The sequence below is a fragment of the Amblyomma maculatum genome, chromosome 10 (assembly GCF_055883805.1).
Source record: "Amblyomma maculatum isolate TAMU_Amacu chromosome 10, ASM5588380v1, whole genome shotgun sequence".
NCBI classification, from domain to species: domain Eukaryota; kingdom Metazoa; phylum Arthropoda; class Arachnida; order Ixodida; family Ixodidae; genus Amblyomma; species Amblyomma maculatum.
The window spans coordinates 104,469,974-104,542,062 of NC_139353.1; positions in this window are offsets into that span (position 1 = coordinate 104,469,974).

A 72,089-nucleotide genomic window follows, 5' to 3' on the forward strand; every position below is an offset into this window, starting at 1 on the left:
ACAGGTCAAGGACAAGACACGAATGAACGTGTCCTCGGTCTATCAAGTAGCGCAGTATTCCACAGTATGATCAAACAACTGGCCCCCGTGTTTTCATTGTTGACATTACAAAATCAATGTGAAAAGCCCTTCATTGTTTGTCAGCCAATTGCAGAAAGGCTCAAAGGAAGTTTCCGAACCAGCATACAAAGAGCTTCACTTCTAATTTTTTTTTTTTGTTGTTGCGAAGTCACATTATGCAGGCCAAGCAGGAGTCTCATGGCCCTACTGCGAGGCCACTTTCCATGCGATTACCAGTTCATAGCGGGTTTGAAAAGACATATGTACTGAGATGTTTTTTTTTTTTACACAATGAAGCAGCCGTGCTTATTTCACAGTAGCAATAAGGGACCGTTGACATCACAAACTGGGGAATACAGTGCTACTTGCTAGATGGGGAACAGGTCAAGGACAAGACACGAATGAACGTGTCCTCGGTCTATCAAGTAGCGCAGTATTCCACAGTATGATCAACCAACTGGCCCCCGTGTTTTCATTGTTGACATTACAAAATCAATGTGAAAAGCCCTTCATTGTTTGTCAGCCAATTGCAGAAAGGCTCAAAGGAAGTTTCCGAACCAGCATACAAAGAGCTTCACTTCTAATTTTTTTTTTTTTTGCAAAGTCACATTATGCAGGCCAAGCAGGAGTCTCATGGCCCTACTGCGAGGCCACTTTCCATGCGATTACCAGTTCATAGCGGGTTTGAAAAGACATATGTACTCAGATTTTTTTTTTACACAATGAAGCAGCCGTGCTTATTTCACAGTAGCAATAAGGGACCGTTGACATCACAAACTGGGGAATACAGCTCTACTTGCTAGATGGGGGACAGGTCAAGGACAAGACACGAATGAACGTGTCCTCGGTCTATCAAGTAGCGCAGTATTCCCCAGTATGATCAACCAACTGGCCCCCGTGTTTTCATTGTTGACATTACAAAATCAATGTGAAAAGCCCTTCATTGTTTGTCAGCCAATTGCAGAAAGGCGCAAAGTTTCCGAACCAGCATACAAAGAGCTTCAGTTCTAATTTTTTTTTTTTTTTGCAAAGTCACATTATGCAGGCCAAGCAGGAGTCTCATGGCCCTACAGCGAGGCCACTTTCCATGCGATTACCAGTTCATAGCGGGTTTGAAAAGACATATGTACTCAGATTTTTTTTTTTACACAATGAAGCAGCCGTGCTTATTTCACAGTAGCAATAAGGGACCGTTGACATCACAAACTGGGGAATACAGCTCTACTTGCTAGATGGGGGACAGGTCAAGGACAAGACACGAATGAACGTGTCCTCGGTCTATCAAGTAGCGCAGTATTCCACAGTATGATCAACCAACTGGCCCCCGTGTTTTCATTGTTGACATTACAAAATCAATGTGAAAAGCCCTTCATTGTTTGTCAGCCAATTGCAGAAAGGCTCAAAGGAAGTTTCCGAACCAGCATACAAAGAGCTTCACTTCTAATTTTTTTTTTTTTTGCAAAGTCACATTATGCAGGCCAAGCAGGAGTCTCATGGCCCTACTGCGAGGCCACTTTCCATGCGATTACCAGTTCATAGCGGGTTTGAAAAGACATATGTACTCAGATTTTTTTTTTACACAATGAAGCAGCCGTGCTTATTTCACAGTAGCAATAAGGGACCGTTGACATCACAAACTGGGGAATACAGCTCTACTTGCTAGATGGGGGACAGGTCAAGGACAAGACACGAATGAACGTGTCCTCGGTCTATCAAGTAGCGCAGTATTCCACAGTATGATCAACCAACTGGCCCCCGTGTTTTCATTGTTGACATTACAAAATCAATGTGAAAAGCCCTTCATTGTTTGTCAGCCAATTGCAGAAAGGCTCAAAGGAAGTTTCCGAACCAGCATACAAAGAGCTTCACTTCTAATTTTTTTTTTTTTGTTGCGAAGTCACATTATGCAGGCCAAGCAGGAGTCTCATGGCCCTACTGCGAGGCCACTTTCCATGCGATTACCAGTTCATAGCGGGTTTGAAAAGACATATGTACTGAGATTTTTTTTTTTTTACACAATGAAGCAGCCGTGCTTATTTCACAGTAGCAATAAGGGACCGTTGACATCACAAACTGGGGAATACAGAGCTACTTGCTAGATGGGGGACAGGTCAAGGACAAGACACGAATGAACGTGTCCTCGGTCTATCAAGTAGCGCAGTATTCCACAGTATGATCAACCAACTGGCCCCCGTGTTTTCATTGTTGACATTACAAAATCAATGTGAAAAGCCCTTCATTGTTTGTCAGCCAATTGCAGAAAGGCTCAAAGGAAGTTTCCGAACCAGCATACAAAGAGCTTCACTTCTAATTTTTTTTTTTTTTGCAAAGTCACATTATCCAGGCCAAGCAGGAGTCTCATGGCCCTACTGCGAGGCCACTTTCCATGCGATTACCAGTTCATAGCGGGTTTGAAAAGACATATGTAATCAGATCTTTTTTTTACACAATGAAGCAGCCGTGCTTATTTCACAGTAGCAATAAGGGACCGTTGACATCACAAACTGGGGAATACAGCTCTACTTGCTAGATGGGGGACAGGTCAAGGACAAGACACGAATGAACGTGTCCTCGGTCTATCAAGTAGCGCAGTATTCCACAGTATGATCAACCAACTGGCCCCCGTGTTTTCATTGTTGACATTACAAAATCAATGTGAAAAGCCCTTCATTGTTTGTCAGCCAATTGCAGAAAGGCTCAAAGGAAGTTTCCGAACCAGCATACAAAGAGCTTCACTTCTAATTTTTCTTTTTTTTTTTGTTGCGAAGTCACATTATGCAGGCCAAGCAGGAGTCTCATGGCCCTACTGCGAGGCCACTTTCCATGCGATTACCAGTTCATAGCGGGTTTGAAAAGACATATGTACTGAGATTTTTTTTTTTTTTTACACAATGAAGCAGCCGTGCTTATTTCACAGTAGCAATAACGGACCGTTGACATCACAAACTGGGGAATACAGCGCTACTTGCTAGATGGGGGACAGGTCAAGGACAAGACACGAATGAACGTGTCCTCGGTTTATCAAGTAGCGCAGCATTCCACAGTATGATCAACCAACTGGCCCCCGTGTTTTCATTGTTGACATTACAAAATCAATGTGAAAAGCCCTTCATTGTTTGTCAGCCAATTGCAGAAAGGCTCAAAGGAAGTTTCCGAACCAGCATACAAAGAGCTTCAGTTCTAATTTTTTTTTTTTTTTTTTGCAAAGTCACATTATGCGGGCCAAGCAGGAGTCTCATGGCCCTACTGCGAGGCCACTTTCCATGCGATTACCAGTTCATAGCGGGTTTGAAAAGACATATGTACTCAGATTTTTTTTTTACACAATGAAGCAGCCGTGCTTATTTCACAGTAGCAATAAGGGACCGTTGACATCACAAAGTGGGGAATACAGCTCTACTTGCTAGATGGGGGACAGGTGAAGGACAACACACGAATGAATGTGTCCCCGGTCTATCAACTAGCGCCGTATTCCCCAGTATGGTCAACCAACTGGCCCCCGTGTTTTCATTGTTGACATTACAAAATCAATGTGAAAAGCCCTTCATTGTTTGTCAGCCAATTGCAGAAAGGCTCAAAGGAAGTTTCCGAACCAGCATACAAAGAGCTTCACTTCTAATTTTTTTTTTTTTTTGCAAAGTCACATTATGCGGGCCAAGCAGGAGTCTCATGGCCCTACTGCGAGGCCACTTTCCATGCGATTACCAGTTCATAGCGGGTTTGAAAAGACATATGTACTCAGATTTTTTTTTTTACACAATGAAGCAGCCGTGCTTATTTCACAGTAGCAATAAGGGACCGTTGACATCACAACATCACAAACTGGGGAATACAGCGCTACTTGCTAGATGGGGGACAGGTGAAGGACAACACACGAATGAATGTGTCCTCGGTCTATCAAGTAGCGCAGTATTCCACAGTATGATCAACCAACTGGCCCCCGTGTTTTCATTGTTGACATTACAAAATCAATGTGAAAAGCCCTTCATTGTTTGTCAGCCAATTGCAGAAAGGCTCAAAGGAAGTTTCCGAACCAGCATACAAAGAGCATCACTTCTAATTTTTTTTTTTTTTGCAAAGTCACATTATGCAGGCCAAGCAGGAGTCTCATGGCCCTACTGCGAGGCCACTTTCCATGCGATTACCAGTTCATAGCGGGTTTGAAAAGACATGTACTCAGATTTTTTTTTTTACACAATGAAGCAGCCGTGCTTATTTCACAGTAGCAATAAGGGACCGTTGACATCACAAACTGGGGAATACAGCTCTACTTGCTAGATGGGGGACAGGTCAAGGACAAGACACGAATGAACGTGTCCTCGGTCTATCAAGTAGCGCAGTATTCCACAGTATGATCAAACAACTGGCCCCCGTGTTTTCATTGTTGACATTACAAAATCAATGTGAAAAGCCCTTCATTGTTTGTCAGCCAATTGCAGAAAGGCTCAAAGGAAGTTTCCGAACCAGCATACAAAGAGCTTCACTTCTAATTTTTTTTTTTTGTTGTTGCGAAGTCACATTATGCAGGCCAAGCAGGAGTCTCATGGCCCTACTGCGAGGCCACTTTCCATGCGATTACCAGTTCATAGCGGGTTTGAAAAGACATATGTACTGAGATGTTTTTTTTTTTTACACAATGAAGCAGCCGTGCTTATTTCACAGTAGCAATAAGGGACCGTTGACATCACAAACTGGGGAATACAGTGCTACTTGCTAGATGGGGAACAGGTCAAGGACAAGACACGAATGAACGTGTCCTCGGTCTATCAAGTAGCGCAGTATTCCACAGTATGATCAACCAACTGGCCCCCGTGTTTTCATTGTTGACATTACAAAATCAATGTGAAAAGCCCTTCATTGTTTGTCAGCCAATTGCAGAAAGGCTCAAAGGAAGTTTCCGAACCAGCATACAAAGAGCTTCACTTCTAATTTTTTTTTTTTTTGCAAAGTCACTTTATGCAGGCCAATCAGGAGTCTCATGGCCCTACTGTGAGGCCACTTTCCATGCGATTACCAGTTCATAGCGGGTTTGAAAAGACATATGTGATCAGATCTTTTTTTTACACAATGAAGCAGCCGTGCTTATTTCACAGTAGCAATAAGGGACCGTTGACATCACAAACTGGGGAATACAGCTCTACTTGCTAGATGGGGGACAGGTGAAGGACAACACACGAATGAATGTGTCCCCGGTCTATCAAGTAGCGCCGTATTCCCCAGTATGATCAACCAACTGGCCCCCGTGTTTTCATTGTTGACATTACAAAATCAATGTGAAAAGCCCTTCATTGTTTGTCAGCCAATTGCAGAAAGGCTCAAAGGAAGTTTCCGAACCAGCATACAAAGAGCTTCACTTCTAATTTTTTTTTTTTGCAAAGTCACATTATGCGGGCCAAGCAGGAGTCTCATGGCCCTACTGCGAGGCCACTTTCCATGCGATTACCAGTTCATAGCGGGTTTGAAAAGACATATGTACTCAGATTTTTTTTTTTACACAATGAAGCAGCCGTGCTTATTTCACAGTAGCAATAAGGGACCGTTGACATCACAAACTGGGGAATACAGCTCTACTTGCTAGATGGGGGACAGGTCAAGGACAAGACACGAATGAACGTGTCCTCGGTCTATCAAGTAGCGCAGTATTCCCCAGTATGATCAACCAACTGGCCCCCGTGTTTTCATTGTTGACATTACAAAATCAATGTGAAAAGCCCTTCATTGTTTGTCAGCCAATTGCAGAAAGGCGCAAAGTTTCCGAACCAGCATACAAAGAGCTTCACTTCTAATTTTTTTTTTTTTTTGCAAAGTCACATTATGCAGGCCAAGCAGGAGTCTCATGGCCCTACAGCGAGGCCACTTTCCATGCGATTACCAGTTCATAGCGGGTTTGAAAAGACATATGTACTCAGATTTTTTTTTTTACACAATGAAGCAGCCGTGCTTATTTCACAGTAGCAATAAGGGACCGTTGACATCACAAACTGGGGAATACAGCTCTACTTGCTAGATGGGGGACAGGTCAAGGACAAGACACGAATGAACGTGTCCTCGGTCTATCAAGTAGCGCAGTATTCCACAGTATGATCAACCAACTGGCCCCCGTGTTTTCATTGTTGACATTACAAAATCAATGTGAAAAGCCCTTCATTGTTTGTCAGCCAATTGCAGAAAGGCTCAAAGGAAGTTTCCGAACCAGCATACAAAGAGCTTCACTTCTAATTTTTTTTTTTTTGCAAAGTCACATTATGCAGGCCAAGCAGGAGTCTCATGGCCCTACTGCGAGGCCACTTTCCATGCGATTACCAGTTCATAGCGGGTTTGAAAAGACATATGTACTCAGATTTTTTTTTTACACAATGAAGCAGCCGTGCTTATTTCACAGTAGCAATAAGGGACCGTTGACATCACAAACTGGGGAATACAGCTCTACTTGCTAGATGGGGGACAGGTCAAGGACAAGACACGAATGAACGTGTCCTCGGTCTATCAAGTAGCGCAGTATTCCACAGTATGATCAACCAACTGGCCCCCGTGTTTTCATTGTTGACATTACAAAATCAATGTGAAAAGCCCTTCATTGTTTGTCAGCCAATTGCAGAAAGGCTCAAAGGAAGTTTCCGAACCAGCATACAAAGAGCTTCACTTCTAATTTTTTTTTTTTTGCAAAGTCACATTATGCAGGCCAAGCAGGAGTCTCATGGCCCTACTGCGAGGCCACTTTCCATGCGATTACCAGTTCATAGCGGGTTTGAAAAGACATATGTACTCAGATTTTTTTTTTTTACACAATGAAGCAGCCGTGCTTATTTCACAGTAGCAATAAGGGACCGTTGACATCACAAACTGGGGAATACAGCTCTACTTGCTAGATGGGGGACAGGTCAAGGACAAGACACGAATGAACGTGTCCTCGGTCTATCAAGTAGCGCAGTATTCCACAGTATGATCAACCAACTGGCCCCCGTGTTTTCATTGTTGACATTACAAAATCAATGTGAAAAGCCCTTCATTGTTTGTCAGCCAATTGCAGAAAGGCTCAAAGGAAGTTTCCGAACCAGCATACAAAGAGCTTCACATCTAATTTTTTTTTTTTTTTGCAAAGTCACATTATCCAGGCCAAGCAGGAGTCTCATGGCCCTACTGCGAGGCCACTTTCCATGCGATTACCAGTTCATAGCGGGTTTGAAAAGACATATGTAATCAGATCTTTTTTTTACACAATGAAGCAGCCGTGCTTATTTCACAGTAGCAATAAGGGACCGTTGACATCACAAACTGGGGAATACAGCTCTACTTGCTAGATGGGGGACAGGTCAAGGACAAGACACGAATGAATGTGTCCCCGGTCTATCAAGTAGCGCCGTATTCCCCAGTATGATCAACCAACTGGCCCCCGTGTTTTCATTGTTGACATTACAAAATCAATGTGAAAAGCTCTTCATTGTTTGTCAGCCAATTGCAGAAAGGCTCAAAGGAAGTTTCCGAACCAGCATACAAAGAGCTTCACTTCTAATTTTTTTTTTTTTTTGCAAAGTCACATTGTGCAGGCCAAGCAGGAGTCTCATGGCCCTACTGCGAGGCCACTTGCCATGCGATTGCCAGTTCATAGCGGGTTTGAAAAGACATATGTAATCAGATCTTTTTTTTACACAATGAAGCAGCCGTGCTTATTTCACAGTAGCAATAAGGGACCGTTGACATCACAAACTGGGGAATACAGCGCTACTTGCTAGATGGGGGAGAGGTGAAGGACAACACACGAATGAATGTGTCCTCGGTCTATCAAGTAGCGCAGTATTCCACAGTATGATCAACCAACTGGCCCCCGTGTTTTCATTGTTGACATTACAAAATCAATGTGAAAAGCCCTTCATTGTTTGTCAGCCAATTGCAGAAAGGCTCAAAGGAAGTTTCCGAACCAGCATACAAAGAGCTTCAGTTCTATTTTTTTTTTTTTTTTGCAAAGTCACATTATGCGGGCCAAGCAGGAGTCTCATGGCCCTACTGCGAGGCCACTTTCCATGCGATTACCAGTTCATAGCGGGTTTGAAAAGACATATGTACTCAGATTTTTTTTTTACACAATGAAGCAGCCGTGCTTATTTCACAGTAGCAATAAGGGACCGTTGACATCACAAACTGGGGAATACAGCTCTACTTGCTAGATGGGGGACAGGTGAAGGACAACACACGAATGAATGTGTCCCCGGTCTATCAAGTAGCGCCGTATTCCCCAGTATGGTCAACCAACTGGCCCCCGTGTTTTCATTGTTGACATTACAAAATCAATGTGAAAAGCCCTTCATTGTTTGTCAGCCAGTTGCAGAAAGGCTCAAAGGAAGTTTCCGAACCAGCATACAAAGAGCTTCACTTCTAATTTTTCTTTTTTTTGCAAAGTCACATTATGCGGGCCAAGCAGGAGTCTCATGGCCCTACTGCGAGGCCGCTTTCCATGCGATTACCAGTTCATAGCGGGTTTGAAAAGACAAATGTACTCAGATTTTTTTTTACACAATGAAGCAGCCGTGCTTATTTCACAGTAGCAATAAGGGACCGTTGACATCATAAACTGGGGAATACAGCTCTACTTGCTAGATGGGGGACAGGTGAAGGATAACACACGAATGAATGTGTCCCCGGTCTATCAAGTAGCGCCGTATTCCCCAGTATGATCAACCAACTGGCCCCCGTGTTTTCATTGTTGACATTACAAAATCAATGTGAAAAGCCCTTCATTGTTTGTCAGCCAATTGCAGAAAGGCTCAAAGGAAGTTTCCGAACCAGCATACAAAGAGCTTCACTTCTAATTTTTTTTTTTTTTTTGCAAAGTCACATTGTGCAGGCCAAGCAGGAGTCTCATGGCCTACTGCGAGGCCGCTTTCCATGCACTTGCCAGTTCATAGCGGGTTTGAAAAGACATATGTACTGAGATTTTTTTTTTTACACAATGAAGCAGCCGTGCTTATTTCACAGTAGCAATAAGGGACCGTTGACATCACAAACTGGGGAATACAGCTCTACTTGCTAGATGGGGGACAGGTCAAGGACAAGACAGGAATGAACGTGTCCTCGGTCTATCAAGTAGCGCAGTATTCCTCAGTATGATCAACCAACTGGCCCCCGTGTTTTCATTGTTGACATTACAAAATCAATGTGAAAAGCCCTTCATTGTTTGTCAGCCAATTGCAGAAAGGCTCAAAGGAAGTTTCCGAACCAGCATACAAAGAGCTTCACTTCTAATTTTTTTTTTTTTTTGCAAAGTCACATTATGCAGGCCAAGCAGGAGTCTCATGGCCCTACTGTGAGGCCACTTTCCATGCGATTACCAGTTCATAGCGGGTTTGAAAAGACATATGTGATCAGATCTTTTTTTTACACAATGAAGCAGCCGTGCTTATTTCACAGTAGCAATAAGGGACCGTTGACATCACAAACTGGGGAATACAGCTCTACTTGCTAGATGGGGGACAGGTGAAGGACAACACACGAATGAATGTGTCCCCGGTCTATCAAGTAGCGCCGTATTCCCCAGTATGGTCAACCAACTGGCCCCCGTGTTTTCATTGTTGACATTACAAAATCAATGTGAAAAGCCCTTCATTGTTTGTCAGCCGATTGCAGAAAGGCTCAAAGGAAGTTTCCGAACCAGCATACAAAGAGCTTCACTTCTAAATTTTTTTTTTTTTTTTGCAAAGTCGCATTATGCAGGCCAAGCAGGAGTCTCATGGCCCTACTGCGAGGCCACTTTCCATGCGATTACCAGTTCATAGCGGGTTTGAAAAGACATATGTACTCAGATTTTTTTTTCTTTACACAATGAAGCAGCCGTGCTTATTTCACAGTAGCAATAAGGGACCGTTGACATCACAAACTGGGGAATACAGCTCTACTTGCTAGATGGGGGACAGGTGAAGGATAACACACGAATGAATGTGTCCCCGGTCTATCAAGTAGCGCCGTATTCCCCAGTATGATCAACCAACTGGCCCCCGTGTTTTCATTGTTGACATTACAAAATCAATGTGAAAAGCCCTTCATTGTTTGTCAGCCAATTGCAGAAAGGCTCAAAGGAAGTTTCCGAACCAGCATACAAAGAGCTTCACTTCTAATTTTTTTTTTTTGCAAAGTCACATTATGCAGGCCAAGCAGGAGTCTCATGGCCCTACTGCGAGGCCACTTTCCATGCGATTACCAGTTCATAGCGGGTTTGAAAAGACATATGTACTCAGATTTTTTTTTTACACAATGAAGCAGCCGTGCTTATTTCACAGTAGCAATAAGGGACCGTTGACATCACAAACTGGGGAATACAGCTCTACTTGCTAGATGGGGGACAGGTCAAGGACAAGACACGAATGAACGTGTCCTCGGTCTATCAAGTAGCGCAGTATTCCCCAGTATGATCAACCAACTGGCCCCCGTGTTTTCATTGTTGACATTACAAAATCAATGTGAAAAGCCCTTCATTGTTTGTCAGCCAATTGCAGAAAGGCGCAAAGTTTACGAACCAGCATACAAAGAGCTTCACTTCTAATTTTTTTTTTTTTTGCAAAGTCACATTATGCAGGCCAAGCAGGAGTCTCATGGCCCTACAGCGAGGCCACTTTCCATGCGATTACCAGTTCATAGCGGGTTTGAAAAGACATATGTACTCAGATTTTTTTTTTACACAATGAAGCAGCCGTGCTTATTTCACAGTAGCAATAAGGGACCGTTGACATCACAAACTGGGGAATACAGCTCTACTTGCTAGATGGGGGACAGGTGAAGGACAACACACGAATGAATGTGTCCCCGGTCTATCAAGTAGCGCCGTATTCCCCAGTATGATCAACCAACTGGCCCCCGTGTTTTCATTGTTGACATTACAAAATCAATGTGAAAAGCTCTTCATTGTTTGTCAGCCAATTGCAGAAAGGCTCAAAGGAAGTTTCCGAACCAGCATACAAAGAGCTTCACTTCTAATTTTTTTTTTTTTTTGCAAAGTCACATTGTGCAGGCCAAGCAGGAGTCTCATGGCCCTACTGCGAGGCCACTTGCCATGCGATTGCCAGTTCATAGCGGGTTTGAAAAGACATATGTAATCAGATCTTTTTTTTACACAATGAAGCAGCCGTGCTTATTTCACAGTAGCAATAAGGGACCGTTGACATCACAAACTGGGGAATACAGCGCTACTTGCTAGATGGGGGAGAGGTGAAGGACAACACACGAATGAATGTGTCCTCGGTCTATCAAGTAGCGCAGTATTCCACAGTATGATCAACCAACTGGCCCCCGTGTTTTCATTGTTGACATTACAAAATCAATGTGAAAAGCCCTTCATTGTTTGTCAGCCAATTGCAGAAAGGCTCAAAGGAAGTTTCCGAACCAGCATACAAAGAGCTTCACTTCTAATTTTTTTTTTTTTTGCAAAGTCACATTGTGCAGGCCAAGCAGGAGTCTCATGGCCTACTGCGAGGCCGCTTTCCATGCACTTGCCAGTTCATAGCGGGTTTGAAAAGACATATGTACTGAGATTTTTTTTTTTACACAATGAAGCAGCCGTGCTTATTTCACAGTAGCAATAAGGGACCGTTGACATCACAAACTGGGGAATACAGCTCTACTTGCTAGATGGGGGACAGGTCAAGGACAAGACACGAATGAACGTGTCCTCGGTCTATCAAGTAGCGCAGTATTCCACAGTATGATCAACCAACTGGCCCCCGTGTTTTCATTGTTGACATTACAAAATCAATGTGAAAAGCCCTTCATTGTTTGTCAGCCAATTGCAGAAAGGCTCAAAGGAAGTTTCCGAACCAGCATACAAAGAGCTTCACTTCTAATTTTTTTTTTTTTGTTGCGAAGTCACATTATGCAGGCCAAGCAGGAGTCTCATGGCCCTACTGCGAGGCCACTTTCCATGCGATTACCAGTTCATAGCGGGTTTGAAAAGACATATGTACTGAGATTTTTTTTTTTTTACACAATGAAGCAGCCGTGCTTATTTCACAGTAGCAATAAGGGACCGTTGACATCACAAACTGGGGAATACAGCGCTACTTGCTAGATGGGGGACAGGTCAAGGACAAGACACGAATGAACGTGTCCTCGGTCTATCAAGTAGCGCAGTATTCCACAGTATGATCAACCAACTGGCCCCCGTGTTTTCATTGTTGACATTACAAAATCAATGTGAAAAGCCCTTCATTGTTTGTCAGCCAATTGCAGAAAGGCTCAAAGGAAGTTTCCGAACCAGCATACAAAGAGGTTCACTTCTAATTTTTTTTTTTTTTTGCAAAGTCACATTATGCAGGCCAAGCAGGAGTCTCATGGCCCTACTGCGAGGCCACTTTCCATGCGATTACCAGTTCATAGCGGGTTTGAAAAGACATATGTAATCAGATCTTTTTTTTACACAATGAAGCAGCCGTGCTTATTTCACAGTAGCAATAAGGGACCGTTGACATCACAAACTGGGGAATACAGATCTACTTGCTAGATGGGGGACAGGTGAAGGACAACACACGAATGAATGTGTCCCCGGTCTATCAAGTAGCGCCGTATTCCCCAGTATGGTCAACCAACTGGCCCCCGTGTTTTCATTGTTGACATTACAAAATCAATGTGAAAAGCCCTTCATTGTTTGTCAGCCAATTGCAGAAAGGCTCAAAGGAAGTTTCCGAACCAGCATACAAAGAGCTTCACTTCTAATTTTTTTTTTTTTTTTTTGCAAAGTCACATTATGCGGGCCAAGCAGGAGTCTCATGGCCCTACTGCGAGGCCACTTTCCATGCGATTACCAGTTCATAGCGGGTTTGAAAAGACATATGTACTCAGATTTTTTTTTTTACACAATGAAGCAGCCGTGCTTTTTTCACAGTAGCAATAAGGAACCGTTGACATCACAAACTGGGGAATACAGCGCTACTTGCTAGATGGGGGACAGGTGAAGAACACACGAATGAATGTGTCCTCGGTCTATCATGTAGCGCAGTATTCCACAGTATGATCAACCAACTGGCCCCCGTGGTTTCATTGTTGACATTACAAAATCAATGTGAAAAGCCCTTCATTGTTTGTCAGCCAATTGCAGAAAGGCTCAAAGGAAGTTTCCGAACCAGCATACAAAGAGCTTCACTTCTAATTTTTTTTTTTTTTTTGCAAAGTCACATTGTGCAGGCCAAGCAGGAGTCTCATGGCCTACTGCGAGGCCGCTTTCCATGCACTTGCCAGTTCATAGCGGGTTTGAAAAGACATATGTACTGAGATTTTTTTTTTTTACACAATGAAGCAGCCGTGCTTATTTCACAGTAGCAATAAGGGACCGTTGACATCACAAACTGGGGAATACAGCTCTACTTGCTAGATGGGGGACAGGTCAAGGACAAGACACGAATGAACGTGTCCTCGGTCTATCAAGTAGCGCAGTATTCCACAGTATGATCGCGTCCAACTGGCCCCCGTGTTTTCATTGTTGACATTACAAAATTAATGTGAAAAGCCCTTCATTGTTTGTCAGCCAATTGCAGAAAGGCTCAAAGGAAGTTTCCGAACCAGCATACAAAGAGCTTCACTTCTAATTTTTTTTTTTTTTGCAAAGTCACATTATGCAGGCCAAGCAGGAGTCTCATGGCCCTACTGCGAGGCCACTTTCCATGCGATTACCAGTTCATAGCGGGTTTGAAAAGACATATGTACTCAGATTTTTTTTTTTACACAATGAAGCAGCCGTGCTTATTTCACAGTAGCAATAAGGGACCGTTGACATCACAAACTGGGGAATACAGCTCTACTTGCTAGATGGGGGACAGGTCAAGGACAAGACACGAATGAACGTGTCCTCGGTCTATCAAGTAGCGCAGTATTCCACAGTATGATCAACCAACTGGCCCCCGTGTTTTCATTGTTGACATTACAAAATCAATGTGAAAAGCCCTTCATTGTTTGTCAGCCAGTTGCAGAAAGGCTCAAAGGAAGTTTCCGAACCAGCATACAAAGAGCTTCACTTCTAATTTTTTTTTTTTTTTTTGTTGCGAAGTCACATTATGCAGGCCAAGCAGGAGTCTCATGGCCCTACTGCGAGGCCACTTTCCATGCGATTACTAGTTCATAGCGGGTTTGAAAAGACATATGTACTGAGATTTTTTTTTTTTTACACAATGAAGCAGCCGTGCTTATTTCACAGTAGCAATAAGGGACCGTTGACATCACAAACTGGGGAATACAGCGCTACTTGCTAGATGGGGGACAGGTCAAGGACAAGACACGAATGAACGTGTCCTCGGTCTATCAAGTAGCGCAGTATTCCACAGTATGATCAACCAACTGGCCCCCGTGTTTTCATTGTTGACATTACAAAATCAATGTGAAAAGCCCTTCATTGTTTGTCAGCCAATTGCAGAAAGGCTCAAAGGAAGTTTCCGAACCAGCATACAAAGAGCTTCACTTCTAATTTTTTTTTTTTTGCAAAGTCACATTATGCAGGCCAAGCGGGAGTCTCATGGCCCTACTGCGAGGCCACTTTCCATGCGATTACCAGTTCATAGCGGGTTTGAAAAGACATATGTGATCAGATCTTTTTTTTACACAATGAAGCAGCCGTGCTTATTTCACAGCAGCAATAAGGGACCGTTGACATCACAAACTGGGGAATACAGCTCTACTTGCTAGATGGGGGACAGGTGAAGGACAACACACGAATGAATGTGTCCCCGGTCTATCAAGTAGCGCCGTATTCCCCAGTATGGTCAACCAACTGGCCCCCGTGTTTTCATTGTTGACATTACAAAATCAATGTGAAAAGCCCTTCATTGTTTGTCAGCCAATTGCAGAAAGGCTCAAAGGAAGTTTCCGAACCAGCATACAAAGAGCTTCACTTCTAATTTTTTTTTTTTTTTTGCAAAGTCACATTATGCGGGCCAAGCAGGAGTCTCATGGCCCTACTGCGAGGCCACTTTCCATGCGATTACCAGTTCATAGCGGGTTTGAAAAGACATATGTACTCAGATTTTTTTTTTTTTACACAATGAAGCAGCCGTGCTTATTTCACAGTAGCAATAAGGGACCGTTGACATCACAAACTGGGGAATACAGCTCTACTTGCTAGATGGGGGACAGGTGAAGGACAACACACGAATGAATGTGTCCCCGGTCTATCAAGTAGCGCCGTATTCCCCAGTATGGTCAACCAACTGGCCCCCGTGTTTTCATTGTTGACATTACAAAATCAATGTGAAAAGCCCTTCATTGTTTGTCAGCCAATTGCAGAAAGGCTCAAAGGGAGTTTCCGAACCAGCATACAAAGAGCTTCACTTCTAATTTTTTTTTTTTGCAAAGTCACATTATGCGGGCCAAGCAGGAGTCTCATGGCCCTACTGCGAGGCCACTTTCCATGCGATTACCAGTTCATAGCGGGTTTGAAAAGACATATGTACTCAGATTTTTTTTTTTACACAATGAAGCAGCCGTGCTTATTTTACAGTAGCAATAAGGGACCGTTGACATCACAAACTGGGGAATACAGCTCAACTTGCTAGATGGGGGACAGGTGAAGAACAACACACAAATGAATGTGTCCCCGGTCTATCAAGTAGCGCCGTATTCCCCAGTATGATCAACCAACTGGCCCCCGTGTTTTCATTGTTGACATTACAAAATCAATGTGAAAAGCCCTTCATTGTTTGTCAGCCAATTGCAGAAAGGCTCGAAGGAAGTTTCCGAACCAGCATACAAAGAGCTTCACTTCTAATTTTTTTTTTTTGCAAAGTCACATTATGCAGGCCAAGCAGGAGTCTCACTGCCTACTGCGAGGCCGCTTTCCATGCACTTGCCAGTTCATAGCGGGTTTGAAAAGACATATGTACTCAGATTTTTTTTTTTACACAATGAAGCAGCCGTGCTTATTTCACAGTAGCAATAAGGGACCGTTGACATCACAAACTGGGGAATACAGCTCTACTTGCTAGATGGGGGACAGGTCAAGGACAAGACACGAATGAACGTGTCCTCGGTCTATCAAGTAGCGCAGTATTCCACAGTATGATCAACCAACTGGCCCCCGTGTTTTCATTGTTGACATTACAAAATCAATGTGAAAAGCCCTTCATTGTTTGTCAGCCAATTGCAGAAAGGCTCAAAGGAAGTTTCCGAACCAGCATACAAAGAGCTTCACTTCTAATTTTTTTTTTTTTTTTTGTTGCGAAGTCACATTATGCAGGCCAAGCAGGAGTCTCATGGCCCTACTGCGAGGCCACTTTCCATGCGATTACCAGTTCATAGCGGGTTTGAAAAGACATATGTACTGAGATTTTTTTTTTTTTACACAATGAAGCAGCCGTGCTTATTTCACAGTAGCAATAAGGGACCGTTGACATCACAAACTGGGGAATACAGCGCTACTTGCTAGATGGGGGACAGGTCAAGGACAAGACACGAATGAACGTGTCCTCGGTCTATCAAGTAGCGCAGTATTCCACAGTATGATCAACCAACTGGCCCCCGTGTTTTCATTGTTGACATTACAAAATCAATGTGAAAAGCCCTTCATTGTTTGTCAGCCAATTGCAGAAAGGCTCAAAGGAAGTTTCCGAACCAGCATACAAAGAGGTTCACTTCTAATTTTTTTGCAAAGTCACATTATGCAGGCCAAGCAGGAGTCTCATGGCCCTACTGCGAGGCCACTTTCCATGCGATTACCAGTTCATAGCGGGTTTGAAAAGACATATGTACTCAGATTTTTTTTTTTACACAATGAAGCAGCCGTGCTTATTTCACAGTAGCAATAAGGAACCGTTGACATCACAAACTGGGGAATACAGCGCTACTTGCTAGATGGGGGACAGGTGAAGAACACACGAATGAATGTGTCCTCGGTCTATCATGTAGCGCAGTATTCCACAGTATGATCAACCAACTGGCCCCCGTGGTTTCATTGTTGACATTACAAAATCAATGTGAAAAGCCCTTCATTGTTTGTCAGCCAATTGCAGAAAGGCTCAAAGGAAGTTTCCGAACCAGCATACAAAGAGCTTCACTTCTAATTTTTTATTTTTTTTTGCAAAGTCACATTGTGCAGGCCAAACAGGAGTCTCATGGCCTACTGCGAGGCCGCTTTCCATGCACTTGCCAGTTCATAGCGGGTTTGAAAAGACATATGTACTGAGATTTTTTTTTTTACACAATGAAGCAGCCGTGCTTATTTCACAGTAGCAATAAGGGACCGTTGACATCACAAACTGGGGAATACAGCTCTACTTGCTAGATGGGGGACAGGTCAAGGACAAGACACGAATGAACGTGTCCTCGGTCTATCAAGTAGCGCAGTATTCCACAGTATGATCGCGTCCAACTGGCCCCCGTGTTTTCATTGTTGACATTACAAAATCAATGTGAAAAGCCCTTCATTGTTTGTCAGCCAATTGCAGAAAGGCTCAAAGGAAGTTTCCGAACCAGCATACAAAGAGCTTCACTTCTAATTTTTTTTTTTTTTGCAAACTCACATTATGCAGGCCAAGCAGGAGTCTCATGGCCCTACTGCGAGGCCACTTTCCATGCGATTACCAGTTCATAGCGGGTTTGAAAAGACATATGTACTCAGATTTTTTTTTTTACACAATGAAGCAGCCGTGCTTATTTCACAGTAGCAATAAGGGACCGTTGACATCACAAACTGGGGAATACAGCTCTACTTGCTAGATGGGGGACAGGTCAAGGACAAGACACGAATGAACGTGTCCTCGGTCTATCAAGTAGCGCAGTATTCCACAGTATGATCAACCAACTGGCCCCCGTGTTTTCATTGTTGACATTACAAAATCAATGTGAAAAGCCCTTCATTGTTTGTCAGCCAGTTGCAGAAAGGCTCAAAGGAAGTTTCCGAACCAGCATACAAAGAGCTTCACTTCTAATTTTTTTTTTTTTTTGTTGCGAAGTCACATTATGCAGGCCAAGCAGGAGTCTCATGGCCCTACTGCGAGGCCACTTTCCATGCGATTACTAGTTCATAGCGGGTTTGAAAAGACATATGTACTGAGATTTTTTTTTTTTTACACAATGAAGCAGCCGTGCTTATTTCACAGTAGCAATAAGGGACCGTTGACATCACAAACTGGGGAATACAGCGCTACTTGCTAGATGGGGGACAGGTCAAGGACAAGACACGAATGAACGTGTCCTCGGTCTATCAAGTAGCGCAGTATTCCACAGTATGATCAACCAACTGGCCCCCGTGTTTTCATTGTTGACATTACAAAATCAATGTGAAAAGCCCTTCATTGTTTGTCAGCCAATTGCAGAAAGGCTCAAAGGAAGTTTCCGAACCAGCATACAAAGAGCTTCACTTCTAATTTTTTTTTTTTTTGCAAAGTCACATTATGCAGGCCAAGCGGGAGTCTCATGGCCCTACTGCGAGGCCACTTTCCATGCGATTACCAGTTCATAGCGGGTTTGAAAAGACATATGTGATCAGATCTTTTTTTTACACAATGAAGCAGCCGTGCTTATTTCACAGCAGCAATAAGGGACCGTTGACATCACAAACTGGGGAATACAGCTCTACTTGCTAGATGGGGGACAGGTGAAGGACAACACACGAATGAATGTGTCCCCGGTCTATCAAGTAGCGCCGTATTCCCCAGTATGGTCAACCAACTGGCCCCCGTGTTTTCATTGTTGACATTACAAAATCAATGTGAAAAGCCCTTCATTGTTTGTCAGCCAATTGCAGAAAGGCTCAAAGGAAGTTTCCGAACCAGCATACAAAGAGCTTCACTTCTAATTTTTTTTTTTTTTTGCAAAGTCACATTATGCGGGCCAAGCAGGAGTCTCATGGCCCTACTGCGAGGCCACTTTCCATGCGATTACCAGTTCATAGCGGGTTTGAAAAGACATATGTACTCAGATTTTTTTTTTTACACAATGAAGCAGCCGTGCTTATTTCACAGTAGCAATAAGGGACCGTTGACATCACAAACTGGGGAATACAGCTCTACTTGCTAGATGGGGGACAGGTGAAGGACAACACACGAATGAATGTGTCCCCGGTCTATCAAGTAGCGCCGTATTCCCCAGTATGGTCAACCAACTGGCCCCCGTGTTTTCATTGTTGACATTACAAAATCAATGTGAAAAGCCCTTCATTGTTTGTCAGCCAATTGCAGAAAGGCTCAAAGGGAGTTTCCGAACCAGCATACAAAGAGCTTCACTTCTAATTTTTTTTTTTTTTTTGCAAAGTCACATTATGCGGGCCAAGCAGGAGTCTCATGGCCCTACTGCGAGGCCACTTTCCATTCGATTACCAGTTCATAGCGGGTTTGAAAAGACATATGTACTCAGATTTTTTTTTTTACACAATGAAGCAGCCGTGCTTATTTCACAGTAGCAATAAGGGACCGTTGACATCACAAACTGGGGAATACAGCTCAACTTGCTAGATGGGGGACAGGTGAAGAACAACACACAAATGAATGTGTCCCCGGTCTATCAAGTAGCGCCGTATTCCCCAGTATGATCAACCAACTGGCCCCCGTGTTTTCATTGTTGGCATTACAAAATCAATGTGAAAAGCCCTTCATTGTTTGTCAGCCAATTGCAGAAAGGCTCGAAGGAAGTTTCCGAACCAGCATACAAAGAGCTTCACTTCTAATTTTTTTTTTTTGCAAAGTCACATTATGCAGGCCAAGCAGGAGTCTCACTGCCTACTGCGAGGCCGCTTTCCATGCACTTGCCAGTTCATAGCGGGTTTGAAAAGACATATGTACTCAGATTTTTTTTTTACACAATGAAGCAGCCGTGCTTATTTCACAGTAGCAATAAGGGACCGTTGACATCACAAACTGGGGAATACAGCGCTACTTGCTAGATGGGGGACAGGTCAAGGACAAGACACGAATGAACGTGTCCTCGGTCTATCAAGTAGCGCAGTATTCCCCAGTATGGTCAACCAACTGGCCCCCGTGTTTTCATTGTTGACATTACAAAATCAATGTGAAAAGCCCTTCATTGTTTGTCAGCCAATTGCAGAAAGGCTCAAAGGAAGTTTCCGAACCAGCATACAAAGAGCTTCACTTCTAATTTTTTTTTTTTTGCAAAGTCACATTATGCGGGCCAAGCAGGAGTCTCATGGCCCTACTGCGAGGCCACTTTCCATGCGATTACCAGTTCATAGCGGGTTTGAAAAGACATATGTACTCAGATTTTTTTTTTTACACAATGAAGCAGCCGTGCTTATTTCACAGTAGCAATAAGGGACCGTTGACATCACAAACTGGGGAATACAGCTCTACTTGCTAGATGGGGGACAGGTCAAGGACAAGACACGAATGAACGTGTCCTCGGTCTATCAAGTAGCGCAGTATTCCACAGTATGATCAACCAACTGGCCCCCGTGTTTTCATTGTTGACATTACAAAATCAATGTGAAAAGCCCTTCATTGTTTGTCAGCCAGTTGCAGAAAGGCTCAAAGGAAGTTTCCGAACCAGCATACAAAGAGCTTCACTTCTAATTTTTTTTTTTTTTTGTTGCGAAGTCACATTATGCAGGCCAAGCAGGAGTCTCATGGCCCTACTGCGAGGCCACTTTCCATGCGATTACTAGTTCATAGCGGGTTTGAAAAGACATATGTACTGAGATTTTTTTTTTTTACACAATGAAGCAGCCGTGCTTATTTCACAGTAGCAATAAGGGACCGTTGACATCACAAACTGGGGAATACAGCGCTACTTGCTAGATGGGGGACAGGTCAAGGACAAGACACGAATGAACGTGTCCTCGGTCTATCAAGTAGCGCAGTATTCCACAGTATGATCAACCAACTGGCCCCCGTGTTTTCATTGTTGACATTACAAAATCAATGTGAAAAGCCCTTCATTGTTTGTCAGCCAATTGCAGAAAGGCTCAAAGGAAGTTTCCGAACCAGCATACAAAGAGCTTCACTTCTAATTTTTTTTTTTTTTGCAAAGTCACATTATGCAGGCCAAGCGGGAGTCTCATGGCCCTACTGCGAGGCCACTTTCCATGCGATTACCAGTTCATAGCGGGTTTGAAAAGACATATGTGATCAGATCTTTTTTTTACACAATGAAGCAGCCGTGCTTATTTCACAGCAGCAATAAGGGACCGTTGACATCACAAACTGGGGAATACAGCTCTACTTGCTAGATGGGGGACAGGTGAAGGACAACACACGAATGAATGTGTCCCCGGTCTATCAAGTAGCGCCGTATTCCCCAGTATGGTCAACCAACTGGCCCCCGTGTTTTCATTGTTGACATTACAAAATCAATGTGAAAAGCCCTTCATTGTTTGTCAGCCAATTGCAGAAAGGCTCAAAGGAAGTTTCCGAACCAGCATACAAAGAGCTTCACTTCTAATTTTTTTTTTTTTTTGCAAAGTCACATTATGCGGGCCAAGCAGGAGTCTCATGGCCCTACTGCGAGGCCACTTTCCATGCGATTACCAGTTCATAGCGGGTTTGAAAAGACATATGTACTCAGATTTTTTTTTTTACACAATGAAGCAGCCGTGCTTATTTCACAGTAGCAATAAGGGACCGTTGACATCACAAACTGGGGAATACAGCTCTACTTGCTAGATGGGGGACAGGTGAAGGACAACACACGAATGAATGTGTCCCCGGTCTATCAAGTAGCGCCGTATTCCCCAGTATGGTCAACCAACTGGCCCCCGTGTTTTCATTGTTGACATTACAAAATCAATGTGAAAAGCCCTTCATTGTTTGTCAGCCAATTGCAGAAAGGCTCAAAGGGAGTTTCCGAACCAGCATACAAAGAGCTTCACTTCTAATTTTTTTTTTTTTTTTGCAAAGTCACATTATGCGGGCCAAGCAGGAGTCTCATGGCCCTACTGCGAGGCCACTTTCCATTCGATTACCAGTTCATAGCGGGTTTGAAAAGACATATGTACTCAGATTTTTTTTTTTACACAATGAAGCAGCCGTGCTTATTTCACAGTAGCAATAAGGGACCGTTGACATCACAAACTGGGGAATACAGCTCAACTTGCTAAATGGGGGACAGGTGAAGAACAACACACAAATGAATGTGTCCCCGGTCTATCAAGTAGCGCCGTATTCCCCAATATGATCAACCAACTGGCCCCCGTGTTTTCATTGTTGGCATTACAAAATCAATGTGAAAAGCCCTTCATTGTTTGTCAGCCAATTGCAGAAAGGCTCGAAGGAAGTTTCCGAACCAGCATACAAAGAGCTTCACTTCTAATTTTTTTTTTTTGCAAAGTCACATTATGCAGGCCAAGCAGGAGTCTCACTGCCTACTGCGAGGCCGCTTTCCATGCACTTGCCAGTTCATAGCGGGTTTGAAAAGACATATGTACTCAGATTTTTTTTTTACACAATGAAGCAGCCGTGCTTATTTCACAGTAGCAATAAGGGACCGTTGACATCACAAACTGGGGAATACAGCGCTACTTGCTAGATGGGGGACAGGTCAAGGACAAGACACGAATGAACGTGTCCTCGGTCTATCAAGTAGCGCAGTATTCCCCAGTATGGTCAACCAACTGGCCCCCGTGTTTTCATTGTTGACATTACAAAATCAATGTGAAAAGCCCTTCATTGTTTGTCAGCCAATTGCAGAAAGGCTCAAAGGAAGTTTCCGAACCAGCATACAAAGAGCTTCACTTCTAATTTTTTTTTTTTTTGCAAAGTCACATTATGCGGGCCAAGCAGGAGTCTCATGGCCCTACTGCGAGGCCACTTTCCATGCGATTACCAGTTCATAGCGGGTTTGAAAAGACATATGTACTCAGATTTTTTTTTTTACACAATGAAGCAGCCGTGCTTATTTCACAGTAGCAATAAGGGACCGTTGACATCACAAACTGGGGAATACAGCTCTACTTGCTAGATGGGGGACAGGTCAAGGACAAGACACGAATGAACGTGTCCTCGGTCTATCAAGTAGCGCAGTATTCCACAGTATGATCAACCAACTGGCCCCCGTGTTTTCATTGTTGACATTACAAAATCAATGTGAAAAGCCCTTCATTGTTTGTCAGCCAGTTGCAGAAAGGCTCAAAGGAAGTTTCCGAACCAGCATACAAAGAGCTTCACTTCTAATTTTTTTTTTTTTTTTGTTGCGAAGTCACATTATGCAGGCCAAGCAGGAGTCTCATGGCCCTACTGCGAGGCCACTTTCCATGCGATTACTAGTTCATAGCGGGTTTGAAAAGACATATGTACTGAGATTTTTTTTTTTTTACACAATGAAGCAGCCGTGCTTATTTCACAGTAGCAATAAGGGACCGTTGACATCACAAACTGGGGAATACAGCGCTACTTGCTAGATGGGGGACAGGTCAAGGACAAGACACGAATGAACGTGTCCTCGGTCTATCAAGTAGCGCAGTATTCCACAGTATGATCAACCAACTGGCCCCCGTGTTTTCATTGTTGACATTACAAAATCAATGTGAAAAGCCCTTCATTGTTTGTCAGCCAATTGCAGAAAGGCTCAAAGGAAGTTTCCGAACCAGCATACAAAGAGCTTCACTTCTAATTTTTTTTTTTTGCAAAGTCACATTATGCAGGCCAAGCGGGAGTCTCATGGCCCTACTGCGAGGCCACTTTCCATGCGATTACCAGTTCATAGCGGGTTTGAAAAGACATATGTGATCAGATCTTTTTTTTACACAATGAAGCAGCCGTGCTTATTTCACAGCAGCAATAAGGGACCGTTGACATCACAAACTGGGGAATACAGCGCTACTTGCTAGATGGGGGACAGGTCAAGGACAAGACACGAATGAACGTGTCTTCGGTCTATCAAGTAGCGCAGTATTCCACAGTATGATCAACCAACTGGCCCCCGTGTTTTCATTGTTGACATTACAAAATCAATGTGAAAAGCCCTTCATTGTTTGTCAGCCAATTGCAGAAAGGCTCAAAGGAAGTTTCCGAACCAGCATACAAAGAGGTTCACTTCTAATTTTTTTTTTTTTTGCAAAGTCACATTATGCAGGCCAAGCAGGAGTCTCATGGCCCTACTGCGAGGCCACTTTCCATGCGATTACCAGTTCATAGCGGGTTTGAAAAGACATATGTAATCAGATCTTTTTTTTACACAATGAAGCAGCCGTGCTTATTTCACAGTAGCAATAAGGGACCGTTGACATCACAAACTGGGGAATACAGCTCTACTTGCTAGATGGGGGACAGGTGAAGGACAACACACGAATGAATGTGTCCCCGGTCTATCAAGTAGCGCCGTATTCCCCAGTATGGTCAACCAACTGGCCCCCGTGTTTTCATTGTTGACATTACAAAATCAATGTGAAAAGCCCTTCATTGTTTGTCAGCCAATTGCAGAAAGGCTCAAAGGGAGTTTCCGAACCAGCATACAAAGAGCTTCACTTCTATTTTTTTTTTTTGCAAAGTCACATTATGCGGGCCAAGCAGGAGTCTCATGGCCCTACTGCGAGGCCACTTTCCATGCGATTACCAGTTCATAGCGGGTTTGAAAAGACATATGTACTCAGATTTTTTTTTTTACACAATGAAGCAGCCGTGCTTATTTCACAGTAGCAATAAGGGACCGTTGACATCACAAACTGGGGAATACAGCTCAACTTGCTAGATGGGGGACAGGTGAATAACAACACACAAATGAATGTGTCCCCGGTCTATCAAGTAGCGCCGTATTCCCCAGTATGATCAACCAACTGGCCCCCGTGTTTTCATTGTTGACATTACAAAATCAATGTGAAAAGCCCTTCATTGTTTGTCAGCCAATTGCAGAAAGGCTCGAAGGAAGTTTCCGAACCAGCATACAAAGAGCTTCACTTCTAATTTTTTTTTTTTTTTGCAAAGTCACATTATGCAGGCCAAGCAGGAGTCTCACTGCCTACTGCGAGGCCGCTTTCCATGCACTTGCCAGTTCATAGCGGGTTTGAAAAGACATATGTACTCAGATTTTTTTTTTTACACAATGAAGCAGCCGTGCTTATTTCACAGTAGCAATAAGGGACCGTTGACATAACAAACTGGGGAATACAGCGCTACTTGCTAGATGGGGGACAGGTGAAGGACAACACACGAATGAATGTGTCCTCGGTCTATCAAGTAGCGCAGTATTCCACAGTATGATCAACCAACTGGCCCCCGTGTTTTCATTGTTGACATTACAAAATCAATGTGAAAAGCCCTTCATTGTTTGTCAGCCAATTGCAGAAAGGCTCAAAGGAAGTTTCCGAACCAGCATACAAAGAGCTTCACTTCTAATTTTTTTTTTTTCAAAGTCACATTGTGCAGGCCAAGCAGGAGTCTCATGGCCTACTGCGAGGCCGCTTTCCATGCACTTGCCAGTTCATAGCGGGTTTGAAAAGACATATGTACTCAGATTTTTTTTTTTACACAATGAAGCAGCCGTGCTTATTTCACAGTAGCAATAAGGGACCGTTGACATCACAAACTGGGGAATACAGCTCTACTTGCTAGATGGGGGACAGGTGAAGGACAACACACGAATGAATGTGTCCCCGGTCTATCAAGTAGCGCCGTATTCCCCAGTATGATCAACCAACTGGCCCCCGTGTTTTCATTGTTGACATTACAAAATCAATGTGAAAAGCTCTTCATTGTTTGTCAGCCAATTGCAGAAAGGCTCAAAGGAAGTTTCCGAACCAGCATACAAAGAGCTTCACTTCTAATTTTTTTTTTTTTTGCAAAGTCACATTGTGCAGGCCAAGCAGGAGTCTCATGGCCCTACTGCGAGGCCACTTGCCATGCGATTGCCAGTTCATAGCGGGCTTGAAAAGACATATGTAATCAGATCTTTTTTTTACACAATGAAGCAGCCGTGCTTATTTCACAGTAGCAATTAGGGACCGTTGACATCACAAACTGGGGAATACAGCGCTACTTGCTAGATGGGGGAGAGGTGAAGGACAACACACGAATGAATGTGTCCTCGGTCTATCAAGTAGCGCAGTATTCCACAGTATGATCAACCAACTGGCCCCCGTGTTTTCATTGTTGACATTACAAAATCAATGTGAAAAGCCCTTCATTGTTTGTCAGCCAATTGCAGAAAGGCTCAAAGGAAGTTTCCGAACCAGCATACAAAGAGCTTCACTTCTAATTTTTTTTTTTTTGCAAAGTCACATTGTGCAGGCCAAGCAGGAGTCTCATGGCCTACTGCGAGGCCGCTTTCCATGCACTTGCCAGTTCATAGCGGGTTTGAAAAGACATATGTACTGAGATTTTTTTTTTACACAATGAAGCAGCCGTGCTTATTTCACAGTAGCAATAAGGGACCGTTGACATCACAAACTGGGGAATACAGCTCTACTTGCTAGATGGGGGACAGGTCAAGGACAAGACACGAATGAACGTGTCCTCGGTCTATCAAGTAGCGCAGTATTCCACAGTATGATCAACCAACTGGCCCCCGTGTTTTCATTGTTGACATTACAAAATCAATGTGAAAAGCCCTTCATTGTTTGTCAGCCAATTGCAGAAAGGCTCAAAGGAAGTTTCCGAACCAGCATACAAAGAGCTTCACTTCTAATTTTTTTTTTTTTTTGTTGCGAAGTCACATTATGCAGGCCAAGCAGGAGTCTCATGGCCCTACTGCGAGGCCACTTTCCATGCGATTACCAGTTCATAGCGGGTTTGAAAAGACATATGTACTGAGATTTTTTTTTTTTACACAATGAAGCAGCCGTGCTTATTTCACAGTAGCAATAAGGGACCGTTGACATCACAAACTGGGGAATACAGCGCTACTTGCTAGATGGGGGACAGGTCAAGGACAAGACACGAATGAACGTGTCCTCGGTCTATCAAGTAGCGCAGTATTCCACAGTATGATCAACCAACTGGCCCCCGTGTTTTCATTGTTGACATTACAAAATCAATGTGAAAAGCCCTTCATTGTTTGTCAGCCAATTGCAGAAAGGCTCAAAGGAAGTTTCCGAACCAGCATACAAAGAGGTTCACTTCTAATTTTTTTTTTTGCAAAGTCACATTATGCAGGCCAAGCAGGAGTCTCATGGCCCTACTGCGAGGCCACTTTCCATGCGATTACCAGTTCATAGCGGGTTTGAAAAGACATATGTAATCAGATCTTTTTTTTACACAATGAAGCAGCCGTGCTTATTTCACAGTAGCAATAAGGGACCGTTGACATCACAAACTGGGGAATACAGATCTACTTGCTAGATGGGGGACAGGTGAAGGACAACACACGAATGAATGTGTCCCCGGTCTATCAAGTAGCGCCGTATTCCCCAGTATGGTCAACCAACTGGCCCCCGTGTTTTCATTGTTGACATTACAAAATCAATGTGAAAAGCCCTTCATTGTTTGTCAGCCAATTGCAGAAAGGCTCAAAGGAAGTTTCCGAACCAGCATACAAAGAGCTTCACTTCTAATTTTTTTTTTTTTTGCAAAGTCACATTATGCGGGCCAAGCAGGAGTCTCATGGCCCTACTGCGAGGCCACTTTCCATGCGATTACCAGTTCATAGCGGGTTTGAAAAGACATATGTACTCAGATTTTTTTTTTTACACAATGAAGCAGCCGTGCTTATTTCACAGTAGCAATAAGGAACCGTTGACATCACAAACTGGGGAATACAGCGCTACTTGCTAGATGGGGGACAGGTGAAGAACACACGAATGAATGTGTCCTCGGTCTATCATGTAGCGCAGTATTCCACAGTATGATCAACCAACTGGCCCCCGTGGTTTCATTGTTGACATTACAAAATCAATGTGAAAAGCCCTTCATTGTTTGTCAGCCAATTGCAGAAAGGCTCAAAGGAAGTTTCCGAACCAGCATACAAAGAGCTTCACTTCTAATTTTTTTTTTTTTTTGCAAAGTCACATTGTGCAGGCCAAGCAGGAGTCTCATGGCTTACTGCGAGGCCGCTTTCCATGCACTTGCCAGTTCATAGCGGGTTTGAAAAGACATATGTACTGAGATTTTTTTTTTTTACACAATGAAGCAGCCGTGCTTATTTCACAGTAGCAATAAGGGACCGTTGACATCACAAACTGGGGAATACAGCTCTACTTGCTAGATGGGGGACAGGTCAAGGACAAGACACGAATGAACGTGTCCTCGGTCTATCAAGTAGCGCAGTATTCCACAGTATGATCGCGTCCAACTGGCCCCCGTGTTTTCATTGTTGACATTACAAAATCAATGTGAAAAGCCCTTCATTGTTTGTCAGCCAATTGCAGAAAGGCTCAAAGGAAGTTTCCGAACCAGCATACAAAGAGCTTCACTTCTAATTTTTTTTTTTTTTTTGCAAAGTCACATTATGCAGGCCAAGCAGGAGTCTCATGGCCCTACTGCGAGGCCACTTTCCATGCGATTACCAGTTCATAGCGGGTTTGAAAAGACATATGTACTCAGATTTTTTTTTTTACACAATGAAGCAGCCGTGCTTATTTCACAGTAGCAATAAGGGACCGTTGACATCACAAATTGGGGAATACAGCTCTACTTGCTAGATGGGGGACAGGTCAAGGACAAGACACGAATGAACGTGTCCTCGGTCTATCAAGTAGCGCAGTATTCCACAGTATGATCAACCAACTGGCCCCCGTGTTTTCATTGTTGACATTACAAAATCAATGTGAAAAGCCCTTCATTGTTTGTCAGCCAGTTGCAGAAAGGCTCAAAGGAAGTTTCCGAACCAGCATACAAAGAGCTTCACTTCTAATTTTTTTTTTTTTTTGTTGCGAAGTCACATTATGCAGGCCAAGCAGGAGTCTCATGGCCCTACTGCGAGGCCACTTTCCATGCGATTACTAGTTCATAGCGGGTTTGAAAAGACATATGTACTGAGATTTTTTTTTTTTTACACAATGAAGCAGCCGTGCTTATTTCACAGTAGCAATAAGGGACCGTTGACATCACAAACTGGGGAATACAGCGCTACTTGCTAGATGGGGGACAGGTCAAGGACAAGACACGAATGAACGTGTCCTCGGTCTATCAAGTAGCGCAGTATTCCACAGTATGATCAACCAACTGGCCCCCGTGTTTTCATTGTTGACATTACAAAATCAATGTGAAAAGCCCTTCATTGTTTGTCAGCCAATTGCAGAAAGGCTCAAAGGAAGTTTCCGAACCAGCATACAAAGAGCTTCACTTCTAATTTTTTTTTTTTTTGCAAAGTCACATTATGCAGGCCAAGCGGGAGTCTCATGGCCCTACTGCGAGGCCACTTTCCATGCGATTACCAGTTCATAGCGGGTTTGAAAAGACATATGTACTCAGATTTTTTTTTTTACACAATGAAGCAGCCGTGCTTATTTCACAGTAGCAATAAGGGACCGTTGACATCACAAACTGGGGAATACAGCTCTACTTGCTAGATGGGGGACAGGTCAAGGACAAGACACGAATGAACGTGTCCTCGGTCTATCAAGTAGCGCAGTATTCCACAGTATGATCAACCAACTGGCCCCCGTGTTTTCATTGTTGACATTACAAAATCAATGTGAAAAGCCCTTCATTGTTTGTCAGCCAGTTGCAGAAAGGCTCAAAGGAAGTTTCCGAACCAGCATACAAAGAGCTTCACTTCTAATTTTTTTTTTTTTTTTGTTGCGAAGTCACATTATGCAGGCCAAGCAGGAGTCTCATGGCCCTACTGCGAGGCCACTTTCCATGCGATTACTAGTTCATAGCGGGTTTGAAAAGACATATGTACTGAGATTTTTTTTTTTTACACAATGAAGCAGCCGTGCTTATTTCACAGTAGCAATAAGGGACCGTTGACATCACAAACTGGGGAATACAGCGCTACTTGCTAGATGGGGGACAGGTCAAGGACAAGACACGAATGAACGTGTCCTCGGTCTATCAAGTAGCGCAGTATTCCACAGTATGATCAACCAACTGGCCCCCGTGTTTTCATTGTTGACATTACAAAATCAATGTGAAAAGCCCTTCATTGTTTGTCAGCCAATTGCAGAAAGGCTCAAAGGAAGTTTCCGAACCAGCATACAAAGAGCTTCACTTCTAATTTTTTTTTTTTTTGCAAAGTCACATTATGCAGGCCAAGCGGGAGTCTCATGGCCCTACTGCGAGGCCACTTTCCATGCGATTACCAGTTCATAGCGGGTTTGAAAAGACATATGTGATCAGATCTTTTTTTTACACAATGAAGCAGCCGTGCTTATTTCACAGCAGCAATAAGGGACCGTTGACATCACAAACTGGGGAATACAGCTCTACTTGCTAGATGGGGGACAGGTGAAGGACAACACACGAATGAATGTGTCCCCGGTCTATCAAGTAGCGCCGTATTCCCCAGTATGGTCAACCAACTGGCCCCCGTGTTTTCATTGTTGACATTACAAAATCAATGTGAAAAGCCCTTCATTGTTTGTCAGCCAATTGCAGAAAGGCTCAAAGGAAGTTTCCGAACCAGCATACAAAGAGCTTCACTTCTAATTTTTTTTTTTTTTTGCAAAGTCACATTATGCGGGCCAAGCAGGAGTCTCATGGCCCTACTGCGAGGCCACTTTCCATGCGATTACCAGTTCATAGCGGGTTTGAAAAGACATATGTACTCAGATTTTTTTTTTTACACAATGAAGCAGCCGTGCTTATTTCACAGTAGCAATAAGGGACCGTTGACATCACAAACTGGGGAATACAGCTCTACTTGCTAGATGGGGGACAGGTGAAGGACAACACACGAATGAATGTGTCCCCGGTCTATCAAGTAGCGCCGTATTCCCCAGTATGGTCAACCAACTGGCCCCCGTGTTTTCATTGTTGACATTACAAAATCAATGTGAAAAGCCCTTCATTGTTTGTCAGCCAATTGCAGAAAGGCTCAAAGGGAGTTTCCGAACCAGCATACAAAGAGCTTCACTTCTAATTTTTTTTTTTTTTTTGCAAAGTCACATTATGCGGGCCAAGCAGGAGTCTCATGGCCCTACTGCGAGGCCACTTTCCATTCGATTACCAGTTCATAGCGGGTTTGAAAAGACATATGTACTCAGATTTTTTTTTTTACACAATGAAGCAGCCGTGCTTATTTCACAGTAGCAATAAGGGACCGTTGACATCACAAACTGGGGAATACAGCTCAACTTGCTAGATGGGGGACAGGTGAAGAACAACACACAAATGAATGTGTCCCCGGTCTATCAAGTAGCGCCGTATTCCCCAGTATGATCAACCAACTGGCCCCCGTGTTTTCATTGTTGGCATTACAAAATCAATGTGAAAAGCCCTTCATTGTTTGTCAGCCAATTGCAGAAAGGCTCGAAGGAAGTTTCCGAACCAGCATACAAAGAGCTTCACTTCTAATTTTTTTTTTTTGCAAAGTCACATTATGCAGGCCAAGCAGGAGTCTCACTGCCTACTGCGAGGCCGCTTTCCATGCACTTGCCAGTTCATAGCGGGTTTGAAAAGACATATGTACTCAGATTTTTTTTTTACACAATGAAGCAGCCGTGCTTATTTCACAGTAGCAATAAGGGACCGTTGACATCACAAACTGGGGAATACAGCGCTACTTGCTAGATGGGGGACAGGTCAAGGACAAGACACGAATGAACGTGTCCTCGGTCTATCAAGTAGCGCAGTATTCCCCAGTATGGTCAACCAACTGGCCCCCGTGTTTTCATTGTTGACATTACAAAATCAATGTGAAAAGCCCTTCATTGTTTGTCAGCCAATTGCAGAAAGGCTCAAAGGAAGTTTCCGAACCAGCATACAAAGAGCTTCACTTCTAATTTTTTTTTTTTTGCAAAGTCACATTATGCGGGCCAAGCAGGAGTCTCATGGCCCTACTGCGAGGCCACTTTCCATGCGATTACCAGTTCATAGCGGGTTTGAAAAGACATATGTACTCAGATTTTTTTTTTTACACAATGAAGCAGCCGTGCTTATTTCACAGTAGCAATAAGGGACCGTTGACATCACAAACTGGGGAATACAGCTCTACTTGCTAGATGGGGGACAGGTCAAGGACAAGACACGAATGAACGTGTCCTCGGTCTATCAAGTAGCGCAGTATTCCACAGTATGATCAACCAACTGGCCCCCGTGTTTTCATTGTTGACATTACAAAATCAATGTGAAAAGCCCTTCATTGTTTGTCAGCCAGTTGCAGAAAGGCTCAAAGGAAGTTTCCGAACCAGCATACAAAGAGCTTCACTTCTAATTTTTTTTTTTTTTTTGTTGCGAAGTCACATTATGCAGGCCAAGCAGGAGTCTCATGGCCCTACTGCGAGGCCACTTTCCATGCGATTACTAGTTCATAGCGGGTTTGAAAAGACATATGTACTGAGATTTTTTTTTTTTTACACAATGAAGCAGCCGTGCTTATTTCACAGTAGCAATAAGGGACCGTTGACATCACAAACTGGGGAATACAGCGCTACTTGCTAGATGGGGGACAGGTCAAGGACAAGACACGAATGAACGTGTCCTCGGTCTATCAAGTAGCGCAGTATTCCACAGTATGATCAACCAACTGGCCCCCGTGTTTTCATTGTTGACATTACAAAATCAATGTGAAAAGCCCTTCATTGTTTGTCAGCCAATTGCAGAAAGGCTCAAAGGAAGTTTCCGAACCAGCATACAAAGAGCTTCACTTCTAATTTTTTTTTTTTGCAAAGTCACATTATGCAGGCCAACCGGGAGTCTCATGGCCCTACTGCGAGGCCACTTTCCATGCGATTACCAGTTCATAGCGGGTTTGAAAAGACATATGTGATCAGATCTTTTTTTTACACAATGAAGCAGCCGTGCTTATTTCACAGCAGCAATAAGGGACCGTTGACATCACAAACTGGGGAATACAGCGCTACTTGCTAGATGGGGGACAGGTCAAGGACAAGACACGAATGAACGTGTCTTCGGTCTATCAAGTAGCGCAGTATTCCACAGTATGATCAACCAACTGGCCCCCGTGTTTTCATTGTTGACATTACAAAATCAATGTGAAAAGCCCTTCATTGTTTGTCAGCCAATTGCAGAAAGGCTCAAAGGAAGTTTCCGAACCAGCATACAAAGAGGTTCACTTCTAATTTTTTTTTTTTTTTGCAAAGTCACATTATGCAGGCCAAGCAGGAGTCTCATGGCCCTACTGCGAGGCCACTTTCCATGCGATTACCAGTTCATAGCGGGTTTGAAAAGACATATGTAATCAGATCTTTTTTTTACACAATGAAGCAGCCGTGCTTATTTCACAGTAGCAATAAGGGACCGTTGACATCACAAACTGGGGAATACAGCTCTACTTGCTAGATGGGGGACAGGTGAAGGACAACACACGAATGAATGTGTCCCCGGTCTATCAAGTAGCGCCGTATTCCCCAGTATGGTCAACCAACTGGCCCCCGTGTTTTCATTGTTGACATTACAAAATCAATGTGAAAAGCCCTTCATTGTTTGTCAGCCAATTGCAGAAAGGCTCAAAGGGAGTTTCCGAACCAGCATACAAAGAGCTTCACTTCTATTTTTTTTTTTTGCAAAGTCACATTATGCGGGCCAAGCAGGAGTCTCATGGCCCTACTGCGAGGCCACTTTCCATGCGATTACCAGTTCATAGCGGGTTTGAAAAGACATATGTACTCAGATTTTTTTTTTTACACAATGAAGCAGCCGTGCTTATTTCACAGTAGCAATAAGGGACCGTTGACATCACAAACTGGGGAATACAGCTCAACTTGCTAGATGGGGGACAGGTGAATAACAACACACAAATGAATGTGTCCCCGGTCTATCAAGTAGCGCCGTATTCCCCAGTATGATCAACCAACTGGCCCCCGTGTTTTCATTGTTGACATTACAAAATCAATGTGAAAAGCCCTTCATTGTTTGTCAGCCAATTGCAGAAAGGCTCGAAGGAAGTTTCCGAACCAGCATACAAAGAGCTTCACTTCTAATTTTTTTTTTTTTTTGCAAAGTCACATTATGCAGGCCAAGCAGGAGTCTCACTGCCTACTGCGAGGCCGCTTTCCATGCACTTGCCAGTTCATAGCGGGTTTGAAAAGACATATGTACTCAGATTTTTTTTTTTACACAATGAAGCAGCCGTGCTTATTTCACAGTAGCAATAAGGGACCGTTGACATCACAAACTGGGGAATACAGCTCTACTTGCTAGATGGGGGACAGGTCAAGGACAAGACACGAATGAACGTGTCCTCGGTCTATCAAGTAGCGCAGTATTCCACAGTATGATCAACCAACTGGCCCCCGTGTTTTCATTGTTGACATTACAAAATCAATGTGAAAAGCCCTTCATTGTTTGTCAGCCAATTGCAGAAAGGCTCAAAGGAAGTTTCCGAACCAGCATACAAAGAGCTTCACTTCTAATTTTTTTTTTTTTTTGTTGCGAAGTCACATTATGCAGGCCAAGCAGGAGTCTCATGGCCCTACTGCGAGGCCACTTTCCATGCGATTACCAGTTCATAGCGGGTTTGAAAAGACATATGTACTGAGATTTTTTTTTTTTACACAATGAAGCAGCCGTGCTTATTTCACAGTAGCAATAAGGGACCGTTGACATCACAAACTGGGGAATACAGCGCTACTTGCTAGATGGGGGACAGGTCAAGGACAAGACACGAATGAACGTGTCCTCGGTCTATCAAGTAGCGCAGTATTCCACAGTATGATCAACCAACTGGCCCCCGTGTTTTCATTGTTGACATTACAAAATCAATGTGAAAAGCCCTTCATTGTTTGTCAGCCAATTGCAGAAAGGCTCAAAGGAAGTTTCCGAACCAGCATACAAAGAGGTTCACTTCTAATTTTTTTTTTTGCAAAGTCACATTATGCAGGCCAAGCAGGAGTCTCATGGCCCTACTGCGAGGCCACTTTCCATGCGATTACCAGTTCATAGCGGGTTTGAAAAGACATATGTAATCAGATCTTTTTTTTACACAATGAAGCAGCCGTGCTTATTTCACAGTAGCAATAAGGGACCGTTGACATCACAAACTGGGGAATACAGATCTACTTGCTAGATGGGGGACAGGTGAAGGACAACACACGAATGAATGTGTCCCCGGTCTATCAAGTAGCGCCGTATTCCCCAGTATGGTCAACCAACTGGCCCCCGTGTTTTCATTGTTGACATTACAAAATCAATGTGAAAAGCCCTTCATTGTTTGTCAGCCAATTGCAGAAAGGCTCAAAGGAAGTTTCCGAACCAGCATACAAAGAGCTTCACTTCTAATTTTTTTTTTTTTTGCAAAGTCACATTATGCGGGCCAAGCAGGAGTCTCATGGCCCTACTGCGAGGCCACTTTCCATGCGATTACCAGTTCATAGCGGGTTTGAAAAGACATATGTACTCAGATTTTTTTTTTTACACAATGAAGCAGCCGTGCTTATTTCACAGTAGCAATAAGGAACCGTTGACATCACAAACTGGGGAATACAGCGCTACTTGCTAGATGGGGGACAGGTGAAGAACACACGAATGAATGTGTCCTCGGTCTATCATGTAGCGCAGTATTCCACAGTATGATCAACCAACTGGCCCCCGTGGTTTCATTGTTGACATTACAAAATCAATGTGAAAAGCCCTTCATTGTTTGTCAGCCAATTGCAGAAAGGCTCAAAGGAAGTTTCCGAACCAGCATACAAAGAGCTTCACTTCTAATTTTTTTTTTTTTTTGCAAAGTCACATTGTGCAGGCCAAGCAGGAGTCTCATGGCTTACTGCGAGGCCGCTTTCCATGCACTTGCCAGTTCATAGCGGGTTTGAAAAGACATATGTACTGAGATTTTTTTTTTTTACACAATGAAGCAGCCGTGCTTATTTCACAGTAGCAATAAGGGACCGTTGACATCACAAACTGGGGAATACAGCTCTACTTGCTAGATGGGGGACAGGTCAAGGACAAGACACGAATGAACGTGTCCTCGGTCTATCAAGTAGCGCAGTATTCCACAGTATGATCGCGTCCAACTGGCCCCCGTGTTTTCATTGTTGACATTACAAAATCAATGTGAAAAGCCCTTCATTGTTTGTCAGCCAATTGCAGAAAGGCTCAAAGGAAGTTTCCGAACCAGCATACAAAGAGCTTCACTTCTAATTTTTTTTTTTTTTTTTGCAAAGTCACATTATGCAGGCCAAGCAGGAGTCTCATGGCCCTACTGCGAGGCCACTTTCCATGCGATTACCAGTTCATAGCGGGTTTGAAAAGACATATGTACTCAGATTTTTTTTTTTACACAATGAAGCAGCCGTGCTTATTTCACAGTAGCAATAAGGGACCGTTGACATCACAAATTGGGGAATACAGCTCTACTTGCTAGATGGGGGACAGGTCAAGGACAAGACACGAATGAACGTGTCCTCGGTCTATCAAGTAGCGCAGTATTCCACAGTATGATCAACCAACTGGCCCCCGTGTTTTCATTGTTGACATTACAAAATCAATGTGAAAAGCCCTTCATTGTTTGTCAGCCAGTTGCAGAAAGGCTCAAAGGAAGTTTCCGAACCAGCATACAAAGAGCTTCACTTCTAATTTTTTTTTTTTTTTGTTGCGAAGTCACATTATGCAGGCCAAGCAGGAGTCTCATGGCCCTACTGCGAGGCCACTTTCCATGCGATTACTAGTTCATAGCGGGTTTGAAAAGACATATGTACTGAGATTTTTTTTTTTTTACACAATGAAGCAGCCGTGCTTATTTCACAGTAGCAATAAGGGACCGTTGACATCACAAACTGGGGAATACAGCGCTACTTGCTAGATGGGGGACAGGTCAAGGACAAGACACGAATGAACGTGTCCTCGGTCTATCAAGTAGCGCAGTATTCCACAGTATGATCAACCAACTGGCCCCCGTGTTTTCATTGTTGACATTACAAAATCAATGTGAAAAGCCCTTCATTGTTTGTCAGCCAATTGCAGAAAGGCTCAAAGGAAGTTTCCGAACCAGCATACAAAGAGCTTCACTTCTAATTTTTTTTTTTTTTGCAAAGTCACATTATGCAGGCCAAGCGGGAGTCTCATGGCCCTACTGCGAGGCCACTTTCCATGCGATTACCAGTTCATAGCGGGTTTGAAAAGACATATGTGATCAGATCTTTTTTTTACACAATGAAGCAGCCGTGCTTATTTCACAGCAGCAATAAGGGACCGTTGACATCACAAACTGGGGAATACAGCTCTACTTGCTAGATGGGGGACAGGTGAAGGACAACACACGAATGAATGTGTCCCCGGTCTATCAAGTAGCGCCGTATTCCCCAGTATGGTCAACCAACTGGCCCCCGTGTTTTCATTGTTGACATTACAAAATCAATGTGAAAAGCCCTTCATTGTTTGTCAGCCAATTGCAGAAAGGCTCAAAGGAAGTTTCCGAACCAGCATACAAAGAGCTTCACTTCTAATTTTTTTTTTTTTGCAAAGTCACATTATGCAGGCCAAGCAGGAGTCTCACTGCCTACTGCGAGGCCGCTTTCCATGCACTTGCCAGTTCATAGCGGGTTTGAAAAGACATATGTACTCAGATTTTTTTTTTCACACAATGAAGCAGCCGTGCTTATTTCACAGTAGCAATAAGGAACCGTTGACATCACAAACTGGGGAATACAGCGCTACTTGCTAGATGGGGGACAGGTGAAGAACACACGAATGAATGTGTCCTCGGTCTATCAAGTAGCGCAGTATTCCACAGTATGATCAACCAACTGGCCCCCGTGTTTTCATTGTTGACATTACAAAATCAATGTGAAAAGCCCTTCATTGTTTGTCAGCCAATTGCAGAAAGGCTCAAAGGAAGTTTCCGAACCAGCATACAAAGAGCTTCACTTCTAATTTTTTTTTTTTTTTTGCAAAGTCACATTGTGCAGGCCAAGCAGGAGTCTCATGGCCTACTGCGAGGCCGCTTTCCATGCACTTGCCAGTTCATAGCGGGTTTGAAAAGACATATGTACTGAGATTTTTTTTTTACACAATGAAGCAGCCGTGCTTATTTCACAGTAGCAATAAGGGACCGTTGACATCACAAACTGGGGAATACAGCTCTACTTGCTAGATGGGGGACAGGTCAAGGACAAGACACGAATGAACGTGTCCTCGGTCTATCAAGTAGCGCAGTATTCCACAGTATGATCAACCAACTGGCCCCCGTGTTTTCATTGTTGACATTACAAAATCAATGTGAAAAGCCCTTCATTGTTTGTCAGCCAATTGCAGAAAGGCTCAAAGGAAGTTTCCGAACCAGCATACAAAGAGCTTCACTTCTAATTTTTTTTTTTTTTTTGCAAAGTCACATTATGCAGGCCAAGCAGGAGTCTCATGGCCCTACTGCGAGGCCACTTTCCATGCGATTACCAGTTCATAGCGGGTTTGAAAAGACATATGTACTCAGATTTTTTTTTTTACACAATGAAGCAGCCGTGCTTATTTCACAGTAGCAATAAGGGACCGTTGACATCACAAACTGGGGAATACAGCTCTACTTGCTAGATGGGGGACAGGTCAAGGACAAGACACGAATGAACGTGTCCTCGGTCTATCAAGTAGCGCAGTATTCCACAGTATGATCAACCAACTGGCCCCCGTGTTTTCATTGTTGACATTACAAAATCAATGTGAAAAGCCCTTCATTGTTTGTCAGCCAGTTGCAGAAAGGCTCAAAGGAAGTTTCCGAACCAGCATACAAAGAGCTTCACTTCTAATTTTTTTTTTTTTGTTGCGAAGTCACATTATGCAGGCCAAGCAGGAGTCTCATGGCCCTACTGCGAGGCCACTTTCCATGCGATTACTAGTTCATAGCGGGTTTGAAAAGACATATGTACTGAGATTTTTTTTTTTTTTACACAATGAAGCAGCCGTGCTTATTTCACAGTAGCAATAAGGGACCGTTGACATCACAAACTGGGGAATACAGCGCTACTTGCTAGATGGGGGACAGGTGAAGGACAACACACGAATGAATGTGTCCCCGGTCTATCAAGTAGCGCCGTATTCCCCAGTATGGTCAACCAACTGGCCCCCGTGTTTTCATTGTTGACATTACAAAATCAATGTGAAAAGCCCTTCATTGTTTGTCAGCCAATTGCAGAAAGGCTCAAAGGAAGTTTCCGAACCAGCATACAAAGAGCTTCACTTCTAATTTTTTTTTTTTTTTTGCAAAGTCACATTATGCAGGCCAAGCGGGAGTCTCATGGCCCTACTGCGAGGCCACTTTCCATGCGATTACCAGTTCATAGCGGGTTTGAAAAGACATATGTGTTCAGATCTTTTTTTTACACAATGAAGCAGCCGTGCTTATTTCACAGTAGCAATAAGGGACCGTTGACATCACAAACTGGGGAATACAGCTCTACTTGCTAGATGGGGGACAGGTGAAGGACAACACACGAATGAATGTGTCCCCGGTCTATCAAGTAGCGCCGTATTCCCCAGTATGGTCAACCAACTGGCCCCCGTGTTTTCATTGTTGACATTACAAAATCAATGTGAAAAGCCCTTCATTGTTTGTCAGCCAATTGCAGAAAGGCTCAAAGGAAGTTTCCGAACCAGCATACAAAGAGCTTCACTTCTAATTTTTTTTTTTTTTCAAAGTCACATTGTGCAGGCCAAGCAGGAGTCTCATGGCCTACTGCGAGGCCGCTTTCCATGCACTTGCCAGTTCATAGCGGGTTTGAAAAGACATATGTACTCAGATTTTTTTTTTTACACAATGAAGCAGCCGTGCTTATTTCACAGTAGCAATAAGGGACCGTTGACATCACAAACTGGGGAATACAGCTCTACTTGCTAGATGGGGGACAGGTGAAGGACAACACACGAATGAATGTGTCCCCGGTCTATCAAGTAGCGCCGTATTCCCCAGTATGATCAACCAACTGGCCCCCGTGTTTTCATTGTTGACATTACAAAATCAATGTGAAAAGCTCTTCATTGTTTGTCAGCCAATTGCAGAAAGGCTCAAAGGAAGTTTCCGAACCAGCATACAAAGAGCTTCACTTCTATTTTTTTTTTTTTTTTTGCAAAGTCACATTGTGCAGGCCAAGCAGGAGTCTCATGGCCCTACTGCGAGGCCACTTGCCATGCGATTGCCAGTTCATAGCGGGTTTGAAAAGACATATGTAATCAGATCTTTTTTTTACACAATGAAGCAGCCGTGCTTATTTCACAGTAGCAATAAGGGACCGTTGACATCACAAACTGGGGAATACAGCGCTACTTGCTAGATGGGGGAGAGGTGAAGGACAACACACGAATGAATGTGTCCTCGGTCTATCAAGTAGCGCAGTATTCCACAGTATGATCAACCAACTGGCCCCCGTGTTTTCATTGTTGACATTACAAAATCAATGTGAAAAGCCCTTCATTGTTTGTCAGCCAATTGCAGAAAGGCTCAAAGGAAGTTTCCGAACCAGCATACAAAGAGCTTCACTTCTAATTTTTTTTTTTTTTGCAAAGTCACATTGTGCAGGCCAAGCAGGAGTCTCATGGCCTACTGCGAGGCCGCTTTCCATGCACTTGCCAGTTCATAGCGGGTTTGAAAAGACATATGTACTGAGATTTTTTTTTTTACACAATGAAGCAGCCGTGCTTATTTCACAGTAGCAATAAGGGACCGTTGACATCACAAACTGGGGAATACAGCTCTACTTGCTAGATGGGGGACAGGTCAAGGACAAGACACGAATGAACGTGTCCTCGGTCTATCAAGTAGCGCAGTATTCCACAGTATGATCAACCAACTGGCCCCCGTGTTTTCATTGTTGACATTACAAAATCAATGTGAAAAGCCCTTCATTGTTTGTCAGCCAATTGCAGAAAGGCTCAAAGGAAGTTTCCGAACCAGCATACAAAGAGCTTCACTTCTAATTTTTTTTTTTTTTTGCAAAGTCACATTATGCAGGCCAAGCAGGAGTCTCATGGCCCTACTGCGAGGCCACTTTCCATGCGATTACCAGTTCATAGCGGGTTTGAAAAGACATATGTACTCAGATTTTTTTTTCTAAACAATGAAGCAGCCGTGCTTATTTCACAGTAGCAATAAGGGACCGTTGACATCACAAACTGGGGAATACAGCTCTACTTGCTAGATGGGGGACAGGTCAAGGACAAGACACGAATGAACGTGTCCTCGGTCTATCAAGTAGCGCAGTATTCCACAGTATGATCAACCAACTGGCCCCCGTGTTTTCATTGTTGACATTACAAAATCAATGTGAAAAGCCCTTCATTGTTTGTCAGCCAGTTGCAGAAAGGCTCAAAGGAAGTTTCCGAACCAGCATACAAAGAGCTTCACTTCTAATTTTTTTTTTTTTTTGTTGCGAAGTCACATTATGCAGGCCAAGCAGGAGTCTCATGGCCCTACTGCGAGGCCACTTTCCATGCGATTACTAGTTCATAGCGGGTTTGAAAAGACATATGTACTGAGATTTTTTTTTTTTTTACACAATGAAGCAGCCGTGCTTATTTCACAGTAGCAATAAGGGACCGTTGACATCACAAACTGGGGAATACAGCGCTACTTGCTAGATGGGGGACAGGTCAAGGACAAGACACGAATGAACGTGTCCTCGGTCTATCAAGTAGCGCAGTATTCCACAATATGATCAACCAACTGGCCCCCGTGTTTTCATTGTTGACATTACAAAATCAATGTGAAAAGCCCTTCATTGTTTGTCAGCCAATTGCAGAAAGGCTCAAAGGAAGTTTCCGAACCAGCATACAAAGAGCTTCACTTCAAATTTTTTTTTTTTTTGCAAAGTCACATTATGCAGGCCAAGCGGGAGTCTCATGGCCCTACTGCGAGGCCACTTTCCATGCGATTACCAGTTCATAGCGGGTTTGAAAAGACATATGTGATCAGATCTTTTTTTTACACAATGAAGCAGCCCTGCTTATTTCACAGCAGCAATAAGGGACCGTTGACATCACAAACTGGGGAATACAGCTCTACTTGCTAGATGGGGGACAGGTGAAGGACAACACACGAATGAATGTGTCCCCGGTCTATCAAGTAGCGCCGTATTCCCCAGTATGGTCAACCAACTGGCCCCCGTGTTTTCATTGTTGACATTACAAAACCAATGTGAAAAGCCCTTCATTGTTTGTCAGCCAATTGCAGAAAGGCTCAAAGGAAGTTTCCGAACCAGCATACAAAGAGCTTCACTTCTAATTTTTTTTTTTTTTTTGCAAAGTCACATTATGCGGGCCAAGCAGGAGTCTCATGGCCCTACTGCGAGGCCACTTTCCATGCGATTACCAGTTCATAGCGGGTTTGAAAAGACATATGTACTCAGATTTTTTTTTTTACACAATGAAGCAGCCGTGCTTATTTCACAGTAGCAATAAGGGACCGTTGACATCACAAACTGGGGAATACAGCTCTACTTGCTAGATGGGGGACAGGTGAAGGACAACACACGAATGAATGTGTCCCCGGTCTATCAAGTAGCGCCGTATTCCCCAGTATGATCAACCAACTGGCCCCCGTGTTTTCATTGTTGACATTACAAAATCAATGTGAAAAGCCCTTCATTGTTTGTCAGCCAATTGCAGAAAGGCTCAAAGGAAGTTTCCGAACCAGCATACAAAGAGCTTCACTTCTAATTTTTTTTTTTTTTTTGCAAAGTCACATTATGCGGGCCAAGCAGGAGTCCCATGGCCCTACTGCGAGGCCACTTTCCATGCGATTACCAGTTCATAGCGGGTTTGAAAAGACATATGTACTCAGATTTTTTTTTTTACACAATGAAGCAGCCGTGCTTATTTCACAGTAGCAATAAGGGACCGTTGACATCACAAACTGGGGAATACAGCTCTACTTGCTAGATGGGGGACAGGTGAAGGACAACACACGAATGAATGTGTCCCCGGTCTATCAAGTAGCGCCGTATTCCCCAGTATGATCAACCAACTGGCCCCCGTGTTTTCATTGTTGACATTACAAAATCAATGTGAAAAGCCCTTCATTGTTTGTCAGCCAATTGCAGAAAGGCTCAAAGGAAGTTTCCGAACCAGCATACAAAGAGCTTCACTTCTAATTTTTTTTTTTTTTTGCAAAGTCACATTATGCAGGCCAAGCAGGAGTCTCATGGCCCTACTGCGAGGCCACTTTCCATGCGATTACCAGTTCATAGCGGGTTTGAAAAGACATATGTACTCAGATTTTTTTTTTTACACAATGAAGCAGCCGTGCTTATTTCACAGTAGCAATAAGGGACCGTTGACATCACAAACTGGGGAATACAGCTCTACTTGCTAGATGGGGGACAGGTCAAGGACAAGACAAGAATGAACGTGTCCTCGGTCTATCAAGTAGCGCAGTATTCCCCAGTATGATCAACCAACTGGCCCCTGTGTTTTCATTGTTGACATTACAACATCAATGTGAAAAGCCCTTCATTGTTTGTCAGCCAATTGCAGAAAGGCTCAAAGGAAGTTTCGGAACCAGCATACAAAGAGCTTCACTTCTAATTTTTTTTTTTTTTTGCAAAGTCACATTATGCAGACCAAGCAGGAGTCTCATGGCCCTACTGCGAGGCCACTTTCCATGCGATTACCAGTTCATAGCGGGTTTGAAAAGACATATGTACTCAGATTTTTTTTTTTACACAATGAAGCAGCCGTGCTTATTTCACAGTAGCAATAAGGGACCGTTGACATTGTTACGACCATGCATCCGCATTTGCGCGCTCTATTGTTCGCCTGTGGGCATGGATAAGTGCTGTGGAGATGTGGTGATGGTCCCATGGCTCTAAGTGAGCCTGTTTCCATAAATCCTTTTTGTAAGCCTGTTTGCTTTGTGGACACCCTGCAAATGCCAAATTGACCCTGTCAAGAGAACGTCTGGAAAAACACAAAGAAACGTCCCCCTGCGGGAAATAGCAGGAAGTGATTTCTTTCTTTTGTTCACCCTTCCAGTCGAGAAGTGCTATCCTCCAGTGATGAATGCCTCCTATCCAAAGGAGACAACAGAGTGACATGTCCGCTGACGTGCAGGACAAGAAAGGAGCATGACGCATACGGCCATTAAATGATTTCCCGGGAATGCAGGAAAGATTTGCAATTGTCGAAAACGGACAAAGGCTGGGAGCTTATGCGGCGCCCAAGTGCACTTGGGTTTCTGAGAAGTAAATCCACTTGCCGGAACCAGCTGCCTATCGTTTCTTGGCTGAAGAATAGAAATGTACCTCCTCGCCGTTCCCAAGCTTTTCCCGCCAACAAGTGACCAGGCTCATCGAAACAATGCCGGGCCAGCCAGTGCTTCAGACCATCAGTGCAGTGATGTGTTCGATTGGATGCCGATATCTGAGGGGCGTGCCCTGGATTTGGTTGGTCAGCATCTTCAGAGAGGGGCTGGACATAGGGGGTTTTAAGGACGCTGCAGAGCACGAAATGTCGCTCTGGGCCCTGGGTAAACGGCTCATCCAGTCGCTTCTCGCTATGAACTCTTAACGCTTGCCATTTTGCTGATGTACCCTTCTTTTTCGTGTAAATAATCTTGTAAATAAGTTTCTCAAAGTGCCATTAAACCTGCTTGTACATATTTCACCAACTTCGAAGATTCAATCCTACTTCAACCCCGAGTCTCTGCACGCTACCAAGTGAAGGCCGGGTCGACGTAGCCCCAGCGTCACGACAACTGGTGGCAGCGGTGGGATCTGAATCTACAAGCCACAACAACTGGTGACCAGCGTTGGGATCTGAATCTACAAGCCACAACATCTGATGACTGGAGGTGGGATCTGGATCTACAAGCTACAACATCTGGTGATTCGAGGTGGATCAGAATCTACAAGCCACATCTTGTGATCGGAGGTGGCATCTCAAGCAACAAGCAGGCGCAACAATCGGCCAACAAGAAAGCAGCTCGGAACATCGATCGCATGTGTGGGTGAGTGCTTGGCTTTTCTTCTGATGTGGACCAGGTTCTAGAACAGGGTTAGATTTTAGAACTGGTAAAGAGAGTGTGGAAACGCCTTTAGGTTTGGTAGTTTGCACAGTTGTTTTGGAAGTAGCCGACACTCGGAGCGATCATGGACCTACAAAAGCTGCAGAAACCGGACCTGTTGCTATTGTGTGAGGAATTGGGAATTGATACAAGTGGTTTGGCACGAAAACCCTTGATTATAAAGGCAATCACAGATTTGGGAGCCGATGATGAGGAGCTCAGTGAAGCATGGAACCTCATCGGTCAAAAAAAGGAACAGCTCAGACAGCAGAAAGAGCGGGAAAAAGAGGAAAAGGAGCGGGAAAAAGAGGAAAAGGAGCGTGAAATTGAAAGAGAAGCAAAAAAGCTGGACCAAGAAATTGAGCTCCGGAAATTAGACTTAGAGTTGAGCAAGAGGTCGGGCAATTGTCCCCAGCTAGCGGTACCTCTTCTCAACAAGGAGGCAGATTTCAAGATGTCAAAGTACATGCAGCCATATGTGATATCAGGGGATATCGGTCTGTATCTGGCTAACTTTGAGCGAACCTGCGAAAAACTGTCCTTCCAGCGAGACACTTGGTCTCAGAGATTATTGACGGTTCTGCCCTGCGAGGCAGCGGAGGTTGTCGCGCGGCTAAGCAAGGAGGACGCGGACAACTACGAGAAGGTCAAAGCTTGCCTTCTGAGAAAGTATAGGCTTAGCGCCGAGGCGTTCAGACAACGTTTTCGGAACGCTACTAAGTCCAGGGACGAGAGTTACCCTGAATTCCTGTACAATTTAAGAGTTAATTTGGGCGAGTGGCTAAAGAGCACTGATTCCTACAGTGATAGGGACGCTGTAGTCGAGCGAATTCTTTTGGAGCAGTTTTATAACTGCCTCCCAGAAAAAGAAAGAAATTGGTTACAGGACCGAGGCGAAATTAAGTCGGCAACTGAAGCTGCCGAACTTATTGAGGAGTATGCTTCGCGCCGACAATTCAGCAACCCAGCAGTGGATAGGCCCCGCAATCCCAAGTTGAGAGTGAATAACCGTCAGAAAAGGCACTTTGCTAGATTTGCAAACGAAGAAAGGAAGGCTTCTTCAGGCAAACGCCCTAGAAAGGACGGCAGTGAGAAAAGTGGGGAAGTGACCAACGCGCAGAACACAAAGAACAAGCTTGGGGCTAGGAAGCCGTTCACATGCTTTAGGTGTAATGAGCAGGGTCACATTGCCGTCAACTGCCGGAAAGAAAAGTTTGCTTTCTCGTATGTCAGTGACTGCGATGAAAATATGCAGCTTTTGGAACCCTACCTGCATGACCTAGTAGTCAACGGGAAGCCTTGCAAGGTACTGCGCGATTCGGCCGCAACGATGGATGTTGTCCATCCGGCGTATGTGTCGCCTTCCGACTATACAGGACAGTGTGCATGGATCCGCCAGGTAGTGGAGGAACAGAGTGTGTGCTTGCCAATCGCGAACGTGGTCATCGAGGGCCCTTTCGGCGAATTAACAACCGAGGCTGCCGTTTCAGGAAAGCTTCCTAAGTGCTATCCGTATTTGTTCTCCAACAAATCGGACATGCTGCTGCGAAAGAGGGGCATCCTTTTCGGAGACAGAGTTGTGCAAGCCTTAACACGTTCAAAGGCGCGAGAACTAGCTACACTGCTCATTCCAGAAAAATCCACAGCGGAGGAAACGGCAGTTAAAACAGTGGTAAATGCGGAAGATAGCAGGTCAGAAAACTTTGAGAGCGAGGCATCTCAGATAAGTCAACTAGAAAGTGAGCTTGATAAGACACGGAATGAGGACGTTCTAGAGAGTAACCTCTTGCCGCCGGTGTCTAGTAATCTCACGAGACTTCTAAGTGGAACCCGAGAGGACTTAGCTATGGAGCAAGCCAATGATCCCAAGAATAAGCTCGAAGTACAGTGGGAAGGACCGGCTGAAGTCGTTGCAAAGCTTTCTAACACTAACTACGCAGTGAAAATTCCCGGTAGGCGTAAAGAAGTGCGCATTTATCATTGCAATCTTATGAAGCCTTATGTGCAGAGGGAAGCCGTGGTAAATCTAACGTTAAACCTTCCCGAGGAGATGGGGGACAACTTGATTTGCCTCAGCGGAAAAGGAAGCAACGCTCAGGAGCTTCTCAAAAAGACGGAGCAGAGAGCAGAACTAAAGAAATCCCAGCTGTCCGATCTGGGCGAGATAATAACAGAGTTTGAGGCCTGCTTCGTGGACAGGCCAGGCAGAACTGATTTGACTGAGCACGATATTGAGCTGACTTCAGACGTGCCAGTGCGATCAAGGTGCTACCGATTCTCTCCAAGGCAAAGAGAAATTCTGGATAGGGAAGTAACTCGCATGCTGGAATTGGGAGTAATAAAACCCTCGGAAAGCGATTATGCTTCGCCTATGATCTTAGTAGAAGCTCCAGGTAAAGCCCCTAGGCCTGTGGTAGACTACCGAAAGCTAAATTCTCTCACCAGGGATCAAGTGTATCCTATTCCGAATATTGAGGAGAGAGTAGAACAGGTCAGTAGAGCGGCATATGTGACTACGCTGGACCTTACTCGAGGATACTGGCAAGTACCGCTCACTGAACGCGCCAGCAGATACGCGGCTTTCGTCACTCCGACGGGCAGCTACCAGCCAACAATGATGAGTTTCGGGCTCAAAAATGCACCATTTTGTTTTTCCCGACTCATGGATAGGGTTTTAAAGGGGTGTGAAACATTCGCGGTGCCTTATTTAGATGACATTGCGGTGTTTTCCGACTCATGGGCGGACCATATGGTACATCTAAGAGCTGTACTGAGCCTTTTGCGTCAAGCTGGACTAACCGTAAAGGCCGAGAAATGTTGCCTGGCTAGGGCGACCGTGGACTACTTGGGTCACAATGTAGGTCAAGGTTTCAGGAAACCCAGCGAGATTAAGATTTCTGCGGTAGCAGACTACCCGCGGCCGAGCACGATGACGGAAATTCGAGCCTTCCTGGGTCTGACTGGATACTACAATCACTACATCCCTAACTATTCAGCTTTGGCCAGCCCTCTGACCGACGCTCTCCGCAGGACAGAACCGACAAATGTAGTCTGGGACGAACAAAAGGAAGCCTCCTTCGTAAACCTGAAGGCTGTGCTGATTAGCCGTCCGGTATTGCGAGCTCCAGACTATGACCGAGAATTCACGGTCCAGTGTGATGCCAGTGATCGAGGGCTAGGTGCTGTTCTCTGCCAGAGAGATGACGACGGTAATGAGCACCCAGTGCTCTACCTGAGCAGAAAACTGAGTTCTAGAGAGAGGGCTTATTGCGCGTTAGAGAAAGAGTGCGCTTGCATTGTATGGGCCATTCAAAAATTGCAGTGCTATCTTGGAGGGGCCAAATTCAACGTAGAGACGGACCATTGTCCCCTGGCTTGGCTGCAAACTGCGACATCGAAGAGCAGTCGCCTTCTTAGGTGGAGCTTGATTTTATAGCAGTACAATTTTGAAATAAGATACAATAAGGGGAAGTTAAATGGGAATGCGGACGCGCTTAGCCGCTCTTTCTAAGCGGTCCGAGATGTTCCTCACCATGTATCCAAATTGATAATCAGGTTTTTTTTTTTCGTGCGCTTGTATATTTGTGACTATGTAAAGCAGCACGTTTGGTTTTCTAGGAATACGTGGGTCCTGAACGTCTTTAGAGTGGGCTTTTCTCGAACAACAATGGCAGTTTTCTTTTGACCTGGTCTCTTCAGACGGGAGCCGAGTGCTTGCTTCGACATGTGGTTGAGTTTCAGACAGCTCGAGCAATTTGGCCTACGACAGTCAAGACAACGCGACAAGCAACAGCGAGCTTCAAGCGTTCACGTGCAGGCCATTAAGTCGTCTCTTCATGCAGCAGCTGCGACTGCTGCCCTCCGAGACTCTTCTGGCGGGGGAGGAGGCTGTTACGACCATGCATCCGCATTTGCGCGCTCTATTGTTCGCCTGTGGGCATGGATAAGTGCTGTGGAGATGTGGTGATGGTCCCATGGCTCTAAGTGAGCCTGTTTCCATAAATCCTTTTTGTAAGCCTGTTTTGCTTTGTGGACACCCTGCAAATGCCAAATTGACCCTGTCAAGAGAACGTCTGGAAAAACACAAAGAAACGTCCCCCTGCGGGAAATAGCAGGAAGTGATTTCTTTCTTTTGTTCACCCTTCCAGAAGTGCTATCCTCCAGTGATGAATGCCTCCTATCCAAAGGAGATGACAGAGTGACATGTCCGCTGACGTGCAGGACAAGAAAGGAGCATGACGCATACGGCCATTAAATGATTTCCCGGGAATGCAGGAAAGATTTGCAATTGTCGAAAACGGACAAAGGCTGGGAGCGTATGCGGCGCCCACGTGCACTTGGGTTTCTGAGAAGTAAATCCACTTGCCGGAACCAGCTGCCTATCGTTTCTTGGCTGAAGAATAGAAATGTACCTCCTCGCCGTTCCCAAGCTTTTCCCGCCAACAAGTGACCAGGCTCATCGAAACAATGCCGGGCCAGCCAGTGCTTCAGACCATCAGTGCAGTGATGTGTTCGATTGGATGCCGATATCTGAGGGGCGTGCCCTGGATTTGGTTGGTCAGCATCTTCAGAGAGGGGCTGGACATAGGGGGTTTTAAGGACGCTGCAGAGCAAGAAATGTCGCTCTGGGCCCTGGGTAAACGGCTCATCCAGTCGCTTCTCGCTATGAACTCTTAACGCTTGCCATTTTGCTGATGTACCCTTCTTTTTCGTGTAAATAATCTTGTAAATAAGTTTCTCAAAGTGCCATTAAACCTGCTTGTACATATTTCACCAACTTCGAAGATTCAATCCTACTTCAACCCCGAGTCTCTGCACGCTACCAAGTGAAGGCCGGGTCGACGTAGCCCCAGCGTCCAGTTCATAGCGGGTTTGAAAAGACATATGTACTCAGATTTTTTTTTTTACACAATGAAGCAGCCGTGCTTATTTCACAGTAGCAATAAGGGACCGTTGACATCACAAACTGGGGAATACAGCGCTACTTGCTAGATGGGGGACAGGTGAAGGACAACACACGAATGAATGTGTCCTCGGTCTATCAAGTAGCGCAGTATTCCACAGTATGATCAACCAACTGGCCCCCGTGTTTTCATTGTTGACATTACAAAATCAATGTGAAAAGCCCTTCATTGTTTGTCAGCCAATTGCAGAAAGGCTCAAAGGAAGTTTCCGAACCAGCATACAAAGAGCTTCACTTCTAATTTTTTTTTTTTTTCAAAGTCACATTGTGCAGGCCAAGCAGGAGTCTCATGGCCTACTGCGAGGCCGCTTTCCATGCACTTGCCAGTTCATAGCGGGTTTGAAAAGACATATGTACTCAGATTTTTTTTTTTTACACAATGAAGCAGCCGTGCTTATTTCACAGTAGCAATAAGGGACCGTTGACATCACAAACTGGGGAATACAGTTCTACTTGCTAGATGGGGGACAGGTGAAGGACAACACACGAATGAATGTGTCCCCGGTCTATCAAGTAGCGCCGTATTCCCCAGTATGATCAACCAACTGGCCCCCGTGTTTTCATTGTTGACATTACAAAATCAATGTGAAAAGCTCTTCATTGTTTGTCAGCCAATTGCAGAAAGGCTCAAAGGAAGTTTCCGAACCAGCATACAAAGAGCTTCACTTCTAATTTTTTTTTTTTGCAAAGTCACATTGTGCAGGCCAAGCAGGAGTCTCATGGCCCTACTGCGAGGCCACTTGCCATGCGATTGCCAGTTCATAGCGGGTTTGAAAAGACATATGTAATCAGATCTTTTTTTTACACAATGAAGCAGCCGTGCTTATTTCACAGTAGCAATAAGGGACCGTTGACATCACAAACTGGGGAATACAGCGCTACTTGCTAGATGGGGGAGAGGTGAAGGACAACACACGAATGAATGTGTCCTCGGTCTATCAAGTAGCGCAGTATTCCACAGTATGATCAACCAACTGGCCCCCGTGTTTTCATTGTTGACATTACAAAATCAATGTGAAAAGCCCTTCATTGTTTGTCAGCCAATTGCAGAAAGGCTCAAAGGAAGTTTCCGAACCAGCATACAAAGAGCTTCACTTCTAATTTTTTTTTTTTGCAAAGTCACATTGTGCAGGCCAAGCAGGAGTCTCATGGCCTACTGCGAGGCCGCTTTCCATGCACTTGCCAGTTCATAGCGGGTTTGAAAAGACATATTACTGAGATTTTTTTTTTTACACAATGAAGCAGCCGTGCTTATTTCACAGTAGCAATAAGGGACCGTTGACATCACAAACTGGGGAATACAGCTCTACTTGCTAGATGGGGGACAGGTCAAGGACAAGACACGAATGAACGTGTCCTCGGTCTATCAAGTAGCGCAGTATTCCACAGTATGATCAACCAACTGGCCCCCGTGTTTTCATTGTTGACATTACAAAATCAATGTGAAAAGCCCTTCATTGTTTGTCAGCCAATTGCAGAAAGGCTCAAAGGAAGTTTCCGAACCAGCATACAAAGAGCTTCACTTCTATTTTTTTTTTTTTTTTTCAAAGTCACATTGTGCAGGCCAAGCAGGAGTCTCATGGCCTACTGCGAGGCCGCTTTCCATGCACTTGCCAGTTCATAGCGGGTTTGAAAAGACATATGTACTCAGATTTTTTTTTTTTTACACAATGAAGCAGCCGTGCTTATTTCACAGTAGCAATAAGGGACCGTTGACATCACAAACTGGGGAATACAGCTCTACTTGCTAGATGGGGGACAGGTGAAGGACAACACACGAATGAATGTGTCCCCGGTCTATCAAGTCGCGCCGTATTCCCCAGTATGATCAACCAACTGGCCCCCGTGTTTTCATTGTTGACATTACAAAATCAATGTGAAAAGCTCTTCATTGTTTGTCAGCCAATTGCAGAAAGGCTCAAAGGAAGTTTCCGAACCAGCATACAAAGAGCTTCACTTCTAATTTTTTTTTTTTGCAAAGTCACATTGTGCAGGCCAAGCAGGAGTCTCATGGCCCTACTGCGAGGCCACTTGCCATGCGATTGCCAGTTCATAGCGGGTTTGAAAAGACATATGTAATCAGATCTTTTTTTTACACAATGAAGCAGCCGTGCTTACTTCACAGTAGCAATAAGGGACCGTTGACATCACAAACTGGGGAATACAGCGCTACTTGCTAGATGGGGGAGAGGTGAAGGACAACACACGAATGAATGTGTCCTCGGTCTATCAAGTAGCGCAGTATTCCACAGTATGATCAACCAACTGGCCCCCGTGTTTTCATTGTTGACATTACAAAATCAATGTGAAAAGCCCTTCATTGTTTGTCAGCCAATTGCAGAAAGGCTCAAAGGAAGTTTCCGAACCAGCATACAAAGAGCTTCACTTCTAATTTTTTTTTTTTTTTGCAAAGTCACATTGTGCAGGCCAAGCAGGAGTCTCATGGCCTACTGCGAGGCCGCTTTCCATGCACTTGCCAGTTCATAGCGGGTTTGAAAAGACATATGTACTGAGATTTTTTTTTTTTACACAATGAAGCAGCCGTGCTTATTTCACAGTAGCAATAAGGGACCGTTGACATCACAAACTGGGGAATACAGCTCTACTTGCTAGATGGGGGACAGGTCAAGGACAAGACACGAATGAACGTGTCCTCGGTCTATCAAGTAGCGCAGTATTCCACAGTATGATCAACCAACTGGCCCCCGTGTTTTCATTGTTGACATTACAAAATCAATGTGAAAAGCCCTTCATTGTTTGTCATCCAATTGCAGAAAGGCTCAAAGGAAGTTTCCGAACCAGCATACAAAGAGCTTCACTTCTAATTTTTTTTTTTTTTTTTTGCAAAGTCACATTATGCAGGCCAAGCAGGAGTCTCATGGCCCTACTGCGAGGCCACTTTCCATGCGATTACCAGTTCATAGCGGGTTTGAAAAGACATATGTAATCAGATCTTTTTTTTACACAATGAAGCAGCCGTGCTTATTTCACAGTAGCAATAAGGGACCGTTGACATCACAAACTGGGGAATACAGCTCTACTTGCTAGATGGGGGACAGGTGAAGGACAACACGCGAATGAATGTGTCCCCGGTCTATCAAGTAGCGCCGTATTCCCCAGTATGGTCAACCAACTGGCCCCCGTGTTTTCATTGTTGACATTACAAAATCAATGTGAAAAGCCCTTCATTGTTTGTCAGCCAATTGCAGAAAGGCTCAAAGGAAGTTTCCGAACCAGCATACAAAGAGCTTCACTTCTAATTTTTTTTTTTTTTTGCAAAGTCACATTATGCGGGCCAAGCAGGAGTCTCATGGCCCTACTGCGAGGCCACTTTCCATGCGATTATCAGTTCATAGCGGGTTTGAAAAGACATTTGTACTCAGATTTTTTTTTTTACACAATGAAGCAGCCGTGCTTATTTCACAGTAGCAATAAGGGACCGTTGACATCACAAACTGGGGAATACAGCTCAACTTGCTAGATGGGGGACAGGTGAAGAACAACACACAAATGAATGTGTCCCCGGTCTATCAAGTAGCGCCGTATTCCCCAGTATGATCAACCAACTGGCCCCCGTGTTTTCATTGTTGACATTACAAAATCAATGTGAAAAGCCCTTCATTGTTTGTCAGCCAATTGCAGAAAGGCTCAAAGGAAGTTTCCGAACCAGCATACAAAGAGCTTCACTTCTAATTTTTTTTTTTTTTGTAAAGTCACATTATGCAGGCCAAGCAGGAGTCTCACTGCCTACTGCGAGGCCGCTTTCCATGCACTTGCCAGTTCATAGCGGGTTTGAAAAGACATATGTACTCAGATTTTTTTTTTTACACAATGAAGCAGCCGTGCTTATTTCACAGTAGCAATAAGGAACCGTTGACATCACAAACTGGGGAATACAGCGCTACTTGCTAGATGGGGGACAGGTGAAGAACACACGAATGAATGTGTCCTCGGTCTATCAAGTAGCGCAGTATTCCACAGTATGATCAACCAACTGGCCCCCGTGTTTTCATTGTTGACATTACAAAATCAATGTGAAAAGCCCTTCATTGTTTGTCAGCCAATTGCAGAAAGGCTCAAAGGAAGTTTCCGAACCAGCATACAAAGAGCTTCACTTCTAATTTTTTTTTTTTTTTTGCAAAGTCACATTGTGCAGGCCAAGCAGGAGTCTCATGGCCTACTGCGAGGCCGCTTTCCATGCACTTGCCAGTTCATAGCGGGTTTGAAAAGACATATGTACTGAGATTTTTTTTTTTACACAATGAAGCAGCCGTGCTTATTTCACAGTAGCAATAAGGGACCGTTGACATCACAAACTGGGGAATACAGCTCTACTTGCTAGATGGGGGACAGGTCAAGGACAAGACACGAATGAACGTGTCCTCGGTCTATCAAGTAGCGCAGTATTCCACAGTATGATCAACCAACTGGCCCCCGTGTTTTCATTGTTGACATTACAAAATCAATGTGAAAAGCCCTTCATTGTTTGTCAGCCAATTGCAGAAAGGCTCAAAGGAAGTTTCCGAACCAGCATACAAAGGGCTTCACTTCTAATTTTTTTTTTTTGCAAAGTCACATTATGCAGGCCAAGCAGGAGTCTCATGGCCCTACTGCGAGGCCACTTTCCATGCGATTACCAGTTCATAGCGGGTTTGAAAAGACATATGTACTCAGATTTTTTTTTTACACAATGAAGCAGCCGTGCTTATTTCACAGTAGCAATAAGGGACCGTTGACATCACAAACTGGGGAATACAGCTCTACTTGCTAGATGGGGGACAGGTCAAGGACAAGACACGAATGAACGTGTCCTCGGTCTATCAAGTAGCGCAGTATTCCACAGTATGATCAACCAACTGGCCCCCGTGTTTTCATTCTTGACATTACAAAATCAATGTGAAAAGCCCTTCATTGTTTGTCAGCCAGTTGCAGAAAGGCTCAAAGGAAGTTTCCGAACCAGCATACAAAGAGCTTCACTTCTAATTTTTTTTTTTTTTTTTGTTGCGAAGTCACATTATGCAGGCCAAGCAGGAGTCTCATGGCCCTACTGCGAGGCCACTTTCCATGCGATTACTAGTTCATAGCGGGTTTGAAAAGACATATGTACTGAGATTTTTTTTTTTTTTTTACACAATGAAGCAGCCGTGCTTATTTCACAGTAGCAATAAGGGACCGTTGACATCACAAACTGGGGAATACAGCGCTACTTGCTAGATGGGGGACAGGTCAAGGACAAGACACGAATGAACGTGTCCTCGGTCTATCAAGTAGCGCAGTATTCCACAGTATGATCAACCAACTGGCCCCCGTGTTTTCATTGTTGACATTACAAAATCAATGTGAAAAGCCCTTCATTGTTTGTCAGCCAATTGCAGAAAGGCTCAAAGGAAGTTTCCGAACCAGCATACAAAGAGCTTCACTTCTAATTTTTTTTTTTTTTTTGCAAAGTCACATTATGCAGGCCAAGCGGGAGTCTCATGGCCCTACTGCGAGGCCACTTTCCATGCGATTACCAGTTCATAGCGGGTTTGAAAAGACATATGTGATCAGATCTTTTTTTTACACAATGAAGCAGCCGTGCTTATTTCACAGTAGCAATAAGGGACCGTTGACACCACAAACTGGGGAATACAGCTCTACTTGCTAGATGGGGGACAGGTGAAGGACAACACACGAATGAATGTGTCCCCGGTCTATCAAGTAGCGCCGTATTCCCCAGTATGGTCAACCAACTGGCCCCCGTGTTTTCATTGTTGACATTACAAAATCAATGTGAAAAGCCCTTCATTGTTTGTCAGCCAATTGCAGAAAGGCTCAAAGGAAGTTTCCGAACCAGCATACAAAGAGCTTCACTTCTAATTTTTTTTTTTTTTTCAAAGTCACATTGTGCAGGCCAAGCAGGAGTCTCATGGCCTACTGCGAGGCCGCTTTCCATGCACTTGCCAGTTCATAGCGGGTTTGAAAAGACATATGTACTCAGATTTTTTTTTTTACACAATGAAGCAGCCGTGCTTATTTCACAGTAGCAATAAGGGACCGTTGACATCACAAACTGGGGAATACAGCTCTACTTGCTAGATGGGGGACAGGTGAAGGACAACACACGAATGAATGTGTCCCCGGTCTATCAAGTAGCGCCGTATTCCCCAGTATGATCAACCAACTGGCCCCCGTGTTTTCATTGTTGACATTACAAAATCAATGTGAAAAGCTCTTCATTGTTTGTCAGCCAATTGCAGAAAGGCTCAAAGGAAGTTTCCGAACCAGCATACAAAGAGCTTCACTTCTAATTTTTTTTTTTTGCAAAGTCACATTGTGCAGGCCAAGCAGGAGTCTCATGGCCCTACTGCGAGGCCACTTGCCAGGCGATTGCCAGTTCATAGCGGGTTTGAAAAGACATATGTAATCAGATCTTTTTTTTACACAATGAAGCAGCCGTGCTTATTTCACAGTAGCAATAAGGGACCGTTGACATCACAAACTGGGGAATACAGCGCTACTTGCTAGATGGGGGAGAGGTGAAGGACAACACACGAATGAATGTGTCCTCGGTCTATCAAGTAGCGCAGTATTCCACAGTATGATCAACCAACTGGCCCCCGTGTTTTCATTGTTGACATTACAAAATCAATGTGAAAAGCCCTTCATTGTTTGTCAGCCAATTGCAGAAAGGCTCAAAGGAAGTTTCCGAACCAGCATACAAAGAGCTTCACTTCTAATTTTTTTTTTTTTGCAAAGTCACATTGTGCAGGCCAAGCAGGAGTCTCATGGCCTACTGCGAGGCCGCTTTCCATGCACTTGCCAGTTCATAGCGGGTTTGAAAAGACATATGTACTGAGATTTTTTTTTTACACAATGAAGCAGCCGTGCTTATTTCACAGTAGCAATAAGGGACCGTTGACATCACAAACTGGGGAATACAGCTCTACTTGCTAGATGGGGGACAGGTCAAGGACAAGACACGAATGAACGTGTCCTCGGTCTATCAAGTAGCGCAGTATTCCACAGTATGATCAACCAACTGGCCCCCGTGTTTTCATTGTTGACATTACAAAATCAATGTGAAAAGCCCTTCATTGTTTGTCAGCCAGTTGCAGAAAGGCTCAAAGGAAGTTTCCGAACCAGCATACAAAGAGCTTCACTTCTAATTTTTTTTTTTTGTTGCGAAGTCACATTATGCAGGCCAAGCAGGAGTCTCATGGCCCTACTGCGAGGCCACTTTCCATGCGATTACTAGTTCATAGCGGGTTTGAAAAGACATATGTACTGAGATTTTTTTTTTTTTACACAATGAAGCAGCCGTGCTTATTTCACAGTAGCAATAAGGGACCGTTGACATCACAAACTGGGGAATACAGCGCTACTTGCTAGATGGGGGACAGGTCAAGGACAAGACACGAATGAACGTGTCCTCGGTCTATCAAGTAGCGCAGTATTCCACAGTATGATCAACCAACTGGCCCCCGTGTTTTCATTGTTGACATTACAAAATCAATGTGAAAAGCCCTTCATTGTTTGTCAGCCAACTGCAGAAAGGCTCAAAGGAAGTTTCCGAACCAGCATACAAAGAGCTTCACTTCTAATTTTTTTTTTTTTGCAAAGTCACATTATGCAGGCCAAGCGGGAGTCTCATGGCCCTACTGCGAGGCCATTTTCCATGCGATTACCAGTTCATAGCGGGTTTGAAAAGACATATGTGATCAGATCTTTTTTTTACACAATGAAGCAGCCGTGCTTATTTCACAGCAGCAATAAGGGACCGTTGACATCACAAACTGGGGAATACAGCTCTACTTGCTAGATGGGGGACAGGTGAAGGACAACACACGAATGAATGTGTCCCCGGTCTATCAAGTAGCGCCGTATTCCCCAGTATGGTCAACCAACTGGCCCCCGTGTTTTCATTGTTGACATTACAAAATCAATGTGAAAAGCCCTTCATTGTTTGTCAGCCAATTGCAGAAAGGCTCAAAGGAAGTTTCCGAACCAGCATACAAAGAGCTTCACTTCTAATTTTTTTTTTTTTGCAAAGTCACATTATGCGGGCCAAGCAGGAGTCTCATGGCCCTACTGCGAGGCCACTTTCCATGCGATTACCAGTTCATAGCGGGTTTGAAAAGACATATGTACTCAGATTTTTTTTTTTACACAATGAAGCAGCTGTGCTTATTTCACAGTAGCAATAAGGGACCGTTGACATTGTTACGACCATGCATCCGCATTTGCGCGCTCTATTGTTCGCCTGTGGGCATGGATAAGTGCTGTACAGATGTGGTGATGGTCCCATGGCTCTAAGTGAGCCTGTTTCCATAAATCCTTTTTGTAAGCCTGTTTTGCTTTGTGGACACCCTGCAAATGCCAAATTGACCCTGTCAAGAGAACGTCTGGAAAAACACAAAGAAACGTCCCCCTGCGGGAAATAGCAGGAAGTGATTTCTTTCTTTTGTTCACCCTTCCAGTCGAGAAGTGCTATCCTCCAGTGATGAATGCCTCCTATCCAAAGGAGACAACAGAGTGACATGTCCGCTGACGTGCAGGACAAGAAAGGAGCATGACGCATACGGCCATTAAATGATTTCCCGGGAATGCAGGAAAGATTTGCAATTGTCGAAAACGGACAAAGGCTGGGAGCGTATGCGGCGCCCAAGTGCACTTGGGTTTCTGAGAAGTAAATCCACTTGCCGGAACCAGCTGCCTATCGTTTCTTGGCTGAAGAATAGAAATGTACCTCCTCGCCGTTCCCAAGCTTTTCCCGCCAACAAGTGACCAGGCTCATCGAAACAATGCCGGGCCAGCCAGTGCTTCAGACCATCAGTGCAGTGATGTGTTCGATTGGATGCCGATATCTGAGGGGCGTGCCCTGGATTTGGTTGGTCAGCATCTTCAGAGAGGGGCTGGACATAGGGGGTTTTAAGGACGCTGCAGAGCACGAAATGTCGCTCTGGGCCCTGGGTAAACGGCTCATCCAGTCGCTTCTCGCTATGAACTCTTAACGCTTGCCATTTTGCTGATGTACCCTTCTTTTTCGTGTAAATAATCTTGTAAATAAGTTTCTCAAAGTGCCATTAAACCTGCTTGTACATATTTCACCAACTTCGAAGATTCAATCCTACTTCAACCCCGAGTCTCTGCACGCTACCAAGTGAAGGCCGGGTCGACGTAGCCCCAGCGTCACGACAACTGGTGGCAGCGGTGGGATCTGAATCTACAAGCCACAACAACTGGTGACCAGCGTTGGGATCTGAATCTACAAGCCACAACATCTGATGACTGGAGGTGGGATCTGGATCTACAAGCTACAACATCTGGTGATTCGAGGTGGATCAGAATCTACAAGCCACATCTTGTGATCGGAGGTGGCATCTCAAGCAACAAGCAGGCGCAACAATCGGCCAACAAGAAAGCAGCTCGGAACATCGATCGCATGTGTGGGTGAGTGCTTGGCTTTTCTTCTGATGTGGACCAGGTTCTAGAACAGGGTTAGATTTTAGAACTGGTAAAGAGAGTGTGGAAACGCCTTTAGGTTTGGTAGTTTGCACAGTTGTTTTGGAAGTAGCCGACACTCGGAGCGATCATGGACCTACAAAAGCTGCAGAAACCGGACCTGTTGCTATTGTGTGAGGAATTGGGAATTGATACAAGTGGTTTGGCACGAAAACCCTTGATTATAAAGGCAATCACAGATTTGGGAGCCGATGATGAGGAGCTCAGTGAAGCATGGAACCTCATCGGTCAAAAAAAGGAACAGCTCAGACAGCAGAAAGAGCGGGAAAAAGAGGAAAAGGAGCGGGAAAAAGAGGAAAAGGAGCGTGAAATTGAAAGAGAAGCAAAAAAGCTGGACCAAGAAATTGAGCTCCGGAAATTAGACTTAGAGTTGAGCAAGAGGTCGGGCAATTGTCCCCAGCTAGCGGTACCTCTTCTCAACAAGGAGGCAGATTTCAAGATGTCAAAGTACATGCAGCCATATGTGATATCAGGGGATATCGGTCTGTATCTGGCTAACTTTGAGCGAACCTGCGAAAAACTGTCCTTCCAGCGAGACACTTGGTCTCAGAGATTATTGACGGTTCTGCCCTGCGAGGCAGCGGAGGTTGTCGCGCGGCTAAGCAAGGAGGACGCGGACAACTACGAGAAGGTCAAAGCTTGCCTTCTGAGAAAGTATAGGCTTAGCGCCGAGGCGTTCAGACAACGTTTTCGGAACGCTACTAAGTCCAGGGACGAGAGTTACCCTGAATTCCTGTACAATTTAAGAGTTAATTTGGGCGAGTGGCTAAAGAGCACTGATTCCTACAGTGATAGGGACGCTGTAGTCGAGCGAATTCTTTTGGAGCAGTTTTATAACTGCCTCCCAGAAAAAGAAAGAAATTGGTTACAGGACCGAGGCGAAATTAAGTCGGCAACTGAAGCTGCCGAACTTATTGAGGAGTATGCTTCGCGCCGACAATTCAGCAACCCAGCAGTGGATAGGCCCCGCAATCCCAAGTTGAGAGTGAATAACCGTCAGAAAAGGCACTTTGCTAGATTTGCAAACGAAGAAAGGAAGGCTTCTTCAGGCAAACGCCCTAGAAAGGACGGCAGTGAGAAAAGTGGGGAAGTGACCAACGCGCAGAACACAAAGAACAAGCTTGGGGCTAGGAAGCCGTTCACATGCTTTAGGTGTAATGAGCAGGGTCACATTGCCGTCAACTGCCGGAAAGAAAAGTTTGCTTTCTCGTATGTCAGTGACTGCGATGAAAATATGCAGCTTTTGGAACCCTACCTGCATGACCTAGTAGTCAACGGGAAGCCTTGCAAGGTACTGCGCGATTCGGCCGCAACGATGGATGTTGTCCATCCGGCGTATGTGTCGCCTTCCGACTATACAGGACAGTGTGCATGGATCCGCCAGGTAGTGGAGGAACAGAGTGTGTGCTTGCCAATCGCGAACGTGGTCATCGAGGGCCCTTTCGGCGAATTAACAACCGAGGCTGCCGTTTCAGGAAAGCTTCCTAAGTGCTATCCGTATTTGTTCTCCAACAAATCGGACATGCTGCTGCGAAAGAGGGGCATCCTTTTCGGAGACAGAGTTGTGCAAGCCTTAACACGTTCAAAGGCGCCAGAACTAGCTACACTGCTCATTCCAGAAAAATCCACAGCGGAGGAAACGGCAGTTAAAACAGTGGTAAATGCGGAAGATAGCAGGTCAGAAAACTTTGAGAGCGAGGCATCTCAGATAAGTCAACTAGAAAGTGAGCTTGATAAGACACGGAATGAGGACGTTCTAGAGAGTAACCTCTTGCCGCCGGTGTCTAGTAATCTCACGAGACTTCTAAGTGGAACCCGAGAGGACTTAGCTATGGAGCAAGCCAATGATCCCAAGAATAAGCTCGAAGTACAGTGGGAAGGACCGGCTGAAGTCGTTGCAAAGCTTTCTAACACTAACTACGCAGTGAAAATTCCCGGTAGGCGTAAAGAAGTGCGCATTTATCATTGCAATCTTATGAAGCCTTATGTGCAGAGGGAAGCCGTGGTAAATCTAACGTTAAACCTTCCCGAGGAGATGGGGGACAACTTGATTTGCCTCAGCGGAAAAGGAAGCAACGCTCAGGAGCTTCTCAAAAAGACGGAGCAGAGAGCAGAACTAAAGAAATCCCAGCTGTCCGATCTGGGCGAGATAATAACAGAGTTTGAGGCCTGCTTCGTGGACAGGCCAGGCAGAACTGATTTGACTGAGCACGATATTGAGCTGACTTCAGACGTGCCAGTGCGATCAAGGTGCTACCGATTCTCTCCAAGGCAAAGAGAAATTCTGGATAGGGAAGTAACTCGCATGCTGGAATTGGGAGTAATAAAACCCTCGGAAAGCGATTATGCTTCGCCTATGATCTTAGTAGAAGCTCCAGGTAAAGCCCCTAGGCCTGTGGTAGACTACCGAAAGCTAAATTCTCTCACCAGGGATCAAGTGTATCCTATTCCGAATATTGAGGAGAGAGTAGAACAGGTCAGTAGAGCGGCATATGTGACTACGCTGGACCTTACTCGAGGATACTGGCAAGTACCGCTCACTGAACGCGCCAGCAGATACGCGGCTTTCGTCACTCCGACGGGCAGCTACCAGCCAACAATGATGAGTTTCGGGCTCAAAAATGCACCATTTTGTTTTTCCCGACTCATGGATAGGGTTTTAAAGGGGTGTGAAACATTCGCGGTGCCTTATTTAGATGACATTGCGGTGTTTTCCGACTCATGGGCGGACCATATGGTACATCTAAGAGCTGTACTGAGCCTTTTGCGTCAAGCTGGACTAACCGTAAAGGCCGAGAAATGTTGCCTGGCTAGGGCGACCGTGGACTACTTGGGTCACAATGTAGGTCAAGGTTTCAGGAAACCCAGCGAGATTAAGATTTCTGCGGTAGCAGACTACCCGCGGCCGAGCACGATGACGGAAATTCGAGCCTTCCTGGGTCTGACTGGATACTACAATCACTACATCCCTAACTATTCAGCTTTGGCCAGCCCTCTGACCGACGCTCTCCGCAGGACAGAACCGACAAATGTAGTCTGGGACGAACAAAAGGAAGCCTCCTTCGTAAACCTGAAGGCTGTGCTGATTAGCCGTCCGGTATTGCGAGCTCCAGACTATGACCGAGAATTCACGGTCCAGTGTGATGCCAGTGATCGAGGGCTAGGTGCTGTTCTCTGCCAGAGAGATGACGACGGTAATGAGCACCCAGTGCTCTACCTGAGCAGAAAACTGAGTTCTAGAGAGAGGGCTTATTGCGCGTTAGAGAAAGAGTGCGCTTGCATTGTATGGGCCATTCAAAAATTGCAGTGCTATCTTGGAGGGGCCAAATTCAACGTAGAGACGGACCATTGTCCCCTGGCTTGGCTGCAAACTGCGACATCGAAGAACAGTCGCCTTCTTAGGTGGAGCTTGATTTTATAGCAGTACAATTTTGAAATAAGATACAATAAGGGGAAGTTAAATGGGAATGCGGACGCGCTTAGCCGCTCTTTCTAAGCGGTCCGAGATGTTCCTCACCATGTATCCAAATTGATAATCAGGTTTTTTTTTTTTTCGTGCGCTTGTATATTTGTGACTATGTAAAGCAGCACGTTTGGTTTTCTAGGAATACGTGGGTCCTGAACGTCTTGAGAGTGGGCTTTTCTCGAACAACAATGGCAGTTTTCTTTTGACCTGGTCTCTTCAGACGGGAGCCGAGTGCTTGCTTCGACATGTGGTTGAGTTTCAGACAGCTCGAGCTACGACAATCAAGACAACGCGACAAGCAACAGCGAGCTTCAAGCGTTCACGTGCAGGCCATTAAGTCGTCTCTTCATGCAGCAGCTGCGACTGCTGCCCTCCGAGACTCTTCTGGCGGGGGAGGAGGCTGTTACGACCATGCATCCGCATTTGCGCGCTCTATTGTTCGCCTGTGGGCATGGATAAGTGCTGTGGAGATGTGGTGATGGTCCCATGGCTCTAAGTGAGCCTGTTTCCATAAATCCTTTTTGTAAGCCTGTTTTGCTTTGTGGACACCCTGCAAATGCCAAATTGACCCTGTCAAGAGAACGTCTGGAAAAACACAAAGAAACGTCCCCCTGCGGGAAATAGCAGGAAGTGATTTCTTTCTTTTGTTCACCCTTCCAGAAGTGCTATCCTCCAGTGATGAATGCCTCCTATCCAAAGGAGATGACAGAGTGACATGTCCGCTGACATGCAGGACAAGAAAGGAGCATGACGCATACGGCCATTAAATGATTTCCCGGGAATGCAGGAAAGATTTGCAATTGTCGAAAACGGACAAAGGCTGGGAGCGTATGCGGCGCCCAAGTGCACTTGGGTTTCTGAGAAGTAAATCCACTTGCCGGAACCAGCTGCCTATCGTTTCTTGGCTGAAGAATAGAAATGTACCTCCTCGCCGTTCCCAAGCTTTTCCCGCCAACAAGTGACCAGGCTCATCGAAACAATGCCGGGCCAGCCAGTGCTTCAGACCATCAGTGCAGTGATGTGTTCGATTGGATGCCGATATCTGAGGGGCGTGCCCTGGATTTGGTTGGTCAGCATCTTCAGAGAGGGGCTGGACATAGGGGGTTTTAAGGACGCTGCAGAGCACGAAATGTCGCTCTGGGCCCTGGGTAAACGGCTCATCCAGTCGCTTCTCGCTATGAACTCTTAACGCTTGCCATTTTGCTGATGTACCCTTCTTTTTCGTGTAAATAATCTTGTAAATAAGTTTCTCAAAGTGCCATTAAACCTGCTTGTACATATTTCACCAACTTCGAAGATTCAATCCTACTTCAACCCCGGGTCTCTGCACGCTACCAAGTGAAGGCTGGGTCGACGTAGCCCCAGCGTCCAGTTCATAGCGGGTTTGAAAAGACATATGTACTCAGATTTTTTTTTTACACAATGAAGCAGCCGTGCTTATTTCACAGTAGCAATAAGGGACCGTTGACATCACAAACTGGGGAATACAGCGCTACTTGCTAGATGGGGGACAGGTGAAGGACAACACACGAATGAATGTGTCCTCGGTCTATCAAGTAGCGCAGTATTCCACAGTATGATCAACCAACTGGCCCCCGTGTTTTCATTGTTGACATTACAAAATCAATGTGAAAAGCCCTTCATTGTTTGTCAGCCAATTGCAGAAAGGCTCAAAGGAAGTTTCCGAACCAGCATACAAAGAGCTTCACTTCTAATTTTTTTTTTTTTTCAAAGTCACATTGTGCAGGCCAAGCAGGAGTCTCATGGCCTACTGCGAGGCCGCTTTCCATGCACTTGCCAGTTCATAGCGGGTTTGAAAAGACATATGTACTCAGATTTTTTTTTTTTACACAATGAAGCAGCCGTGCTTATTTCACAGTAGCAATAAGGGACCGTTGACATCACAAACTGGGGAATACAGCTCTACTTGCTAGATGGGGGACAGGTGAAGGACAACACACGAATGAATGTGTCCCCGGTCTATCAAGTAGCGCCGTATTCCCCAGTATGATCAACCAACTGGCCCCCGTGTTTTCATTGTTGACATTACAAAATCAATGTGAAAAGCTCTTCATTGTTTGTCAGCCAATTGCAGAAAGGCTCAAAGGAAGTTTCCGAACCAGCATACAAAGAGCTTCACTTCTAATTTTTTTTTTTTTTGCAAAGTCACATTGTGCAGGCCAAGCAGGAGTCTCATGGCCCTACTGCGAGGCCACTTGCCATGCGATTGCCAGTTCATAGCGGGTTTGAAAAGACATATGTAATCAGATCTTTTTTTTACACAATGAAGCAGCCGTGCTTATTTCACAGTAGCAATAAGGGACCGTTGACATCACAAACTGGGGAATACAGCGCTACTTGCTAGATGGGGGAGAGGTGAAGGACAACACACGAATGAATGTGTCCTCGGTCTATCAAGTAGCGCAGTATTCCACAGTATGATCAACCAACTGGCCCCCGTGTTTTCATTGTTGACATTACAAAATCAATGTGAAAAGCCCTTCATTGTTTGTCAGCCAATTGCAGAAAGGCTCAAAGGAAGTTTCCGAACCAGCATACAAAGAGCTTCACTTCTAATTTTTTTTTTTTTTTTGCAAAGTCACATTGTGCAGGCCAAGCAGGAGTCTCATGGCCTACTGCGAGGCCGCTTTCCATGCACTTGCCAGTTCATAGCGGGTTTGAAAAGACATATGTACTGAGATTTTTTTTTTTTACACAATGAAGCAGCCGTGCTTATTTCACAGTAGCAATAAGGGACCGTTGACATCACAAACTGGGGAATACAGCTCTACTTGCTAGATGGGGGACAGGTCAAGGACAAGACACGAATGAACGTGTCCTCGGTCTATCAAGTAGCGCAGTATTCCACAGTATGATCAACCAACTGGCCCCCGTGTTTTCATTGTTGACATTACAAAATCAATGTGAAAAGCCCTTCATTGTTTGTCAGCCAATTGCAGAAAGGCTCAAAGGAAGTTTCCGAACCAGCATACAAAGAGCTTCACTTCTAATTTTTTTTTTTTTTTTGCGAAGTCACATTATGCAGGCCAAGCAGGAGTCTCATGGCCCTACTGCGAGGCCACTTTCCATGCGATTACCAGTTCATAGCGGGTTTGAAAAGACATATGTAATCAGATCTTTTTTTTACACAATGAAGCAGCCGTGCTTATTTCACAGTAGCAATAAGGGACCGTTGACATCACAAACTGGGGAATACAGCTCTACTTGCTAGATGGGGGACAGGTGAAGGACAACACACGAATGAATGTGTCCCCGGTCTATCAAGTAGCGCCGTATTCCCCAGTATGGTCAACCAACTGGCCCCCGTGTTTTCATTGTTGACATTACAAAATCAATGTGAAAAGCCCTTCATTGTTTGTCAGCCAATTGCAGAAAGGCTCAAAGGAAGTTTCCGAACCAGCATACAAAGAGCTTCACTTCTAATTTTTTTTTTTTTTGCAAAGTCACATTATGCGGGCCAAGCAGGAGTCTCATGGCCCTACTGCGAGGCCACTTTCCATGCGATTACCAGTTCATAGCGGGTTTGAAAAGACATATGTACTCAGATTTTTTTTTTACACAATGAAGCAGCCGTGCTTATTTCACAGTAGCAATAAGGGACCGTTGACATCACAAACTGGGGAATACAGCTCTACTTGCTAGATGGGGGACAGGTCAAGGACAAGACACGAATGAACGTGTCCTCGGTCTATCAAGTAGCGCAGTATTCCACAGTATGATCAACCAACTGGCCCCCGTGTTTTCATTGTTGACATTACAAAATCAATGTGAAAAGCCCTTCATTGTTTGTCATCCAATTGCAGAAAGGCTCAAAGGAAGTTTCCGAACCAGCATACAAAGAGGTTCACTTCTAATTTTTTTTTTTTTTGTAAAGTCACATTATGCAGGCCAAGCAGGAGTCTCACTGCCTACTGCGAGGCCGCTTTCCATGCACTTGCCAGTTCATAGCGGGTTTGAAAAGACATATGTACTCAGATTTTTTTTTTTACACAATGAAGCAGCCGTGCTTATTTCACAGTAGCAATAAGGGACCGTTGACATCACAAACTGGGGAATACAGCTCTACTTGCTAGATGGGGGACAGGTCAAGGACAAGACACGAATGAACGTGTCCTCGGTCTATCAAGTAGCGCAGTATTCCACAGTATGATCAACCAACTGGCCCCCGTGTTTTCATTGTTGACATTACAAAATCAATGTGAAAAGCCCTTCATTGTTTGTCAGCCAATTGCAGAAAGGCTCAAAGGAAGTTTCCGAACCAGCATACAAAGAGCTTCACTTCTAATTTTTTTTTTTTTGCAAAGTCACATTATGCAGGCCAAGCAGGAGTCTCATGGCCCTACTGCGAGGCCACTTTCCATGCGATTACCAGTTCATAGCGGGTTTGAAAAGACATATGTACTCAGATTTTTTTTTTACACAATGAAGCAGCCGTGCTTATTTCACAGTAGCAATAAGGGACCGTTGACATCACAAACTGGGGAATACAGCTCTACTTGCTAGATGGGGGACAGGTCAAGGACAAGACACGAATGAACGTGTCCTCGGTCTATCAAGTAGCGCAGTATTCCACAGTATGATCAACCAACTGGCCCCCGTGTTTTCATTCTTGACATTACAAAATCAATGTGAAAAGCCCTTCATTGTTTGTCAGCCAGTTGCAGAAAGGCTCAAAGGAAGTTTCCGAACCAGCATACAAAGAGCTTCACTTCTAATTTTTTTTTTTTTTTTTGTTGCGAAGTCACATTATGCAGGCCAAGCAGGAGTCTCATGGCCCTACTGCGAGGCCACTTTCCATGCGATTACTAGTTCATAGCGGGTTTGAAAAGACATATGTACTGAGATTTTTTTTTTTTTTACACAATGAAGCAGCCGTGCTTATTTCACAGTAGCAATAAGGGACCGTTGACATCACAAACTGGGGAATACAGCGCTACTTGCTAGATGGGGGACAGGTCAAGGACAAGACACGAATGAACGTGTCCTCGGTCTATCAAGTAGCGCAGTATTCCACAGTATGATCAACCAACTGGCCCCCGTGTTTTCATTGTTGACATTACAAAATCAATGTGAAAAGCCCTTCATTGTTTGTCAGCCAATTGCAGAAAGGCTCAAAGGAAGTTTCCGAACCAGCATACAAAGAGCTTCACTTCTAATTTTTTTTTTTTTTTGCAAAGTCACATTATGCAGGCCAAGCGGGAGTCTCATGGCCCTACTGCGAGGCCACTTTCCATGCGATTACCAGTTCATAGCGGGTTTGAAAAGACATATGTGATCAGATCTTTTTTTTACACAATGAAGCAGCCGTGCTTATTTCACAGTAGCAATAAGGGACCGTTGACACCACAAACTGGGAAATACAGCTCTACTTGCTAGATGGGGGACAGGTGAAGGACAACACACGAATGAATGTGTCCCCGGTCTATCAAGTAGCGCCGTATTCCCCAGTATGGTCAACCAACTGGCCCCCGTGTTTTCATTGTTGACATTACAAAATCAATGTGAAAAGCCCTTCATTGTTTGTCAGCCAATTGCAGAAAGGCTCAAAGGAAGTTTCCGAACCAGCATACAAAGAGCTTCACTTCTAATTTTTTTTTTTTTTTCAAAGTCACATTGTGCAGGCCAAGCAGGAGTCTCATGGCCTACTGCGAGGCCGCTTTCCATGCACTTGCCAGTTCATAGCGGGTTTGAAAAGACATATATACTCAGATTTTTTTTTTTACACAATGAAGCAGCCGTGCTTATTTCACAGTAGCAATAAGGGACCGTTGACATCACAAACTGGGGAATACAGCTCTACTTGCTAGATGGGGGACAGGTGAAGGACAACACACGAATGAATGTGTCCCCGGTCTATCAAGTAGCGCCGTATTCCCCAGTATGATCAACCAACTGGCCCCCGTGTTTTCATTGTTGACATTACAAAATCAATGTGAAAAGCTCTTCATTGTTTGTCAGCCAATTGCAGAAAGGCTCAAAGGAAGTTTCCGAACCAGCATACAAAGAGCTTCACTTCTAATTTTTTTTTTTTGCAAAGTCACATTGTGCAGGCCAAGCAGGAGTCTCATGGCCCTACTGCGAGGCCACTTGCCATGCGATTGCCAGTTCATAGCGGGTTTGAAAAGACATATGTAATCAGATCTTTTTTTTACACAATGAAGCAGCCGTGCTTATTTCACAGTAGCAATAAGGGACCGTTGACATCACAAACTGGGGAATACAGCGCTACTTGCTAGATGGGGGAGAGGTGAAGGACAACACACGAATGAATGTGTCCTCGGTCTATCAAGTAGCGCAGTATTCCACAGTATGATCAACCAACTGGCCCCCGTGTTTTCATTGTTGACATTACAAAATCAATGTGAAAAGCCCTTCATTGTTTGTCAGCCAATTGCAGAAAGGCTCAAAGGAAGTTTCCGAACCAGCATACAAAGAGCTTCACTTCTAATTTTTTTTTTTTTGCAAAGTCACATTGTGCAGGCCAAGCAGGAGTCTCATGGCCTACTGCGAGGCCGCTTTCCATGCACTTGCCAGTTCATAGCGGGTTTGAAAAGACATATGTACTGAGATTTTTTTTTTACACAATGAAGCAGCCGTGCTTATTTCACAGTAGCAATAAGGGACCGTTGACATCACAAACTGGGGAATACAGCTCTACTTGCTAGATGGGGGACAGGTCAAGGACAAGACACGAATGAACGTGTCCTCGGTCTATCAAGTAGCGCAGTATTCCACAGTATGATCAACCAACTGGCCCCCGTGTTTTCATTGTTGACATTACAAAATCAATGTGAAAAGCCCTTCATTGTTTGTCAGCCAGTTGCAGAAAGGCTCAAAGGAAGTTTCCGAACCAGCATACAAAGAGCTTCACTTCTAATTTTTTTTTTTTGTTGCGAAGTCACATTATGCAGGCCAAGCAGGAGTCTCATGGCCCTACTGCGAGGCCACTTTCCATGCGATTACTAGTTCATAGCGGGTTTGAAAAGACATATGTACTGAGATTTTTTTTTTTTTACACAATGAAGCAGCCGTGCTTATTTCACAGTAGCAATAAGGGACCGTTGACATCACAAACTGGGGAATACAGCGCTACTTGCTAGATGGGGGACAGGTCAAGGACAAGACACGAATGAACGTGTCCTCGGTCTATCAAGTAGCGCAGTATTCCACAGTATGATCAACCAACTGGCCCCCGTGTTTTCATTGTTGACATTACAAAATCAATGTGAAAAGCCCTTCATTGTTTGTCAGCCAACTGCAGAAAGGCTCAAAGGAAGTTTCCGAACCAGCATACAAAGAGCTTCACTTCTAATTTTTTTTTTTTTGCAAAGTCACATTATGCAGGCCAAGCGGGAGTCTCATGGCCCTACTGCGAGGCCACTTTCCATGCGATTACCAGTTCATAGCGGGTTTGAAAAGACATATGTGATCAGATCTTTTTTTTACACAATGAAGCAGCCGTGCTTATTTCACAGCAGCAATAAGGGACCGTTGACATCACAAACTGGGGAATACAGCTCTACTTGCTAGATGGGGGACAGGTGAAGGACAACACACGAATGAATGTGTCCCCGGTCTATCAAGTAGCGCCGTATTCCCCAGTATGGTCAACCAACTGGCCCCCGTGTTTTCATTGTTGACATTCCAAAATCAATGTGAAAAGCCCTTCATTGTTTGTCAGCCAATTGCAGAAAGGCTCAAAGGAAGTTTCCGAACCAGCATACAAAGAGCTTCACTTCTAATTTTTTTTTTTTGCAAAGTCACATTATGCGGGCCAAGCAGGAGTCTCATGGCCCTACTGCGAGGCCACTTTCCATGCGATTACCAGTTCATAGCGGGTTTGAAAAGACATATGTACTCAGATTTTTTTTTTTTACACAATGAAGCAGCCGTGCTTATTTCACAGTAGCAATAAGGGACCGTTGACATCACAAACTGGGGAATACAGCTCTACTTGCTAGATGGGGGACAGGTGAAGGACAACACACGAATGAATGTGTCCCCGGTCTATCAAGTAGCGCCGTATTCCCCAGTATGATCAACCAACTGGCCCCCGTGTTTTCATTGTTGACATTACAAAATCAATGTGAAAAGCCCTTCATTGTTTGTCAGCCAATTGCAGAAAGGCTCAAAGGAAGTTTCGGAACCAGCATACAAAGAGCTTCACTTCTAATTTTTTTTTTTTTTGCAAAGTCACATTATGCAGGCCAAGCAGGAGTCTCATGGCCCTACTGCGAGGCCACTTTCCATGCGATTACCAGTTCATAGCGGGTTTGAAAAGACATATGTACTCAGATTTTTTTTTTTACACAATGAAGCAGCTGTGCTTATTTCACAGTAGCAATAAGGGACCGTTGACATTGTTACGACCATGCATCCGCATTTGCGCGCTCTATTGTTCGCCTGTGGGCATGGATAAGTGCTGTGGAGATGTGGTGATGGTCCCATGGCTCTAAGTGAGCCTGTTTCCATAAATCCTTTTTGTAAGCCTGTTTTGCTTTGTGGACACCCTGCAAATGCCAAATTGACCCTGTCAAGAGAACGTCTGGAAAAACACAAAGAAACGTCCCCCTGCGGGAAATAGCAGGAAGTGATTTCTTTCTTTTGTTCACCCTTCCAGTCGAGAAGTGCTATCCTCCAGTGATGAATGCCTCCTATCCAAAGGAGACAACAGAGTGACATGTCCGCTGACGTGCAGGACAAGAAAGGAGCATGACGCATACGGCCATTAAATGATTTCCCGGGAATGCAGGAAAGATTTGCAATTGTCGAAAACGGACAAAGGCTGGGAGCGTATGCGGCGCCCAAGTGCACTTGGGTTTCTGAGAAGTAAATCCACTTGCCGGAACCAGCTGCCTATCGTTTCTTGGCTGAAGAATAGAAATGTACCTCCTCGCCGTTCCCAAGCTTTTCCCGCCAACAAGTGACCAGGCTCATCGAAACAATGCCGGGCCAGCCAGTGCTTCAGACCATCAGTGCAGTGATGTGTTCGATTGGATGCCGATATCTGAGGGGCGTGCCCTGGATTTGGTTGGTCAGCATCTTCAGAGAGGGGCTGGACATAGGGGGTTTTAAGGACGCTGCAGAGCACGAAATGTCGCTCTGGGCCCTGGGTAAACGGCTCATCCAGTCGCTTCTCGCTATGAACTCTTAACGCTTGCCATTTTGCTGATGTACCCTTCTTTT